At 35.0% G+C, this 71,854-nt stretch overlaps 4 protein-coding genes across 8 annotated transcripts; 2 read left to right on the top strand and 2 right to left on the bottom strand.

Moving 5' to 3' along the window:
• The first annotated feature begins 8,206 nt into the window (after nt 1-8,206).
• LOC142607179 (endoglucanase 6) lies at nt 8,207-13,649 on the top strand. Of its 2 annotated transcripts, none has more exons than XM_075778614.1 (9): nt 8,207-8,768; nt 8,913-9,125; nt 9,558-9,758; nt 11,127-11,216; nt 11,438-11,602; nt 11,750-12,034; nt 12,197-12,545; nt 12,646-12,720; nt 12,841-13,649. In XM_075778614.1, exons 1-9 carry the CDS (start codon nt 8,565-8,567, stop codon nt 13,134-13,136), a joined length of 1,878 nt encoding a protein of 625 aa, XP_075634729.1. In that variant the 5' UTR covers nt 8,207-8,564; the 3' UTR covers nt 13,137-13,649. The 2 variants fall into 2 exon arrangements, with proteins under 2 accessions (XP_075634729.1, XP_075634723.1); XM_075778608.1 differs by having other exon boundaries at nt 8,247-8,768; nt 12,838-13,649.
• Nucleotides 13,650-14,068: 419 nt separating this feature from the next.
• Nucleotides 14,069-17,902, bottom strand: LOC142609597 (putative protein phosphatase 2C 8). Of its 4 annotated transcripts, XR_012839638.1 has the most exons (4): nt 17,117-17,902; nt 15,663-15,769; nt 15,413-15,518; nt 15,309-15,329 (listed from the first exon to the last, which is right to left on the bottom strand). XR_012839638.1 is itself a non-coding variant. In XM_075781220.1 (3 exons), exons 1-3 carry the CDS (start codon nt 17,633-17,635, stop codon nt 15,016-15,018), a joined length of 939 nt encoding a protein of 312 aa, XP_075637335.1. In that variant the 5' UTR covers nt 17,636-17,695; the 3' UTR covers nt 14,069-15,015. The 4 variants fall into 4 exon arrangements, 2 of the variants coding, with proteins under 2 accessions (XP_075637335.1, XP_075637345.1); XM_075781220.1 differs by lacking the exon at nt 15,663-15,769 and having other exon boundaries at nt 14,069-15,329; nt 17,117-17,695; XR_012839636.1 differs by lacking the exon at nt 15,309-15,329 and having other exon boundaries at nt 15,412-15,518; nt 15,646-15,769.
• A 10,996-nt stretch (nt 17,903-28,898) lies between these two features.
• On the top strand, nt 28,899-34,139 carry LOC142617397 (uncharacterized). The gene is made up of 6 exons (XM_075790233.1): nt 28,899-29,129; nt 29,823-29,977; nt 30,261-30,478; nt 31,066-31,675; nt 32,414-32,920; nt 33,002-34,139. Exons 1-6 carry the CDS (start codon nt 28,960-28,962, stop codon nt 33,130-33,132), a joined length of 1,791 nt encoding a protein of 596 aa, XP_075646348.1. The 5' UTR covers nt 28,899-28,959; the 3' UTR covers nt 33,133-34,139.
• A 3,245-nt stretch (nt 34,140-37,384) lies between these two features.
• LOC142617390 (long chain acyl-CoA synthetase 4) lies at nt 37,385-51,022 on the bottom strand. Its single transcript, XM_075790220.1, has 19 exons — nt 50,770-51,022; nt 50,066-50,129; nt 49,861-49,950; nt 49,708-49,764; nt 48,935-48,983; nt 48,639-48,715; nt 48,402-48,441; nt 48,185-48,279; nt 47,678-47,845; nt 47,379-47,489; nt 47,217-47,304; nt 46,898-46,964; nt 45,938-46,013; nt 40,101-40,218; nt 39,726-39,971; nt 39,484-39,623; nt 38,769-38,951; nt 38,531-38,650; nt 37,385-37,695 (listed from the first exon to the last, which is right to left on the bottom strand). The coding sequence occupies exons 1-19, from the start codon at nt 50,919-50,921 to the stop codon at nt 37,648-37,650; spliced, it is 1,989 nt and encodes a 662-aa protein (XP_075646335.1). The 5' UTR covers nt 50,922-51,022; the 3' UTR covers nt 37,385-37,647.
• Between the last annotated feature and the right edge of the window lie 20,832 nt (nt 51,023-71,854).

Below are 71,854 nucleotides of genomic sequence, written 5' to 3'. Positions count from 1 at the left end.
TAAACTATCTTGACTTGTTTTTGAAACATAAAATCGGTTAGACTTGTTTAGTGTGTGTGTGTATGTTTTGGATCAAAATGCATGACATTTTTCTTGTTGAGAGATGTTTTTGAGAGGTTAAAATGTTGTTTGGATCTTTGGTTAAGTTGCATGTTTGATTGCATTCATGTTTGTATTTTTCTCCTTTTTGAAAAACTATTTTTAAACAATCTCGACACCTCCTCGACACCTCTCGATAGCTAAGCTATCTATCGAGCTTTTCATATTTTTCTTATCACAATCTTGACACCTTCTCGATAGCTAGGTCGATCGATCAAGATTTCTTCTAGATCCTCGATAGCTTCTTGACAGCTAGGTGGATCGATCGAGATTTCTTCTGGCCTCTCGATAGCTTCTCGACAACTAGTGGATCGATCGAGCTTCTTTTAATCATGTCTGATGATTTGATCCTCGACACCTTCTCGATCTATTGAGATCTGCTCAATAGCTTCTCGACACCTTTCAATCGATCGAGATTCTCTTGCATGCATTGTTTTTCACATGTTTTGCATATTTCTTTGATCTTGTCATCCATAGTATCTTGTTTCTTTACATTCATGCATTTTTATGGATTCATTGTGCCCCTTAATCATTTTTTATCATCTTTATGTTTCTCGGGTAAGGCTTTATAGTTTTTTGTACCATTTGTCAATCATGACAAAAAGGGAGAGAAATTGGAGAATTTGTGATTTCTTTTTAAGATTCTACAAATTAGGGAGAGAAATACATGCCCTTGTAAAGGGGAGATGTGTTTCATCTTGTTAGGGGGAGTGATTACCTCCTTGTTGTTGTAGGAGCTACTTTTAGCTTCTTATTCTTGAACACCGGTCTTGTGACCATGTTTACATACATAATTATTATCTTTGATATATATGTGATGATGTATGTTTTCTTCACCTACCCTTACATGTATTGTTTCTTTTCTCTTTCTATGCACATGCTTCTTATTATTTGTATGCAATTTATTATTTCTACTTCACACAAAAATGCATTGATGTGTTTTGTTTAAAGTGTTTCAGAAATACAGGTTGTTAAAGTTTACTTACCATAAACTCTCTTCTTGTAAAATTTTTCAAAAGTTTGAGTTAGGATAAATTTTATTGTACTTAACAAGTGAGTATGAGTTGAGTGATTTATGACTTCTCATATATGGTCATTTGTTTGTTGTGGTTTTATCACGGATTGCCAAAGGGTGAGATTGTTAAGGATATATTTGATGTAATTGGTTAATCTTTTGACAAAACGCATTTTACTTGTATTTTGGAAGATCTAGGATGTGTTTAATACTTCAAAGAATAAGAGTTCAAGTCTAGTATTGAAGTCATGCAAATCTGTTCAAGAAACAAGTGAAGAAGTGCTGATTCATTAAAACTCGACAGTTGCTCGACAGATAGCTATCTATCGAGGTTTAATGAGGCTCGACAGATACTATCTATCGAGGTATCTATTGAGGTCACGGAAATCAAAAATTTTAGATCTGATTTTCGGCTCATGCTTATGTATTTGTATAGGGTTTCTTTTCTGACAACTCTAGACATATATAAGACTTATTTTAGAGGTCGTCACATAAGAGAATACAAGGAGAACATATGCAAAAGGTGACTGAAGCTTTATTCTCTCAAAAAGAAGCTACTGCGTCTTTGCGCCTTAGGGTTTTGTGAATAAGTGCTTCTTGATCTTCATTGTTGATGAAGTGAAGAACTTTGCAGCCAACAATCTTCTTTCTCAAGTTGGTAAGTGAGTCATGTATTGGGATTCGTGCAAAGGAGTTAGTCACGTACTAGGATCCGTGTATCAAAGGGTGGTGTTCATATATTGAAGAGTTCAGAGGTTCTAAAGCGGTAGAAGGTTTCTGTTGTAAGTTCATCTATGGGGATTGTACAGTCTAGGGACAAATATTTTGTACTAGATCTGAAACTTCTCTTTGCTATAGTGGATTGCTTTTCGGGAAGGTTTTCCCCCAGGTTTTTTACAGTGAAACTGGTTGGTTTCATTGGTTTTCCTAGGTCATCATATCTTATCTTATTTACTTTTCCGCTGCATATGATTTTGACATGATATTGATGTTTATTTGTTTTAACAAGTTTATTCATAATAAATCTAATTAACAACTTGGGTTTAAAACTTGTTAATTCTATCAACCGGGGTCTAAATTTCCCAACATATATATAGCCTAAATACTTTACCATTTTTGGATTTTTTTTTCTTCTACTGTATGTATTTTTATGTTTTATTTAGAATTTTTAAATCTTTCAAGAAAATACATATTTTTTTACTCATAAGGCATTATTTTCTAATAAATCATAAAATTATTAGTTATTTTGGTATGTATGAGTTAATGTAATACTACTATTTTAGTAAATTTGACTAAATTCACAATTTAAATTATTTTTATTAATTTATTAATAGAAAAACCATATAAATGATATGTGATTCATTTGACATTATATTTATAGCTCTTAGAATACTTCTAAAAAATAATAATTTCTATAAAATTTCCAGAGATAAACAAAACATGGGAATCTCACCATCCTGAAAATCTTAATATCAAAGAAATATGGACATACTTATATTCCGAGGCCTCTAGGTTTACAAGTATATTTCATTTCTAGAAATCTAATTATCATAGGGCATATTGGATTTCCTAAAGGTTTTTAATGCATTTTACTTGTATTTGGGTAGATTTAGGATGTGTTTAATATTTCAAAGAACAAGAGTTCAAGTCTAGTATTGAAGTCATGCAAATCTGTCCAAGAAACAAGTGAAGAAGTGATGATTCATTAAAACTCGACAGCTGCTCGACAGATAGCTATCTATCGAAGTTTAATGAGGCTCGGCAGATACTATCTATTGAGGTATCTATTGAGGTTACGGAAATCAGAAATTTAAAAATCTAATTTTCGGCTCATGCTTATGTATTTGTATAGAATTTCTTTTCTCACAACCCTAGACATATATAAGGCTTATTTTAGAGGCCGTCACATAAGAGAATACAAGGAGAACATATGCAAAAGGTGACCGAAGTCTTATTCTCTCAAAAAGAAGCTACTGCATCTTTGCGCCTTAGGGTTTTGTAACTAAGTGCTTCTTGATCTTCATTGTTGATGAAGTAAAGAACTTTGTAGCCAACAATCTTCTTTCTCAAGTTGGTAAGTGAGTCATGTACTGTGATTCGTGCAAAGGAGTTAGTCACGTACTGGGATCCGTGTATCAAAAGGTGGCGTTCATATATTGAAGAGTTCAGAGGTTCTGAAGCGGTAGAAGGTTTCTGTTGTAAGTTCATCTATGAGGATTGTACAGTCTAGGGACAAATGTTTTGTACTAGATCTAAAACTTCTCTTTGCTATAGTGGATTGCTTTTCGGGAAGGTTTCCCCCCAGGTTTTTTACTGTGAAACTGGTTGGTTTCATTAGTTTTTCTAGGTCATCATATCTTATCTTATTTACTTTTCTGCTGCATATGATTTTGACATGATATTGATGTTTGTTTGTTTTAACAAGTTTATTCATAATAAATCTAATTAACAACTTGGATTTAAAACTTGTTAATTCTATCAACCGGAGTCTAAATTTCCCAACATATATATAGCCTAAACACTTTACCATTTTTGGATTTTTTTTTTTCTACTTTATGTATTTTTATGTTTTATTTAGAATTTTTAAATCCTTCAAGAAAATACATATTTTTTTACTCATACGGCATTATTTTCTAATAAATCATAAAATTATTAGTTATTTTGGTATGTATGGGTTAATGTAATACTACTATTTGAGTAAATTTGACTAAATTCACAATTTAAATTATTTTTATTAATTTATTAATAGAAAAACCATATAAATGATACGTGATTCATTTGAAATTATATTTATAGCTCTTAGAATACTTCTGAAAAATAATAATTTCTGTAAAATTTCCAGAGATAAACAAACATGGGAATCTCACAATCCTGAAAATCTTAATATCAAAGAAGTATGGACATACTTATATTCCGAGGCCTCTAGGTTTACAAGTATATTTCATTTCTAGAAATCTAATTATCATAGGGCATATTGGATTTCCTAAAGGTTTTTAATGAGTGAGTAGTGAATCAATATTAAAAAGAATAGTAGAAGAGTAGTGAATCAAAATTAAAAAGAATAGCGGAAACCAAAGCCATTCATCTAAGTAATTTACCTGAAATAACTTGGAATGAAGTCTCTCCTCCTAGAGAAAAAAATTTTATTTTTTCCCCTTAAGATTGAGAAAAAAAAAAGGTTAAAAGGTCATATACAAGACTAATACATAAAAAGGAAAAATGATAGCTACTACTTACACAATTTGTTTCCCCTAGAATTTTTGTTGTACAAATGGAGAAGAAGTGAAGAACTTTAAGGTTATGTTACTTTCTAGATAGTTTTAGAAATTTATGTGTTCTGAGTTCCAGTTTGTTAAATTGGTAAAGTTTCTTATGGTCAAATCAAAAATATAGAATTCAAATCTCACCTACAATAAAAACCTATTGGTGTTTTGACCTAATTATAAAGAAAAATCATTATGGAGTAATTACTATAGATTAGAATTTTATCATATCTATAAAAAATTAAACAATTATATGTGTTATATATTCGTGAATAATAGAGGTGTGTTATTCTAATCACATATATTTTCAATATACACATTTCATGTAAATAATAAAATAGTTATAAAAAAAGTATACATTCTCTTATGTCTAGTGTTTTTTCAAAACTAAAATGATCAATCTGCATGAGTATAACAATTGATAGAGACTAGTTTAAAAATTAACAGGCTCAAGTATTGGTGTACGTGATTTGGGGTAGGGGTGGCAATTCGTGTTCGCGTGTCGGGTTCGTGTCGTGTCAAGTCATGAGTATTCGACTACATAGGTCAACACTAACCCGACATGTTTATTAAACGGGTTAAGATTCTTCAACCCTAACACGACCCATTTATTAAACGGGTCAGTCGTGTCGACCTGTTTATCAGATTTTATCAAAATGAAAAATAAAAATTAATGAAAAAACAAACAAATAAATATTTTTAATATAAAATTCAGAACTAACGAAAGAATCGCATCACAAATAATCATTCAAAATTAAAGCATATCCCAATATCACAAATAATCAATCACAATATGTCAAAAAAAATAAATCACAACAACTAATAAGTTTATATACCTAGAGTTTGAAGGGTATATTGGTAAAATATCATTTAATTAAACGGGTCAGACGGGTCAAACGGGTTCTATGTGTTCAACACTAACCCAACCCATTTATTAAACGGGTTAGCCGTGTCAACCCGAATATGACACGAACCCGTTAAGCCTCAACCCATAACCTGCTAATTTCGTGTCGTGTCGTGTCGGGTTCGCGGGTCGTGTCAAATTTTGCCACCCCTAATTTGGGGTCAACATGTGCATAATAACAATAATAATAATAATTTATTATTAGTAAGTGATAATAATTTGTAAACGCGGAACTTTTTATATATAAAATTGTAAGATGTGGGACTTTTATAGATTACTGAAAAACCAACAATTTATTTCTCACGTTTCTCAAAAAATAAAAAAATTTATTTCTCACAGTGGAGCCAGCAATTTACTCGTACAGGGGAGTGCGTAAATATGAAATCAATCTTACTATATGAGTTTTCATATTTTACTAAATGCAATTATACTTTTTTGTGAAATTTCTTTCAAAACTATTTTTAACAAGGGGTCAAAAGTTTTGTAATTTAACTCTTTCAGGACCACACATTTTCTACACTATTTCCCATAATTATTCTATATAGTTGATTGTGATAGATAAAAAAATGATAAATTCATATAAAAGTGATAAACAATCAATCATAATTTGTCATATAAAATAGTCAAGCGAAATTATGCGGTAAAACTTGTGGTCTCAGAACAACTCAACTAATATACCATGTAATATGCACTTTCCTTATTCTATAACTACTAGCCGCACCAGAAAATAATTTTGAAACATGAAAAAGCAAATAGAAAAAAGACAAAAGTGGAAGATGTGGAACACCCAAAATCTCTGTACATGGATCTTTTACCGGCTTTACTTTATAGCTAGTTCTCTTCACATCAAAGGTACAAGTTTGTACATATGTGATCAGGGGAGGCGAAATTTCAAAGTGGTTCCTTCCAAGTTATGTACAATCTTGTTTTGGGGAGGAAAGATTCCCAAAGATTGTAGGAAGGGAGGGGGAGATTTCACATTTGGGGCACATCAGATACAGTTGAGTTCATGGACGCATTCACAACCCAAAGAATTGTTTGGAGAACTAACATGGAATTTTAAGAATCTAATCATAGCATAGGAATCATACAAAATTATTGGATTACTCATTGATGATCAAACCTTTTTTTTTTTTTTTTTCTTTCACACCACTAATATAACCATCTTATTTCACCTGAAATTAAATTAATTAACCATTTTTTTTAGTTTTAACTTATGATGTTTGTTTCTAATAATTGTGCTTATTATTATTATCAAACCAAGATTGTTCTATATATAGGCAAATACGAGGATAAATAGTCATAATGATATTTGAATTTGGAGAATATGGTTTTATAAAGTGAAAATTTGAAAATCTGAATTTTCTGCAGAGTTTTTGGTGACTGTTCAAAAAGGTTGAAGATGTTTCAATCTTTGTTAACCATTTTATAAATAAAAAAAAAAACTAACTCTCCATGCGTGCTTTTTCATGAAACATACGTGCCTTTTCATAAATAGAGGCTTATGTTCACTTGAAAAATAACTAACTCTTCATATGTGCCTTTTCATGAAACATAATCCTATGGGTATAAATAGAGACTTATGTTCACAAGGTGAAACACAAGAAATCTTGTAGTCATTCTCTAGAATTACTATTTGTAGAACCCAACATCTTAATTGTATCTTGGAAACAAATCTGTGATAACCCTTTAGCAACAAAATGTAGGGGCAAATATTGTCTAAGGAAAACGTTATAGTGCCTCCAAGTTATCTATTTTTTGTTTATTTTTTATGTTAATCTTGTTCTTCCATTATTACTTTGTGTAATATCCCCAACAAAGACACCAATTATTTTTTGAATGTAGACAGAGATTAAACCTCACATCTCATATTCAGCCATTAAAAACTTTACCGATTAATTAGAGCTCATTACCAATTTACCTTTTTGAACGATGGCAAAGATGGACTTACAAGTTTCTAAAAAAATAGAGATGGACTCACAAATGACAAGGCAATGCAAATTGCCAAAGGCCCTAAGCAAACCAACAGACACTTGGCTTTCAAAAAAAAGTAAATCCAAAAAAAAAGTATACTTTCAACAGTTCCAAACTGAACCCTAAAGTTTAAAATTATTACAAATTTAACTCTAATTATTTCATTACTTTCACTCTGAACACTAGACTTTTAAAAACTGCCTAGTAAATCCAAAAATCAAACACAAAACTTCAAGTTTTAAAATGATGGAGTATGATTTTCAAAGTTCACAGTTCTATACGCTTCTATTTGAAATTACTGAAACTATAAAATTTAATTCATAACATTTTTAAACTCTTAGAATTCCCTTTTGAAATTATAAATTTTACTGTATTTGAAATTATCCCTAAAACACAATTTTAAATTGTGATTTACCAAAAAAGAATAAGGGGCATTATGGACAAACTGAAATGGGAACCCAACCCAAAACTAAAGACTTTTTTTTTAAAGAATCAAAACTAAAGTCTAAAGTCTGTTTCTGCAACTTTTATCGACTCTTCTACCGCTGCTCACTTTCCTCTTTCTTCTTTAGGTAATTCTCCAACCCCACTTACCCAAATAAATGTCTAAAACCTCAGACCACCATTAAACCCATAAAAAGTTTCTATCAATCTTTATGATTAATTACAATATTAAAAAGTTCAAAAACTTATTTACTTATTTTACTTTCTTGTTCCTTTATAGTGGTAGTAGTAACTAGTAATTAATTAATTAATTATTTTCTTTTTTTACCAAAAATACATTAAATCCACACCGACCCTTCCAGTATAGAGCCAGGGACACCCACATGACCCTGTCCTTTCTCAACCGTTTCCAGCCCTCTAAAAGAGAAATATTTGACGAAAGAATTAACTTATAAAAAAAAAAATTGATTTTTATTATTATTATTTCTCTTTGCTGATTTTTGGGGTCTCGGTTCCTCAATATATAGACCCTTTAGTTCCCCCCATTGAGCTCTACCCCTTCTCTCACTCTTCTCCTCTGTCTCTCAAAGTCTCTCTTCCTATAGGAGCCCGAGCCTCTCTATTTGGTTGCTTTTTCAGAAATTTTAACTGAAACCATACCAACATTGCCATTTTTTCTCTAATTAAACCACGTTTGTGTGGGGAGGCTAGTGAAGAGTTAAAGGTTTCTTCTTTTTTCTGTTATAGGAACTTGAAAAAGAGGAAAAACAATCCCATATTGTAGTAATTTATATAGCATTTGTTACTGAACGGATCTGTCTCTGCATTTGGTTCATTTTTCTTGAAATCTCTTTTAATTGTCCATATGGAGAGTTTTGTGAGACTCATTTCCATGGTTCCTCTGTTTCTGCTTCTTGGGCTTCCTTTTTCTTTAGCTGGCCATGACTATGGTCAAGCTCTGAGCAAAAGCATTCTATTTTTTGAAGCTCAGAGATCTGGTTACCTTCCCCACACCCAAAGAGTCACATGGAGAGCTAATTCTGGTCTGCAAGATGGCAAAGCTAGCGGGGTAAGCTCATTTCCCACATTAAAAACACAGTCTATACATTTCCTTATTACAATTCAATGGGCTTTCAATACAAAGTTTAAAACTTTACTCTTGAAAACATGTAACAATTTGTTGCATAACACTAACATGTATCAAAATGTGCAGGTGGATCTAGTTGGAGGGTACTATGATGCAGGGGACAATATTAAGTTTGGTTTGCCAATGGCATTTACCATAACAATGATGTCATGGAGCATACTTGAGTATGGGAAGCAAATGGCTTCAAGTGGAGAGCTAAGCCATGCTATGGATGCTGTGAAGTGGGGTACTGACTATCTCATTAAAGCACACCCAGAACCTTATGTTCTCTATGGAGAGGTACCTTTCACTTTCAAAAACCTTCTCTTTCTTCTTCACTATTTCTCTCACACACACAACCCAACTTCCCAACTTTATCAAACATGATTTATTCTATTCCAACATTTCCCTCTTAATACCTCACTTTTTTGCTCAACTTGTTAGCATCACTTTGAATCGATATAGTGGTTGGTTGATGGTAGCTTTCCTAATTAAAAGAAAAATGAATTGTCCAAAAATTGGATTTTTTTGATTGGTATAATGGCATCAACGACCAGCCCGTTTTGACCAATAAAAAAAAAATACTTTTAATTACTCCCTAATCACTAGAACTGTATCACAAAATTGACATTTTTTTTAGTAACTTTTTACAATTCGGACAGGAACCCAACAATTTAGTGATGGTATTTACTTTAGTATTAAAATTAACTTTTTAATTAATGCTATGGTTAGGTGGGAGATGGAAACACTGACCACTACTGTTGGCAAAGGCCAGAGGACATGACCACCGACCGCCATGCCTACAAGATTGACCCAAGCAATCCCGGGTCGGATCTTGCCGGTGAAACCGCTGCCGCCATGGCAGCCGCCTCCCTCGTCTTCCGCCACTCCAACCCTGCCTATGCCAATGAGCTCCTTAGCCATGCCCACCAGGTTACTCTTTATTTTGATATTGCTTTTAATTTTGCTTTTTTCATATCAAGTTAGAACAAGTTGCTCATACATTCAAATGGGTCTTAATAATAATAATTTATTTGTTCATTGATACATGAAACGCATTTAATAAACACATTTTTCTTATAATTGATAAGTTATACACGCACCCAATAACAATAAACTTTGACCATATATAATATTCATGGAGAACTCATTGGCTTGTTGTGGTTTCTTAAAGAAGAAGAAAAGAAATTAGGCTAAAACTTTGTGTGTGGACTTTAGCTTATTAGCTCTCCAAGAAAAGAAAAGAAAAGAAACTGAGTGTGGACCACAATGGGTTAACAGAGATGGTTTGCGCGCTGCGCCCAATGTTAGCTAGGTGGGCTATGGTGAGCATAACTGACTGGCGCAAAATTCAGTTTCAAAGCCTTTTTGCTTGACCTGCACATGAAAATGGTTAGTCCATAGTTATTAGGCAGTTACGCTTTGTAACTTTTGTCAGAGCGGTCGTTGCCTTTGCACATCGCTGCCATTTATTGTGGAATCTGGAGAATCAACAAGGTTTTTACTGTCTTGTAACCTTAATTGTTGACCCCTATTAATTATTGCGCAAATTACGAGACATGATGGGAAATTTCAACACCCCTACTTGAACGTCAGTTTCAATTTTCAATACTTTTTTATTAAAGAAAATATATATGCGAGAGAAACTGAATCCCAAATTTAATTTTTTTGATACAAATCCCAAATTTAATTTTCAATAGCTCATTCTATATACATGTTTTGTTTACTCAATCCAACTACTTAAGAGTCTCGGGACTCAAAAAAAAAAAAAACTTCTTAGAGTCTCATTTAATGTCACGTTGCAACTAGTTGTCTCGGAAAGGAAAGAATAAAAAGATAAGGAAAGGTAACCTTTTGAAGAAGAATTAGCTTCACTCACTTCACAGTAATATATTGGTGCACAATAAATTACACACCACTATTAGAAGAAGATGAAGAAGAAGAAACTGGACCCCTACCAATACGATGTCGTTTCTTCATTAAAATTTAATGCATTTTCGGCGCACATCTTGGATCGTAGAAGTGGGGAGCTTTTGCCCGTCTATCACGGGCGGTGTCTGCTGACCGTACTGATCTACGTACTTTCAGATCTGAACCGTCCAGTTGTAACGATCCGTTAAAGTCGCGATAGTGATGGTCTTGTCACGTGAGAACTCTGTCGGTGCTCTTACAAAAGTCACTTATCCCCAAAATACCCTCACACTTCTCGTGATATTACATTACAAGCATTACCTTTACCTCAGTATTTTTTTTTATTATATATTTTCTAATTCATAATTCTTTTTTTTTTGTGGTCTTCAGCTATTTGATTTTGCCGACAAATACAGAGGCAAATATGATAGCAGTATCTCTGTGGCCCAAAAGTACTACCAATCCATCAGTGGTTACAATGTAAGTTCTTTATTTTTTACATAAACTATGTTTGGTGTCACATAATTTTTAATTTTTAATAACGTGACATTACATACACTTTAAATTTGTAATATTTAATCTGAACCGTAAATTGGATTGGATTGATAAGAGAAAGTTTGAATTAGTTTTGAAGACTTGCTAATGCAATAATAGTGAATCTGTAGTATGTTTATATTGATTTGATTTTTTTTGGTGTGTAGGATGAGTTGCTATGGGCTGCTGCATGGTTGTACCAAGCAACTGACAACCAGTACTACTTGAACTACCTTGGCAAAAATGGTGATGCTCTTGGTGGAACTGGATGGAGCATGAGTGAGTTCAGTTGGGATGTGAAGTATGCTGGGGTTCAGACACTTGTGGCCAAAGTAAATAATTCATGAACTGAACATTAAGTACTTGATTTGATTCTTCAAAACCATGTTACATGTCAATAAGGACTTCATTGTATGACAATTTGTTAATCAAAACCTCAACCATGTGTATGACTAATTGGTTTTTCTATTCCCTTGCAGTTCCTAATGCAAGGAAAAGCTGGTGGCTATGCATCAGTTTTTGAAAAGTACCAGGAGAAGGCAGAATCCTTCATGTGCAATTGCATTGGAAAGGGCAGTAAGAATGTTCAGAAGACTCCCGGTGGCCTTATCTTCCGCCAGAGGTGGAACAACATGCAATTTGTGACTAGTGCATCTTTTCTGACTGCTGTCTACTCTGATTATCTTTCTTCTGCTGGAAAAAACATGAATTGTGCTTCTGGCAATGTTTCACCAACTGAGCTTATCTCCTTCTCCAAACAACAGGTAATTCAATCATATTGTGCAAATTCTACATTGTTTTTGTTGAATTGGGCTTTCATTATATCACAAGTAATAAAGATTTTGCACAAGTTAACACTACACAAAAACGTGTTATCAAATTATGTGAAGCATGTAATTGATGTTATGCAATGTTAAAACTCTCAGGTGGACTACCTTCTTGGGGACAATCCAAGAGCCACAAGCTACATGGTGGGATATGGAAACAACTACCCACAACAAGTCCACCACAGGGCTTCCTCAATTGTTTCCATCAAGGTTAACCCTTCATTTGTCAGTTGCCGAGGGGGTTATGCCACTTGGTTCAGCAAAAAAGCAAGCGATCCCAATCTCCTTGTTGGTGCAGTCGTTGGTGGACCTGATGCCTATGACAACTTTGCTGATCAAAGAGACAATTATGAGCAAACTGAGCCTGCTACCTACAACAATGCTCCTCTTTTCGGTTTATTGGCACGACTAAGTGGTGGTCATGGCGGGTATAACCAGCTCCTTCCAGGTAAATGCACCATAACATGATCATCTCTAAAACTCACTTACTCACATTGCCTTATTATGAGCATTTAATCATGATATTTGATGTATAAATTTTCTTACAGCGGTTGCCCCAGCACCTAAACCTGTTGTTACCCAACCAAAGCCAACTCCACAACCCAAAGTTACTCCAGCTCCAGGTACACTTTGACCTCTCATGGGCCTTGGAATTTTACCAAATTTGTTTAGAGATGAGCTTGACTTCTTTTTAAGTGTGTATTGGAAAATAAGGTCTAACTGAGGATTATGTTTTGCAGCAGCATCTTCTGGCCCAATTGCCATAGAACAGAAGTTGACAACTTCATGGATTGCAAATGGGAAGAATTACTACAGATATTCCACAATTGTGACAAACAAGTCTGCTAAGACGCTGACAGATCTCAAGCTTTCAATATCCAAGCTTTATGGTCCTATGTGGGGACTTACAAGGTCCGGTGATTCCTATGTTTTTCCATCATGGCTCAACTCTTTAGCTGCTGGAAAGAGTCTTGAGTTTGTCTACATTCATTCTTCTTCTCCAGCAGACGTATCTGTCTCAAGCTACACCTTGGCCTAAGAAACAAACTAAGATACACAAAGAAGGTTCACACAGTTTATGGGAAGGTTCACAGTTTCTGGGGTTGTAATGTAAGAATTGTGCAGCTATACAAATGCAGTCCAGAAAGGTCTTTTTCTTTTTCTTTTAAAATTTTCATCTTTACTTGTTGATTTGGGAACTTAGTAGGGTTTTAGATGAAAGTAGGATAAATAAGTTTGAAGCTTGGAGGAAGAAAGGAGCGAAGAGACGGTCTAAAAAGTGTGCTCATCCTCTTTCTTCTCCACTTCATTACTTATATAGAGTGATCTGAGAAAGGGGCAGTGAAAGAGTGACGATTGAGAAGTAAAGAAAATGACTTCTCAATATATTTCGAGTTTTTACTTTCTTCGTACTTCAATGAAGCTTTGGGTGTCGGTTTTTGTTGTGATGATGTTGTAAGCTTTGCAACATTTCTTGTTTCCTATATGTTGTAAGCTTTGCAACAATTCTTGTTTCCTATATATGAATATAGTTTGAGTAACATTATCTCCATTTACTTGTGTAATTGAGAAATTGTGATGACTTCTGCTTAATGGCTTCATTTTGATTTCTTATGGTCTTATGGAGTTCATGAATTATCAATAGAGATAGTTACCAAGATATTGCTGATACCATGTTTCAAAATTAATTGCTTCTTTAGTAGTCCAATAATACAAGAATCTAACTTTTAGAAAAGGTATTGTTGGGTGCCTCTTCTGTGGAGCTGATTAGCTCATCAAAGTCAATAAACAGATAACTACTCAATTAGTAACATGCCAATGCGATAATTACTTTTTCATGTGTGTATGCTGATTCATAAATTGCTGAAACCAACGGGGAAAACTAAAAAGTTACATGTTGGGGTTCTATTCCAAACTTGTTGAAAAAAGTAAATTGTCTACGTGAACAGGACAGATGGTATAACACATGTATTGCTCCTATATCAACACACTCGGAACTGCAAAGTGGGTCTACATGAACAGGAGAAATCACTTAAATTCCAAAAACAGTCGGAAATAATTACCTTGAATTTGTGCTAAAACATTTTGGGTAAAAACTAATAATTTACATTTTGGGGTTCTATAACAAACTTGATGAAACAAGTAATTGTCTGATTGAACAGGATAGACAGTACAAACACATATATTGCTCCTATATCAACGCACTTGGAAGTTGGAAGTTGGAACTGCAAGGTGTGTTTATCCTTGAGATGACAGAAATCACTTAAATTTCAAAAACAATTAGAAATAATAAACTTGAATTCGTGCTAAAACATTTTTCTTCTGGTGACGAGGCATGTGGGTATTTATAATGTACTCTTTAACGGGTGAGGTTCAAAGCAATGGGCAGGCACTGGATTTGTGGCTTGTGTCAATCAATACCATTGCACCCAACAGGATGGTATCAAGAACTGTGAACGTGATTGTGGTGTCATTGGCTGCAAAAGCATCCTATGTAAGGCCATCTGCTGTAAAGAAAATTATTTACTCAGTCACCAAAACTTGTCCAGAGCTTCAGGCTTTAAAGGAAGGCTGTTGGGGAGAGATATGATCGATTTGCAACCGTTTGATGACTGTATACAATGGGAATCCATTGCATCATTCTTCTGTGATCTTGTTGAGCCTTCTTCTAAGATCATTCGTATGGATTAGGCTTTCCACACATGCACCACTTGTTGAGAAGATAACAATTGAGAAGCCTTCAATTTAGACCAAAGTTTAAAACCTAAAGATTTAAGTTCAGAGTTAATTATTTAATTCAAAAGTTCTTTATTTTCCCTCACGTGTATACCCAAACCGCCCTGTACATTCATTTAACAAATCTAGCAGTACAACATTGAAGTTTACCAGAAAAAGAGATTAATGATATCATATTTATATTAACAAGAATTGCAGTAGCTCGACTTCTTCAACTCCACCACTATGACACTGATATTGTCATTGCTCCCCCGAGACATTGCCAGCTCTGCTAGAATTGCCGCAGCATCTCCAACAGTACTTTCACTCGACTCCTCTGAAATCCTCCGCTTGATTTGGCCATCAAGACATCTTCTTACGACCTCACAGGCAAACTCGTTTGAGACAGCATCCCATAGACCATCACTGGCTATTACAAGGAAGTCATCTAACTCAGTTCGCTCTGTGACAGTGACCTCTGGTTCGGATATCACATATGGCCTCAAATAGTGATCTCCTGCATCATATCAAAGTCAAAACTATTATCAAACATATGAATATAGGAGGTGGAACAAGTACATACGTAAGTTGGGCACATACCTATAGATCTTGAAGTAGCAAGTACACCGAGGACACGAGAGCCATTCCAGTTTATGATCCTTCCTCCTGCTGCTTCCACTCTCTCCATTTCATCAGCCCTGTCCGGCTGCACAAGAAGAAATTGTGATTCCCATTAGTTTTTCCTAAGAAGGTTTCAAGTGAAATGGCCCAAGATAAAGTTCCAAGTTGCAACTCCGTGCAACGATAGGATTCTACAAATTTTGTGGGTTTACCTCTTTGCACTTGTTACCTTTAATTTTAGTTGCATACAGGTTGTATGCAAGCCTATGCACAGACCACGCGTCAAGGGAGTGGGGGTCTATTGTCCGTCCCATCTCACCCCCTTCCTTGATATGTCTGTGAAAAAGATTTATGCGTAACTTTTGTGTAAAGCACACTTCACTTGTTATAGCATTATATTGCAACAAATCAATACCACCTTAAGTTACTGGATAAGAGAGCAAGGTGATACTACATAGTACCATACTTGGTCTACTGTTATATATTGGTTCACCACATCATCTTGAAATCACAATATGCAAAAGAAAACTGCAGAATGATTCATATTGTGATACTACTACATTCAATTCCAATGAAATTGTAATCTGCTATGTGGATTTATTAAAGCTACTTAACACACACACATACACATACACACTTGTCTCCATCAATGCAGACTCAAACAGGGAAGTGTTGCATAGCAAACAATTACTGCAACAATGAGGAGAAAAGAAGAATTTTAACACTTCTAGTGACATTGTCATTGGACTAAGCTCCATATAGCACACACCCCGTGGTTCTCCAATATTAGTTTACTAAAACCTATAGTCATGCTCTGAATTCTGAGATGTTGACACAATGTTTCCCATTATGTATCCTAGCATCTTACAGTGTAAAGGTGTTGACTTCTAAGCTACTATCAGCTAAAAATATAAGAGTATTAGATACAGTCTAATGCTTGATGAAGCTCAAAATTGTGATGGTTGCACTATCTCATCTGGAACTGAAAATTTGCAATGACAAGCCACTTTATGGGTATGAAATGGTAATCACTGTAGATTGGCAAGCTCAACTAGAGGCCCAATATCGACCCTAGTCTTAAACGGCTCCCTCAACCACCTTTTTTTTCTTTTTCTTTTTTAAATCATTGCAATTCACCTGAACTATATATATGGTCCATACCGATACCTTGATAGAAATTACCATCCGAAATCAAATTCATACAGTTTTTCCCCCCTAAAATTTATATCGGAATCAAATTAATATTAAATAAATATAAGTTATTTTACCTTGATTCTTTTTCTTTCTTATACCCGCATTAATTAAATCTTATCTTGAGCAGTGTTTTCACAAACAATAAATCTATTGTCACAGCAAATTTCACTTCTTCTTTTCTTTTCTTTTCTTTTTTTCCCCAGATCGATTAAGGTGACAGATTAAGATTATTATAATGTGATAATCTCATATGATAAGGACACAACTTTTTTTCCACAACAAATTTCACAATGGTTAAAAGCAATGGTCTACTAACTAATGAGTCTATGAATGTGAACGATTTCAACAATTGTGAAATAAAAAAATAAAAAAAAAGTTATGTCCTTAACATTACAAAATTACAATTTGCCACGTTTGTTAAATTGTGAAAAGAAAGATTATTGAAATTTGTTTTCCATAGCATTATTTCACACATAGGAGCCACTTCACCTTATGATCACGTGACAGTGGCACGGCGACACCGCCGCGACACAGCACAGCTCTCGAGTCCCCACAATTAGCCACCACTACCTCCTCCTTCCCAACCACCACCACCACCGCCGTGGACCCAACCATCTCCGCCTTCGCCCCACCACCACCACCACCACCACAAGCTCCAGTCCTCACCTCCTCATCCATCTTCCGAAAGCACGACCTCATCACCTTCTCCCACTCCACCACCGCTCCCCCTCCCTCTTCCTCCTCCACCTCCTTCTCCAGCAGCGCGTGCATCCTCTCCTTACACGCGCTCGCCACCCTGGCCCCACCGTGCCCGTCGTACACTCCGAAAAAATCGTACGGGTTTCCCGCCACGGAAACGAACTCGTGCACCACCCTCACCGCGTCCTCCATCACTCTCTGCCTTCCGATCACCGATATCGAACCCGAAAACAACTCCGAGTTGAGCTTTACGACGCCGTTTTTGGCCTTCGGTTCTCTCTTTCTTCTCTTCTGTATAAATTTATCCATTTTCACATTATGACTTTGTTTTCTTTTTTTGACAGCCAGCAATCCAAACGAAGCCTTTAGGTGTGGTGTGGATTCAAATTTAAAGAGGAAGGGAATGAGGGCAATCCGGGCCGTTGGATGAAGAGACCGTTTGGATGCGCGCCACCTGTTGTCGTTAGACGGCGGTCTTTTCACGGGTGAGGTTGGATTTTTTTTCAGGTGTACGGAATACGTGGACGAGTGTGATTGTTTCGGAGTGTACACGTGGCATGAAATCGAGTCCATGTGATTGGGGATTTTGGCGGGAGATACGATTTGGGTGATCTGGCATGGACGCGTGGTTTTCAGAACGATAACGTGGCGTTTCGGAATTGAATGCGGTGCAGTAGCCAGTGGTCACTACTGCGTGTGCGTGGCACGGGTTTTGCTGAAACATCTCAAAAGAAGAGAAATACTGGGGACTACGTACGCTTTATTTTTTGCAGCAAAAGTAATAGGATACCAAGTGCCGGCAATTCCAAACAAATTAGAGAATTATTTTAAGAAAATTTGTGAAAAAAAAATAGTAATTAATGTTGTAATTGTTTTCCTACCTTTTATAAAAGTAATATCAAAATATGACATTTGCTAATAAATTATTTTTAAAAAAATTTTAACACCATTTTCATTCAAAATATAAAAATTTATCAAAATAATTATTTTACTTTTTAAAATTAAATCAAATTAATTAGTTTAAATTATAAATTTATTATTAATTAATTTACTATTTTTAAAAATTAAATTAAATTTTTATTTTTAGTAAAAATTATCATAATTTTTTTCCTATAAAAAATTTCTAAAAATATTATAAACCAATGCACCTAAAGTATTCGTTAACTTTTTCCAAAATAATATTAGTTGTAGCTTAAATAAGAGTCTATAATAATAAATTATAGATAAAAATTTGTTATAAAAATATTGTAAATAAAATCAATAATAGATTATCATTTAAGATTTGCTGCGAATGTAGCATTCCCTTACAAAGAATATTAAAAATATTGACAAGGTTTTGTGTTATGAGTAATACTAAGCGATACTAATACTAAATTCACAAAATTTTTATAACAAATTTTAAGTGATAAATTATTAATTTGTTACCAAAATAATATTAAAAGAGTCTAGATTAGAATTAGTAAATGTCATCTAAAATTTGTTGTTAAGGTAGGATTACACTTCGGAAAAATGCTAAGAAATCCCCTGAACTTTGTTGCTTACTTTTTTTTTTCTTTTTTCATTTATTAAGTAATCCTCTGTTAACGCAAAGAATACGAGTGTCAAGCCTTTCAACATGTACACTTTATTGAATTCCACAAATAATGGTGGACTGGAACCCACGGATGGCAAGATCAGCAGCAACGGCGGCCTCTCTCTCAGTTACTCTCTGATCGTTTGAAGGCTAGTTTGTTTGTTTGTGTCTGCTTTCTTTTTCCTTTTTTTTCTTTTTTTTTTTCTACGGTTTAGCCTCGGTACTAATTTATGTGCATGATGTGCCAGTCACGTGAGTGACGTTAGTCACTTTTAACAATAGACTAATAGATGCTCAATTTGGCTAACGTGTGAAGTTGAGGGAGCTATAACCAAAGTTCAGGGTGTAAGGGTCCGTTTGGATAAAGTTTATTATTGAAAATTGAAAACTGAAAACACTGTAGCAAAATAATTTTTAAATGTGTGAATAGTACCGTGGGACCCATTTTTAATAAAAAAAATTCTGTAAAGTGAAGTTTGTGGGTCCCATGAACAGTACACGGGACCCATAAATGTGTTGAAAGTCAGCAAAATGTGGCTACTGTTCATGCACAGTAACATGAACAGTAGCCTTGTCCCCCCTGACCCGTGCTGCAGCAGCAGAAGAAGAAGAAAAAAAACAAAAAACGCAGACGCAGACGCGGAAGAAGCTGTATCCAAACTCAGCCTAAGAGTCCGTTTGGATAGAACTTATTTTGCTGAAACTGAAAACACTGTAGCAAAATAATTTTTAAATGTGTGAATAGTGCTGTGGGACCCATTTTTAATGAAAAAGTTGCTGAAAAGTAAAATTTGTGGGACCCATGAACAGTGCATTTGTGCACTGTTCATGGCTGAAAAGTCCAAACTTGCGGCTGGGTTAAAAAAAAAAAAAAAAAAAAGAAGCAAAACGCGGACGCAGGAAACTTGGACGCGCTATCCAAACTCCACCTAAGTGTAATGACCACTACTTCTTGTGTCATGCGCAAAAGCTCACGATTTTTTTAAATATAGAAGCAGAGCAATATCTCCATTTTTTATTTTATTTTTTTTAAAAGTTTGAAGCAGAGCAATATCTCGGGAAGATATTTTTCTATTGGAACCTTGATATTTTTTTTAATAAACAATAATACTTATTAAAATATAAACGAAAATAGTAATATTAATGTCTATTAGCACGCAATGTCATTAACTACCAAATAATAACTATTTCTTAAAGTTTTCAATTGCATTGCAATATAAATATTTGATTTTTGGGAATTCAACAATTATACAATACAATTTTTTTTTCATTTCTTTAAAAAAAAAAATCTTGAAACCAAGAATGTGATAATTTGAAGGTACAACTATATTTTTGCAAGCTAGGGTTACCCATGAAATATCCGCCATTTGTTGTAACATGTCATTTGCAAAAGGGTAAACTACAAATTACACTCCTAAAATTTGGGGTTGATTGAATTTTACACCCCAAAATTTCAGAAACATGATTTTTCACCCTTAAGTTTGGTTCCGTTAGTAATTTACGCCACGATTAGTTTCTGCTGTTAAGTGATACATCATCATGCTGATGTTTTTTTATTTTTGCCAATTCAGCCTCAAAACTACATCATTTTAGTGATGACCAAGTGAAGAGCTGACACAATCTAAACTACGTAAGGCCCAAACTTTAAACATAAACCTTTAGCTTGAAATGATGTAGTTTCAGGCCAAACTCTAGAATCAAAATAAGAAACCATGAACCCCACGACATGTCATTATGTCTACTTGAACATAGACCTCCCTAACCCAAACTGTGATGCCTCAATCTGATTGATTGTATGCTGTGTGTGAGTGTATGATGAGTCCTACATCGGGCATATACTGTGTTGAACTTGGCTTTATTAACAACTACAAGAAGCTTCAATTATGACTAGTCTTTTTGAGGTATAGCACAGATGTGACTAGCGCTTTTCTTTGAGTCGTTACATATGACATCAGAGCAAGCCCGATAACCCCATGTGGCCTCAAAGACACTACCCCTCAAAATGGGCCCTAATGAGGACGTTAGAGATTGAAGTGGGGGAGATTGTGATGCCCTAATTTGATTGATTGTGTGATGTGTGAGGGTGTGTGATGAGTCCCACATCAGGCATATACTGGTTGAACTGGACTTTATTAACAACTACGAGGAGCTTCAATTATAACTAGTCCTTTCGAGGTATAACGCAGATGTGGCTAGCGTTTTTCCTTAGGTCATTACACAAGCCCAAGAGGCGTCGGCGACAACATCTTCTCCAAATCTTGACCACCACCTAAAGTAGTTGGCAAAGCTAAAGGCAGTCTGTGATGACCAGATATAGAGCGGTTACCAACTTAGCTAGTAGTAAGCCCAAACTGGTGAGTCCCACCATCAACCCCACCGCTTCGTCTACAATGACCAGATATAGAAAATGCTTGAAGAACGACGTGGCGATTATGGGAGGCCACACGGAGGATGGTTGCTACGAGTTCCTGGCTGGCGGAGAAAAGGTACACTCGACACGCTGAAATGCGCCACTTGTAATTGTCACCATAACTTCCACTGCAAGGAAGTTAACGATCACCATCATTGATCATCATCAGAAGTTTTCCACCTCTATCAACAACAATTCACACCTTATTATCATCATCATCATTGATCTCGACAACCACCACATCATAAAGACTGCCTTTAGCTTTGCCAATTGCTTCAAGTGGTCGTCAAGATTCGGAGAAGATGTTGTTGCCACTGCTGCGTGGGTTTGGGTGAAGGAGGTCTGTGTTCAAGTAGACATACCGTCGTATTCATGGTTTTTGTTTTTGATTTTAGAACTTGGCATGAAACTACATCGTTTTAGGCTAAAAATTTATGTTTTAAGTTTAGGCCTAAACGATGTAGTTTTGATTGTGCCAACTCTTCACTTGGTCATCACTAAAACGACATAGTTTTGAGGTTGAATTGGCATAAATAAAACACAGCGGTATGATGATGTGTCACTTAACAGCAGAAACTAACCTTGGGGGGTAAATTGTTAACGAAATCAAACTTCAAGGTGTAAAATTAAGTTTATGAAACTTTGGCGTGTAAAATTCAATCAACCCCCAAACTCCAGGGGTGTAATTTGCAATTTACCCTTTGCAAAAAGTTAAAATGTCATCATAAACTCCACACTTGATAGTCATAGTTTTATATAATTATAATTAGGGTAAATTCCAGTAAAATACCCTGAGGTTTGGGCTAATACTAATTAGGTCTTAAACTTTTCAAAAGTGATCATCTTGGTCCTAATCTCAATTTGATCCCTAAATGCTGTTAGTGACCATTACTTTACTCTTAGCCTTTCTTCTCTCTCAAAATCTATCTTCTTTACCTTATCGAATGTTTATGTTCGATTCTAATATCTCTTGAGTATTATTCAAAGTGATTATACAAACATATACACTTAGCCATATAAAACCTTAAACCCCCAAAAATCTTTGATCACAAAGCATACAAACATATCCATAATCATTCATACTCCAACAAAAACACCATATTAGACAAAATCCAAATAAAAAAATACCCACAGATCCACAAATGACCATACATAAACCCCACCTTTCAAACCCAAATCAAAAATAAAAATCACCAAATCTTTGTCAACCAAAAAAAAAACCAATCCCTAAACCAACCAAGACCTGAACCAACAAAGGAGGAGGAAATACCCACACGAAATGAAGGCCAATTGCAATTATTTGATGATTTTGTGAGAAAATATGTTAAAATTGTCACCGTAACAGATTTAGTGTTTGCAACATGAAAAAGTTGTATTAAATCATATTCTATGAATTATGATGCTAGGAGTAGTTCTTAAGAATTCAGAGACACATATGGTTGTGACGGAAGTGGCCTCACTGCAATTGGATCAATATAAAAACAATGGTTTAATCATGAAATTCTATCAGGACAGATTTGAGTATGTTGTCTTGTATGATTTTTTGTAAATCATGATTTTATGCTTTGACTCTTAAATTGATATGGTATCTACTAGACATCCAAAGGATTGACTTTGTAAAATTGCATGAAAATTAGATGTGATTGGATAGTCCATTTGTATTTTCAAATGAAGCATATGCTGTTGGAATAAACAGTGAATAGTATATGATATACCTGACTTTGAGGATCTAATTCTAAAGTTATGGTGAATGTTTTGAGCTATAAATTAGTATGCTTATCTTTTGGTATGTCTGGATCATAGATAAAATTTTATGCCTTGGTTTCTTTATGGTTTGTTATATAATGTGTTTGATGAATATATTTTATGCTATGGGAACCTTTGTGTGATGCGAATTAAGATTTTCTTGAGTTTAAGAGTTAGGTTATGATTCATGTATAAGTTTAAATACTTAGAAAGAATTTGTCAGTAATAAGTTTGAATCTTTCATTTAGGTGACAAGAATAAGAACATGGATGCTTGAGCTCCTCTTATACAAATTTCTCGCATCTTCTATTTTTCAGGTAAGGGATATGTGATATGTGCGTTTGATAAGAGCAACCACATTAGTATGTGTAAAAGATTTTATCTATTTTACACAAAAAACTTACTTTTTCTATTTTACATTATCACTTTTACAAAACACTCATATTAGTTTATTTATTATACACACTTTTTTATTAAAATAATATTTTTCCTCACTTTTTCTATTATTTGCCACCTACCCCCACATAACACTTACTTCTTTTTTCTCTTACCCTCCATTTGTTTTAATGGAAAATATTGTGTAAAGATAGTTTTCCTTATTTTCTAATGTTTGGTAACATAAAAAAATATGAGTCAATGGAAAACTATCTTTGGTCAATATAAAAAATATGGTTTATTTTTAGAGATTGTTTTCCATTAAATTTTTTTAGAAAACAACTCTACCTCACAGCAAGCTAAATAAGGGAAGTTAAGAGGTTATTTTTCAACTTATTTAAAGTTGTTATCAAACATTGAAAAATGAGATAGTTTTATAGAAAATGCTTTTTAGAAAATGATTCATTTTCTAGAAAACATCATTGGTGAAACAAACAGAGCGTTAGAGTCTGAACATAGTCCCTTTTTCTTCTTCTTGTCCTTATCTCTATCTCCGCCTCTCTTTCTTCTCCTTTTTTTTTTTTTTTTTGAGAATCTTTTTCTTTCCTCTTCTTCTTTTACGATTTGGGTTTTATACTTTTATTAGAGATGATGATTTTGGGTTGGGTTTGATTAAGGGCAATGATTTTGGGCGGAGAAAGCAAAATTTCAGTTTGGATTTTTCTTTCCTCTTCTTTAGCATCTTCTTCTTTCTTTCTTCTTCTTCTTCTACTTCTTCTTTTTTCAATTCCAGTTTGATTATTTATATGAATTTGTATATGGGTTTGATGAATTTGGATCTAGATTTAGAACAATTTTGATGATTTTGTGGTATGTTCGTGATGATTTTGGGTTGAGTTTCCCGGTGAGTTTTAATTGATTTTGTGTTGGGGTTTCAGTGGGTTTGTCTTGATTTTGAGTTGGGTTTTCTAATTGCTTTTCCGTTGATTTTGGGTTAATTTTCTGTGCTAGGTTGCGGTGTTTGGTGGTGGTGCTGGATTTGGTGGTCAAGTGGTTATTTTCTTCTTCCTTCTTCTTATTTTGCCGTGCTGGGTTGTTGTAGACGTTGGGGAAGATGCTGGTTGTTGTAGACGTAGAGGAAGAGAAGTAGTTTGATAGAGGAGAGAGAAAAAAAAAAAAAAAAATCATTTGCACATGAACAGTAACTGTGCATATATGCATGATTATTGTTCATTTCCAAACCAGTTGTGTATATTTGCACATTTTTACAAGAACTGATGTGGGTGTTTATTGGGCTAAAATGTGCAAAATTGAGCACTTTTTGTATTTTACACATTTTTGCAACAACTAATATTGTTTAGAAAATTATTATGCATTAAAACCTTTTAATTAGAGATATTACATATAAGCATAATTTAAGTAATGATATATGTTTATGAGTTATTCAATCTTATATATATGATAATTTTAGCATATTGATGCTACTACTTATATCACAAACATAATATTTAAAAATGAAGTGGATATGCTGCTGTTATGAAATATTTATGTAAAAGCATAGTTATCAGAAAAATATAGTTTTCGAGTTATTCTATTGTTATGATATAAACTCAGTCAGTACGGGTTATAGTGCTGGTATTTCCATGGAGATTTTGATTGGCCATTATAAATGGTGAGGGCTTTGGTGTACCCGCCCTTGGAAACGACCAACTTGTGGAGGATGCCAATCGACCCCCATTTGATGATATGATCACATCAAAAGGGGTGTGACACTTTTTGATATGATCTTGGGATTTCCTAACATTATGGGGAATGCTGGATGTTTGGCAAAATGTGCTAGAAGCCTCCCAAAGGTCTGACAGACTTACAATTAGACTAACTAATTTGTATTTATGAGCTATTAAGTTATTTGAAAATTATAAGAAAAGTATGATGATAACAAAGGTATGTTGAATGTGTTATATGTTTGATGGAAAGTTTATGATAAAGTATTTTATAGTCTATTTAAATATAATGTTACTGAATTATGTTTAAGTTCCTTATTATGTCTTTTTATTATTATATGAAAGGAAAATGAAGTATTTTCATCTGAAAGTTTATAAGTTATTTTAAGAATAATATGAATAGTAGGAAGGCTATTTTATCAAAGGTGGCATATTCATAAAATATTTGAGTTACATGCATTTTTATTAAATGCTCATGGAGCTTAAAACCTTACTGGGCTTCGCAGCTCACCCTATTATATTTCAGTGCATAGGTTCTTCCCTGGGAGTAGCGAGAGTATTAGAGGTGGCAAGGAATCCGTGATTCTTGTTTGTTAGAATGTATAGTTTTTTTTTTTTTTTAAAGTTTAACTCTTTTGTTGTATATGAGGAATCAAGATGTACTTGATCCTTTTGAGCACATATATAATTTAGAACCTTAGTTTGTTTTGAACCCCAGTTGTATGTCTTTGGGGTTAGACTTGTAAATAAGAGTTATGCTAAAAGTTTAGTTATGTAATATTTACTCAAATATTTTCAATTACAGCCAAGTTGTCATCTTGCAAAGATCGAAATGAAATGAAGTTTCAAAGTTTTTATCAATTTTGTATATTATGGCTTTTATGCAAGGAAATAAAACGGAATAAAAGAAACGATTTTTGATAAGTACCTTTAGCTCAAGTTGGTTCGTGTTAGTATTAAGGTAGAGTTGATGTTAACATGCCGGTTATGCTCTAAATTCTGAAGTACAGGTTTGGGTCGTGACATAACCTGCTACCCTTCTCACCCTCAAGCTCTCATTCTCACTCAACCACTCTTATCCACCCTCATAGCTGCCACCTCCCTCAAGCCCTCACTCTCACGGTCTCACCCACCCTCATGGTTGCCGCCCCCTGCAAGCACTCACGACCTCACTCTCACTCTCACTCAGCCACTCCTCCTCCCTGCGTCTCCATGTCCACCTTGCTGTTGACACCAAGCCAACATTCCACCCCCTCTATCACCAACTCACCGTAACTCACTCTCACTGACTTAGATTTGTTTTCCTTTTTTTTTTTTGTGTTCATTTCCCGATTCCTATATGAATATTTCTGTTATTAAGTTGGATTGTATGATGTTTTTGTTACACATTTTTTTTGGTTTGATAATTGATAAGTGCTGTAATTTTTATTTTTATTTTTTTGTGATTTGTGATGTGAAGTGTAGAAAATGAAAACATGAGTTTTGTGATTTGTTACTAGGGCTGCGTTTGTTTGGACTTCAAATGATTTCAGGAAATACTTTTACCCATTTTCGTGTGTTTGGTTGCGCATGAAAAATAAAATTTTCCGGAAAGCAATTTACTTTGACCGTAAAAAGGAGCCTTTGACCCGGAAAATGAATGCAGGTTGTATTTTACCTTCAAATCATTTCTGGGCTCACAGACGCTCAGAGAGAGAGAGAGAGAGAGAGAGAGAGAGAGAGAGAGAGAGAGAGAGAGAAAGAAAGAAGAGAGGTCGCACCCCAGTACCAGCGCCGTCTAGTTCGCGCCGCTGAGATCGCATCACCATCGAGGTCGCACCCCAGTACCGGCGCCGTCTAGTTCGCGCCGTCGAGATCGTCCCACTGAGATCGCACCCCAGTACCGGCGCCGTCTAGTTCGCGCCGCTGAGATCGTCCCACCGAGATCGCACCCTAGCACCGGCGCCGCCATCTAGATCGTCACCACCCAAGACTGATCCACCCAAAACCATTCTCGTTCTTGACCCAAAGCTCATCGGCGCCACCGATCTCGTCATCTCAATCTCATCGCCCATGACCGATCTCGCCGTCTCGATCTCGTCGCCCATGACCCATGACCTTCCTCTCTCTGAGTCTCAATTTTCAATCGATCTCTCTTTCTCCCTCTCTCAGTTTGAACAAATTTTTTAGTTTAATGAATTGTTTTGAGCAGATTTTTGTTTCTTTAAAGGTATATATTGAAATTTTCTTAATAAAATTTGTTTGGATATTGAGAAAATAACTGAGAAAATGTGAAAAATTGGTAGAAAAATAGCATTTTTAGAATGTTACCAAACACCAAAAATCAATTTTCAGACTATTTTCCATTGTAAGACCAAACACCTGGATTTTATTTTCTTTACGGGAATTCATTTTCCCCTGCATTCATTTTACGCTCGGAATTCAATTTACATTGAACCAAACGCAGCCTAGATTACCACCACACATTAATGAAAATGGTTTAGCTGTGATTTGTGATTTTTGATGTGAAGCGTGGAAATTGATATAATTTTTTTTAATAATAAATTTGGGTTAAGGTTAGGGCCCTTAGATTGGGCCTTGAAGGGGCATGGCTGGGTAGGGCCTGCAGGGGCCCATAGGGGCGGGTATAGGGGCACAAAAAAACCCGTTTAGTTAATGAGGCGGGTTCGGGTAACAGGTGGCGGGTTAGGTTCGAGAATAAAGAAATCCGCCCCAAACCCGACCCATTGCCATTCCTATTCACACCTAATAAAAAAATGACAAATATTTTAATTTAATGACTCTAACCACACAACTAACATATTGTAAATAGACCAAAATACCCTTCCATTGGACAACATCCACCTTTGTTGATGAAGGGTTAGCTAATCCAAAATCTTCATTGGCATTTACTTCTTGATCTTGTCGCAACGGGCCACATCCTAGTTCGATCGGGTTTGATCCACGACTATCAAGGGATCGACTAGGTTCGCCCACTTGAACCTCGTGGTGCCTAAATCAAAATCCCACTTCTCTCCACGATCGTGGCCACATTTTTCCTTTTGTAGATGTCTTTGTTTGGACTCGATAGATCACATCCTCAAGCTTCTCAAATGTATGTGGTTTATTTTGGTCATTTTAGTTTTTAGTGGCCATGTTAAGTCATTAGATTAAAATACTAATTGCTCTCTTTTTTTTTTACTAAGTGGGAGGACCATTAAACACTATTGACAACATTATCCTCCACATACACAAAAAGGGTTCTCATTAATATAAGATGAAGTCTCTAGTCTAAAAGACAATCTCATAAGACATATTTCTCATAACATGTGGAATCCATATGCATGAGGCCCACACATATTATGAAAGAGATGTGTTGTAAAATAATTTTCACAATAAGAGGAATCCTCTATAGTCTATCCCAACATTTGTAATAAAAAGTAAATTAAAACTAATCCAAAAAGTGGTTTTAGCTTACTCAACTGGTAAAATTTCTGATGGTTGAATAGTAGATTTGAAGTTCAATTTTCGCCTACACCAAAAACTGATTGGTATTTTAGTCTAGAGCGGACGCAATAGTTTAAAACCAGAAAAAAAGAAAAAGATAAAAAAAGATAAAACAAAAGTAAATTAAAAATTTTTTGACAAAATTATTGCCACCATTATTAATCGAAAATTTTATTAAATTCTCCATATCCTAGCTGATCACAGTTCACATAAAGAGATTAACTCCTTCACCCCCACGCATTAAAGATTATAAAACAACAAAAAAGTCAAGGCTGAAGACCAAGGAAAGTAGCTCAGAACACAGAGAGAGAGAGAGAGAATGGAGAGCGAATTGGTGAGACTGTGCATTGAAGCGGCGTGCGAGAACCGAGAGAGCGTGGAGAAATGGCGGGGTCAGAGGCGGAGTTTAGAGCGCTTGCCTTCACACCTCGCCGACGCTCTTCTCCGCCGCCTCATCCACCGTCGTCTCCTCTTTCCTTCATTACTCGAGTACCTCCTCTTCTTTCAAAATTCTGAATAATTTGAGTTTTCACTGAATGAATTTGATGATGAGCTCTGAAATTTTATCTTGACGTGTGCGGTTATTCGAATCTGGACTCAGTTAGGGAAGAGATAATTTAGAATTTTACTGTCTCATTAATCATTTTCTTTTCCTACATTTTCTTGGCAACCAAACAGATCATTACGTTAGTGTTTGATTTTCATGCATCAGAGACTAGTGTGGTTGTTACTTGCTGTATGTGTCTCATTTGTTAATTTGAAATTATTGTAGCTGAATTGATTTGTAATTTGCTTAGAATTAGGGTTTAGAATTTTTGGAAATGAATCTCTCAATGTGAGCCAGAAGATCAAATAGATTTTTCTATAGCTTGTATTCGTGAATCGGAGGCAAAGAAAGAAAATTCAGATTGAAATTTTGGCATTTTTTTTTTTTTGTTAGTTTCGGCCTTTTTGTATAACTCAACTCTCAAGTAGTTAAGCAAATTTTGGTTAAGATCATCATTCTGTTCAACACAACAAATCAGGAAACATAGGTTCTTATATGATATCGAATTTGTTTTCCTTTTGTCTTGTAAGATTGTAGTGTTTATCTTATTAAATTTGGTTACTGTAAGTTATTTATTTATTTTTTAATATGTGCGAGATTGGTCTTTGCTAAACCAGATTTGGTTGGGATTGTAGAGTTTTCAAACATAGTGTGGAGAAGATTGATCTCAGAGGTGAGAAATCTGTGGACGCGGAATGGATGGCATATTTAGGAGCGTTTCATTACTTGCGCTCCTTGAATGTTGCGGATTGCCATAAAGTTACTAGTTCAGCTCTTTGGCCTATTACAGGTATTAGTTAAGAAAAAAATTATCATATATTTGCAAAGAAGGGTTTTTTTGGGTCATATATGTATATGTAATGTTTCCTACCAATCACCTTCCCCAAACCCTGCAAAAATGGGAGCTTTGTGCACTGGGTATGACCTTTATAAGGTGTTAAGACATATTTGCCTCTAATTCTCCTAGATAGAAACTTGATTTATATGTTATTGTTTTCTAAATCCATGGTTTGACTTAATGATGGGGAATGCAATGGATTCTTACATTTGGCCAATGTTTTTGCTGTGTTTAGGGATGACTAGTTTAAAGGAGTTGGACCTTTCTAGATGCATGAAGGTTACTGATGCTGGAATTAAGCATATTATATCCATTTCAACGTTGGAAAAGTTGTACGTATCAGAAACAGGTCTCACCACAAATGGAGTAACACTTATCTCTTCACTTAAAAACTTGTCTCTCTTGGACTTGGGTGGTTTACCAGTGACTGATCAGGCACTGAGTTCACTTCAGGTACTTCATTTTGTTTTAATTTAATTTTTCAGATTTTTAATATTTAAAATTACACGGTATATAATTGTTTTCTCGTGTCTTTTTGTCCTTCTGGACCATGACTTATCCATGACCTATTCCCTTTTGCCATCTGGTGTGGATTGGGCGTTTGACATTCCATGCTTTTGTTTAACTTAAACCCAATATGCACATCAAAAATCCTCAATATAAATGGATGTTTATTAGCTGAGTAGACAACAGTTTTCTGCTACAAAGAGCTAATGTGACATGATAAATGCATTCTAGAAATCAAGATGGTGTTCCTATTTTTGTGCGTCAATACTAGAGGGATCTCTTGAACATACTTATTTGATCATTTGATTTCTTTGTCATAAGTATTTGCTTGTCCTCATTTAGGCAGGCCTAAAAGTGAATCAGTAATGTTTATGCACATTTTTTTGGGTCTAATGTGTGGGATATTGGAGCTAGTTCAAATGTGTATTTTTTGCGAGCCTTTGAAAATTTGGAATTTCAGAATAATTTCTAGCTTGCAATCGATATGTTCATATTTAGAAAATCTGTATTGATTATATCTCTTGTTTTTTTAGGTACTTACAGAACTACAGTACCTTGACATTTGGGGAAGTGAAGTATCGAACAAAGGTGCTGCTGTTCTTCAAAAGTTCTCTAAGCTGAGTTTCCTTAATCTAGCTTGGACAAATGTCACAAAGTTGCCAAATTTGCCGTCTCTAAAATGCCTACACATGAGTAACTGTACCATTAGCTCTTTACTTGAAGGGGATGGGGGTAAACCTCCATTAAAAAAACTTATTTTCTCTGGATCTAAATTCGAAAATGAGGCTGAAGCCTTAATGCATATTGAAACAAGTTTTCTGTCCTTTTTGGATGTATCCAACTCTTCTCTTCAAAGATTCTGCTTCCTACCTAATATGGAAGCACTGAAACATTTGGATCTCAGCTCGAGCATTATGGGAGATGATTTAGTTGAACATGTTGCATGTATAGGAGCAAATTTGAGAAATCTAAATCTCAGCAAGACAAGAGTCAGCTCTGCTGGAGTTGGGATTTTAGCTGGACATCTTCCCAATCTCGAAATTCTGTCACTATCTTACACACCAATTGATGATGTTGCTGTCTCATATTTCAGCATGATGCCTTTGTTGAGGGCTGTCGACCTAAGCAATACCAATGTTAAAGGTACAAATTATTCAATACACTTGTTTTAAATTAAAAAAAAAAAAGGTGCATACCACAGCAGTGTGTTGTAGGCCCCTTGTATCAGAATGGCGCTTGTACCTTTAGAACATAGTGTTCCTTAATCATATTTTTAATGTCATTAAATCATAGGATGTTCAGTATCGTCTGAAAACCTAATCTGCTTCCCCTGCCCTGCTTGCTAAATGATCAAACATATGTGTACATGCAAACACACCCATTGCAGGACAGGACAGGTTAAACAATGCTTGTAATATGGCAATTGCTTATTGTGTACCTATTACTATTAGCACTAGGGCTTGTCTTGTGTTGGCTTAGATTGTCCCTATGCCAGTGTTTCTGTGCCAGTTCCTCAATGAATAGACAATTTTTATGATTTCAATGATAACAACAATGAAAAAAAGAAAACATAATAATACACATCGTCAGCATGCGCACTAACTCCCCCGTAATCTGTTTGCTGCAATTCTCAAACTACCTCATTTTTTGGATGATCAATGAGTTAAAGGATTTCTTTTATTGCTGGGTGACTAATAGGTGTTACCAATTAAACTCTAAATATATGTCGATTATGTGGAATTTAACAAACCATATATTCGTTACTTTCTTCTTCTTTTTTTCTGCTAATGTAACATCAAGTTCTTTCACTTGTACTTTGTATACCTGAATTGATATTTGTTTTTGTTTGTTATACTGTGAAACTTCTTTCTGGATTTTCAGGTTTCATTCACCAGGAAGGTGCTAATCCAGACTTGTTTCTCTCACTGAAAGCACTTGAAAGTCTCAATCATTTGGAAAGGTTGAATTTGGAGCAGACTCATGTCAGGGATGCAGCTCTTAAACCTTTATCAAGCTTCCAAGAGTTGAAAGACTTGTCTCTTAGAAGTGCTTTCCTTACAGATGTCTCCCTGCACTACCTGTCATCTCTCCCAAAGCTGACAAACCTTAGCTTTCATGATGCTGTGCTGTCAAACAGTGGGCTCAATTTATTCAATCCCTCAGCAACTCTAAAAAAGATGGATCTGTGCGGTTGTTGGCTCTTGACTGAGGATGCTATTTTGTCATTCTGTAAAAAATATACTCAAACTGAAGTAAGGCATGAACTTGTACATGTCTTGCCATCAAACCCAAATGGCTCTACCAGTCCATCTCCATCACTATTAACTTCAAGGACCTTGCTGGTGAACCAGAAGCAGGGGAATATAAGCATATCTCCAAGTTTTGTAGGTATGAATTTTTATTCATTAATTTTTCAGCTGCAGCTTCTTATAACCCTCCCTAATTTCATTTTCAATTGTTTTGAAATAGATCAAAGGTTGAAGTATAACAGAGAGGAGCTACTTTCACTGCAATATTCTTCTTTGTCTCTTGCAATTCCTCTTGATAGAGGCAGTACAACTTCCCAGTTGCTAATGAATCAAAGCTCTTCCATGTTGTAATTTACTGATATTATTTCCATAATCATAGCTGTTTTCCTTTTCTTTGAAAAATGTGTGTTCAATAATGGCTCTCCTCCATCTGATACTAGGGAAAATGAAATTGAAGTGGATAACAGTAATGGCTCTAACAAAACCTCTTCCTTCAAATGTATTCCTATCTATGTGATTGGGGAACCTGGAGCTAAAAATGTCCATTATGTCTGATCAAAAGGTCCAGACCTGGGAGAGCTACAACTTTTTTTTTTTTTGAGAAAGGGCGAGCTAGAACTTAATTGAAATAGTCTTCACCGTTGATTGGAGAAGTTCAACAAGTTGGTGTCGTCCCTATGATTTAACAAGAATGAATGGAAGATTGATAAGCAAAAAAATACTGCTTGGGAAATTAGCTGAAGCAGCTCTGAACCTTCTCTTAGAATACCAAGAGGTTCAACACAACAGTGATCCCAAGGTGCTCACTCTGAGAACATTGGCAAGCTCTCCAACTGGAACCTACAATAAATTTTGACGGTTCCATTTTTAACAACATAACTACATCTAGGCACAATGATCTGAAGTGAGAGCGATGACAGGTCACGGCATTAGCAAGCAAGAAAGACAATCCAGTTCAGAATTCAAAGATAGTGGAAACAATGGCAGCCCTTCAAGCAGTTCTATTCGCACAAGAAGTTGGCTTCGAAGACAGTGTTGGAAGGAGATTCTGGAAGGAGATTCTCATATGATCATTCGAGCACTGCAAGAGGCTCCATACAATCCACCACGGAGCCATTTGATAGGGCTTACAAAACAAAGGCTATTCCGGAGCCAGGAGCTATGAGTTATCCCATGTGAAACGCAATGCGAATATGGCCGCCCATCATCTGGCTCGGCATGCATGCAATGCATATGATCCGAGTGTCTGGCTGGAGGAAGCTTCAAGCTTCCTCTCAACCAGCCTCCAAAATGATGTATTTGAATTCCAAAGCATGAAAGTTTCCCGTTAAAATAAATAATAATAAAAACATTATTTATACGAGTATGTTTCTATCAATTCCTACAATCCCCGGAGCATTGCCAATAGTATAGGTAAATTTGCACCTAAATTTAGGCTGTTCCGACGTTAGGGGTCCATTTGGTTAAAAGGGTGGAAAAGATGATAAAAAATAGGGAGATTATAGAAATTGGAAAAATATAAAAGTTTTTAGTTTTTCCTGTTGTTTTGTTAGTTTAGTTTAAGGGTGTGCTCCCATAAAAAAAAAAGTTTAAGAGTGTGCTTGTTTGGAGGTGAAATAGGGTGATGGAAAAATTTGGAGAGAAATGGGAAGGAAAACTTTTTTGGAGTGTGTTTAATTGGGTGAGGAGAAAGAAAAATAAATTGTGGAGCTTAGGTGTTTTCTCGCCAGACCCACCAAAAAGTTTTTGGGGAGAAAATTAAATGGAGAAAATGAGGCTGCTTAATGAACGAAAATGCCCATATACACTTGTACATAAGCTTCGTCTACGTCAGTAACCCAAAATAAGAAGAAAACTGAAGGGAGAAAATGAGGCTACTTATGAACGAAAATGCCCATGTGCACTTGTACATGAGCTTCATCCACGTCAGTTGTCTTTACTATTTTGTTTCATCCATTACTCTGATTACCCCCTTTTTTCTTTTTTCTTTTTTCTTTTTCTTGTCCTGTTGCTTTGTTTTTTTTCCATCCATTTGCACATACACAATTTTTTTGCTAAAGAAATGTGTTACTTTTTTGTTTTATTTAATGAGGGTATTGGGTGATTTTTTTTTGGTTGTTTGTCACTTTTTGTTTTAATTGGGCATCATTTTTAACAAGGGTATATGAATAAATTTATGCAAACTCACTTTTTTTATCCCTTCACTTTTTCACTCCCAACCAAACAAAAACGAGGGAAATTAATTTTTTTTTTATAGAAAATGTAGTTTGTATAAATTTACTTTCATGCCCTAATAGATAAAAAAGGTAACAAATTAGAATATATATATATAGAGAGAGAGAGAGAGAGAGAGAGAGAGAGAGAGAGAGAGATGAATAAAAAAAATAACATCTGAATAAAAAGTATAGAAAAGGACCAAAAAAAAAATTAAAGAAGGAAATTGTAAAATCCATGTTCTTGGTAGCTTTCTGTTGGCGGCTCTATGGTGGTGACTCGGGTGAGTTAGATGAAGAAAAGACTCAGCGAAGTTGATTGCTAGCTAGAACTTGGAGGGCTCAAGTACACAAGGGGATATAGGCCTGGAGGGTTTATAATCATTTATGTACTGCAACTATTCACGCTAATGGAATTTTCTGATGGGTGGTTGACAGAAAGTTTTTTTGCACAGATGATCTAGTTTTTCTCTTCGAAAACATGTCATAATCTTTTCATGTGGTTTGATTTAGTTTAGCATTTACATATTGCTCTTTACATGTTTTAGATTGTTCTCAGTCTTGTTTGCAATATGAAACTTGAGTAAAAACACTTATATTGGACTAAGTTGTTAGGTTAATACTAAAAGTGATTAAGCTGTAAAACTTTGTTTAAAGGGTCTAAATATTGAGCTAAGGTGTTTTTAGCATATTTCAGAAATTAAAAAAAAAGAAAAAAGGAAAAGGACAAAAAACTAAAGAATTTATTTTTAAAAGGAAACAGTCAACAACAAAAAACGACAAAACGGAAAAAAAAAAAAAAAAAAAAAAAAGCAGAAACAATGAAAAAGTAGAAAACCTAGCACATTGTACAGTTTGTACATCGCACTAGGGGCTCCGCCAAACTTTTTTTTTTACTTCTTTCAGTTAGGAGTGCGCATAGATCAAGTTGAATCGGATTGAGTGTTTTCAACCCAATCCACTATAGTGAGTTAACAAAATCTAACTCAACTCAACCCAACTCTTCACAGGGATCCAACTTACCCACATAAAGCAGGTTAGATTCATGGGTTGGACAGTTTTTTTTTTAATTACTACTATTATTATTATTATAAAATTGAACATTAGAATTACACCCTTACAAATTTATAATCAAATAATCATGAACATAACTCCAAACAAATACAAACTATACGAGAAAAACTTAGAGTTTGAGTTTTATTTGGGAAGAGGAGCAAAAAACTAAATAACAAAATTATATAATATAGTTTTTAAAGTTTAAATATATATTAAACATAGGTGAGTCAAGTTGGATTAGGCAGATTTATGAATCTTATGACCCAAACCCAACTGTTAAAAAAAAAAATTCATAACCCAACCAAACTCACCAATTCTTAAAAACTGACCCAACCTGGCAATTTAAGTTGTATCGAGTTTGTTTTGGCGCGTTGGCTACACACCCTACTTTCAACCAAACACCCACTAAAAACATTTGCTTTCCAATTTTTTTTTTTCCTATCCTCCCTATTTCACCTCCAACTAAAAGGACTCTAAAGCTAACTACTTTTTCAAATACATTCCAACGGCTTTTATGTTCTTTTTAACTATTAAAACATTATTATTACTTTTGTTCGGTTTTATTTCTTTTTCACTGACTAGATCAAAGTTTTTTTTTTTTCTTAATTGCTTCCCAGTGCTCTTCTGCAAGAGACACTGTCTTCATGCTTGCCTCCCTTGGCATTCAGGACTCAAAAGAGTCCCTCGCAATTGGAGCTATAACAATACGAGCATGATTGGCCACTACAAATCACGTGAGTGGGGTCGATTAGGGTGCTATGACATGCTTGCCTCCCTTGGTGTTCGGGTGCCACGACAGCACGCACCTCACAATGGGAGCTACAACAATACGAGCTTTGATTGGCCACTCTGAATCAGTTTAAGGGTCGATTAGGGTGCTACGATGACTTGCAACATTAGGAATTGGTGTTTTGTGACAAGTTCCTGGTTGATCTACGATCTACAACTAGATTTGTTTGGAGTAGGCGGTGATAGATTTAGTATTGGGGAGCTTCTTGATTTGGTAGTGGGGAGCTTCATAGTTGTTTGATTCATGAGGGTTTGGATGGTTCAAGGGTGATAACATGGCTGAGTGTTACATATTGATATTGTGGCAATTAGAGATGGAAAATATAAATAAAATAAGGTGGTGGAAACTGAAAATGTAGATAAGAGAGATACAGTGACTCCAGTATGGGTGGTGAATGTAGCTTTCAGTAAAAAATAGAAACCCTACAGCTTATTTGTGGGATGAATTTGGTGAAAGACACCATGTTTTGAAGAAAACTATTTTGGTTATCTTGTTGAAGATGCCCTAACCCTAATGAGGTGCAAAATGAGGTAAGGAAAAGGGGTTAAGAACAATTTAGTTAAGAACTTTATTGTCCTTTATGAAAACATTAGCTTCATTTACAAGAGTACGTTTCTATCAATTCCATGAGTCCCCCCTAAAGGAACTGCTCTTCAATAGATATATGTTACTTTTAATTTTATCAGATGGTATATGGATACCCATATATACAGTCACAAGAATAAATTAAAAAAAAAAAAAAAAACTAAACCAAAATGCAACGTGTTCGCTGAATGGGAGAAAATTCTAGCTCCAGAAGTGAATTCTTCACGCACGGGACTTGTTCGCGCTCTTGTACATGTTGTCAATCACATTCTGCGCAACAAAGACATCGAGTCAGTAGTTTCACCACCAAGGATCTTTTTCGATCTCATTGGGAAAAAAAATATCTTCTTAAATGTGAATTGGCATATAGAAATCAGTTGAATAAGTGACGCATGGACTAAACAACATGATGGATGAATCAAAACAAAACTTTTTGTACCACCAAGACTTGGTATATTAGCAAGCTAGTCTCAAAGGCCCACTACCATGTAGGAAAAAAAAAAGCAGCAGAAATTCTAATATTTGGTTTCCAGATGCATCATGCCAAACTTTACAAACTGCATCTAGGATTAGGATATAGAGCACTGCCTCCGACCATGACATCCTGACATAACTTTCATATGCTCCTTTATTGCTTCCAAGTCAAAAAACATAGATATTTCTTTTAGAGGGCGTTTGGATACAGCGTTTTCTGCATTTTCTGCGTCTGAGTTTTTTTTTTTTTTTTTTTTTTTTTTCTTCTTCTGCTGCAGCAGCACAGGTCAGGGGGGACAAGGCTACTGTTCATGTTACTTACTGTGCATGAACAGTAGTCGCATTTTGTTGACTTTCAGCACATTTGTGGGTCTCCTGTACTGTTCATGGGACCCACAAACTTCACTTTACAGAATTTTTTTTATTAAAAATGAGTCCCACGGTACTATTCACACATTTAAAAATTATTTTGCTACAGTGTTTTTAGTTTTCAGTTTTCAGCAATAAGTTCTATCCAAATGGATTACTGTGAGTAAATCAGATCATCCAGTTTTGCAAGTGTAAAAATCAGTCCTAAACTTAAATGGGAAATTCACACATACATGTAATGAGAGAGAGAGAGAGGAGTGACCTGGTAATATTTTTGCATCTGGGGCCTCTTTATTTTATATGTTGGTGTGATAAGGTCACGTTCTATGTCAAATGGCTCAGGTTCAAGGTGAACAGCTTTTATAATCTCAAATCCCTTCAACTGCAAACAACAAAAGTTAAGATTTACAAAGAGCTTAGTCATTGTAAGTCAGAAATTTATTCTTTAGTCAGTAATGTGACAACAAAACACAGACAACTGAAAGAAAGTAAGTAGCAACCTTTTTTTCTTTAGCAACCTTCGTGAGCTCCCCAAGAATGTATTCTTTAGCCCTAGGATTTTCACAAATAGAATTGAAATCCCCAGTGACACTATTTTCTACAGCCCAACGTTCAAGTGCTTGCTTATTGGGGTTCACAACAGAGACTAGGAAGGACTCGAAGCTGTTTCCATAGACCCATATCTGAATTTGGAAGAGTAATAACAGTGTCAAAATAGTGCAGATTTCACTGGATGGATAAAAGCCAGAATTATACTTAGCCAACAAAACATCAAACCAAATCTTCGAAATCATGTATGCTTGATTAAAAAAAAAAAAAAGACAACCTTAGAATTAAGTTACTATGAGATTGTTGTCACCTCTCTCGATTGTCTTCCCCAAAAGAGGTGACTGTATTAAGCATGCAAGTATATCATACTACAAAAAAGATCAAGACACAGATCTTGCAGGTGTCTTGTATGTGAGATGTGGTTCAATATGTCATAAACATAGTTTCATAAGTAAAAATCAACATCATATGGACATGCTGACACTGTATAGCACTATAGTGTTTGTAACTATTATTCAACAACAGCTTTGCTAATTAGATTTGTGCAGGCATCATATGACAATGTCACAGACATTATCGTAGTATCCACATTTTGCCTGCATACAACCAAAGAAAAGAGGAAAACAGAAGGACACACAAATAAAAAGTGCTCACTAAAAGGCATACCGAATCAATGGCAGAAACATTAACATAAATGTTCTCCAAGTTTTCAACAGCAACATATTCTCCTTGAGAAAGCTTAAAAATATTCTTCTTGCGGTCAATGATTTTCAAGCTTCCATCCTGTTGCCACTCACCAACATCCCCTGGTGCAAAGATCGTTACCAGCATGGTTAACTCAAAAGCCAATTAATGACAAGTGACTAAACTAAAATCTAAAAAGAGACACTGATACGATATGGTCAAACCTGTATGGAACCACCCATCAACCATGACCTCTTTGGTGAGGTCTTCACGTTTATAGTACCCTGAAAACAATGTTCTTCCCCTTACACATACTTCTCCTCGTGGTGTGTTAGAAAGGGCATCATATCCCATTTCAGGAACAGATTCTAGGCACACATCTACATTGGGTACTGGAGGGCCTACTGTGCCAAGCATTGGCATTTCATTTGGTAGTGACACAAATGTCCCCGCACAAGTTTCCGTCAGACCTACATCAACATTGATACAAAATAAAATGATCCATGTTCATCATGTAACTGAAACATGTAGGCATTCAATGCAAGCACAAAAAGAAAAGAAGCCCTTTAGCAAGCAACATGAATTAAAGATTGACATACCATATCCTTGAAGAACATGAGCACATGACACAACTCGCAGGAAAGCTTCTACATGAGCAGAAAGAGGTGCTGCTCCAGATAGAATAAGGCGCACCCTACCCCCCAACCCTTGCTTTACCTGAGGACATCTCAAAAACCAATGAGATTCAAATGAGAAACAGGAGATAGATATAGATATTGTTAATAATGTCTAGAGGGGGAGCAGGAGGAGACCAAAGAATGTATCGAAGTGTGTATCTGCAGTGAACTGCAATTTGTTAGATAATTTAGTTGTATTCGAGGCGACTACCCTCCTAGAAATTAAGGAAGAGAAGGATATTTGGGATTAAATTCTGCTTACCTCATATTATTCATATCAATACTTAATTACACTGAACTAGAATTCAAATTAAACAAGATAACTCCTAATCCTATCAACTTAGAGTTCTACCACTAGATAGACTCCATCCTAACAACTTTATTCAAATTCAAATAACACCTTATCCTAACACAACTAAATTATATTCCAATGATAACTACTACGTGAGGCAATATCTTGATTTCCATACTTATCCTCTACATGAGGAAATATCTTGATTTCCATGCAATATCTTCATTTCCATACTTATCCTCTACGTGAGGAAATATCTTGGTTTCCTTACTTATCCTATAGCCACTTTTTTTTACTCAGCTACTCCTTCTAACTCCACTTGTCCTTGGGACATAACATTCCCATCCTCTGGAGAACGAATCTTGTCCTCAAGATTCATATGGGGAAACTGCTGCTGTAATTCCAGAAGAGACTCCCATGTGGCGTCTTCATTCGTTGTTCCTGTCCAATGCACTAATGCTTCTTGAAGGACCTTCTTTCCTGTCTTGCTCCAGCAATAATCCAAAATTGCAACTGGTTCCAACAGTAGCTTGCCATTGTCTTGCACCTCGGGAAGCACTTGCGCTACTCGGTCTAAGTGGCCCAACTTTTTCTTCAACTGTGAGACATGGAAGACATGATGAATCCGGGAAGCAGCTGGAAATGCTAACCGGTAGGCCACCTTTCCCAAGCATTCCACCACCTGGTAAGGTTCGTAAAAGCGTGGGGACAACTTCATGTTTCCTCGGGTTTGCATAGACAGTTGTCGAAATGGCTGCAATCGAAGATATACAAAGTCACCAGTGGCAAACTCCAATTCACGACGGTGGCGATCTGCATTTAGTTTCATCCTGTGTTGAGCTGTAACCAAACTTTCTTTCAATGAACGGAGAATCTCATCTCGGCTTCGCAAGGATTGCTCAACATGTGCCACCGTTGTGTCGCCATGCTCATAAGAATGAATGGTTGCAGGGGGTCGACCATAAACAGCTTCAAAGGGAGTCACGCGGGTGGCTGTATGGTAGCTTGTGTTGTACCAATACTTTGCCCATGGCAGCCACTAGAGCCAATGTTTTTGCTTGGAACTCACAAAGCAACGCAGTTAAGTTTCCAAGCAACGATTGAGAACTTCCATCTGACCATCCGTTTGTGGGTGGTAAGCAGAGGTCATACGCAATTTAGAACCTTGTAGGCGAAAGAACTCTGACCAAAACTGACTAGTAAAGACAGGGTCTCATTCAGAAACTATGGAACGCGGCATGCCGTGAAGCTACACCACTTCTTTGACAAAGGTCTCAGCCACCACCTTCGCTGAATCGGGATGCTTTAGAGCGATAAAATGGCCATATTTGGAGAGTCAATCCACCACTACCAAGATGACAGAGAAGCCGCTAAAAGTCGGAAGTCCTTCAATGAAATCCATTGACACATCTTCCCAAACCCGATTTGAAATCAGCAATGGTTGTAACAACCCAGCCGGTGTCATCGTATCATGCTTGTTACGTTGGCAAACATCACATCGCTGAACGTAGTGCTGGACATCACGCTTCATACCAACCCAATGAAAGTTGACACCCAATCTTTTAAAGGTTCGAAAAATCTCGGAATGTCCCCCAATAGGTGTATCGTGAAACTCTCAAATAATGGCTTCCTTATACAGAGAATGTGGAGATAAGACCAACTGATCTTTGTACCACAATTGCCCACCACATGCTTCATAGCCGCTAGTGCTCTTAGTGTCTTTTTGCAAGTCTTCCCTCATAGCAATTAAGAGTGGATCATTGTGGGCTTCATGGCGAACCTTGGCCAGCCACGTGGGTTGTGGGCATGTTATTGTAATTAACTCCCCATGTAACCGCGAAAGAGCGTCGGCTACCAAATTCTCACGACCTAGTCTGTGCTCGATTTCATAGTTATACCCCATCAACTTCACAAGCCATCTCTGCAGATCCATGGTCAAATGCGTTGCTCTAGTAAATACTTCAAGCTTTTATGGTCAGTGTGAATGCAAAACCGCCATCCCAATAGATAATTACGCCATTGGTGGACTGATAAGACAATGGCCATTAGCTCCTTCTCGTAGGTGGAGCGGCCTAAGGCTCAGCCCGAGAGTGCCTTACTGTAATAGGCGATGGGTCGACCGTCCTGCATAAAGACTGCACCTAACCCCATTCCCGATGCATTAGACTCAACCACAAATTGCTTGGCGAAATCCGGCAATGCGAGTACTGGGGCTTGAATCATTGCTTGTTTGAGAGTGTGGAAGGCCTTCTCTGCTGCTTCTGACCAATGAAATCCATCCTTTTTCAATAACTGTGTGAGCGGTGCAGCGATTGTACCATAGTTTTGAATGAATTTCCAATAGTAGCCGGTTAATCCCAAGAAGCCGTGAAGAGCGGTGGTGGTTGTTAGAGTTGGCCAATTTTCCATGCTTTGTATCTTCTTTGGATCGGCAGTAACGCTTGTGGACCTAATGACACGGCCTAGATATTCTACTTCTTTCCGAGCAATTAAACATTTAGATTGGTTTACATATAATTGATTGGCCATCAAAGTATTCAGCACAGTATCTAAATGAATTAAATGTTCATCCCATGTTTTGCTATAAACCAATATGTCATCAAAAAAACACTAGGACGTACCTTCTCAATAATGCTCGAAAAATGTCGTTCATCAAGGATTGGAATGTGGCTGGGCATTGGTAAGCCCGAGCGGCATGACCAAAAACTCATAGTGGCCATCATGGGTGCGAAAAGCAGTCTTATGGATATCGTTGGGCTGCACTCGAATTTGATGATATCCAGATTTAAGATCCAGCTTGGTGAAATATGTTGCACCATGTAGTTCGGCTAGTAATTCATCTATGGTTGGGATGGGATAGCAATCCCTGATGGTGACACGATTTAACACTCGATAATCCACGCAAAAGCACCAAGAGCCATATTTCTTTTTAACCAATAGGACTGGTGAAGAGAAAGGGCTGAAACTTGGCCTTATGATCCCAGTGGTGAGCATCTCCTTGACAGCCCTCTCAATTTCATTTTTTTGGACGTGTGGGTACCGGTAAGGCCAAACACTAACAGGCCCACTTCCAGGTTCTAAGGAAATTTGATGATCATGGGTGCGGGATGGTGGCAACATGGTTGGTGTTTGAAACACCTGCTGGTACCTCTTCAACAACGCCTTTAGTTGGTTGCATTGGTCTTGAGTTGTCTCTGTTAGAAGTGCTTCAGTGGGTCCTCCTGAAATGGGCATAATACAAAATTTCACACTATTAGATGCTAGCCATACAATGGAGTGTATAGACTCTTGGAATACCCTTCCAGTATGTTCCCCTTGGATAACAAACTTTTGGTCCTTGACCCAAAATTCCATAGAGAGGTTATGCCAATCATGTAATACTCGTCCAAGGCCTTGTAGCCACTGTATTCCCAAAACTAAATCCGACCCTTGTAGATCGAGAGGATGCATGTTAGTTTGGAATTTATAGCCTTGTATCTCCACGGGTACCGCCAAAATTTCTTCGCATCGTAGTCTTTCACCGTTGGCTACCATCACTTGGAAGGCAGGTGCCAGAGTTGTATAACAGCCCATTCGCTTGGCGAACTTTAAACTAACAAAATTATGTGTGCTACCGCTGTCAATAAGGATGTGCAATTTTTCTCCATGAATTAAGCCAGTAACTCACATCGTTCGGGGACATAGACACACCAAACAATGCATGGAGGGAGATTTCAGGTACTGCTTGTGGTGCTTCGCTTTCAGGCTCAAGCTCTATTGCCCCAGAACTTTCTTCCATTTCATCCATTGTTTCTAAAAGGAATATCTGTTGCTTCTTGCATCGGTGTCCTAGTCCAAACCTCTCGTCACAGTTGTAGCATAAACTTTTTTCCCTTCGCGCTTGCATCTCCGCCCATGATAGTTTTTTGAATGTTGTGTTGGTGGAAAATCGGGTACTGGAGGTAGAGGGTGTGGTGGTTTTGATGGGTGTTGGAGTAGGTAGAATGGAAGGTTTGAATGGTGGGGTTTGTGACAGTGAAAGCTTGGGTGGTGTTGCTGTGAAAGATGGGCGTTGTAATTTGGAAAGCTTTTCTTCTAGCAATCAAGCCAAACTTGTGGCATGAAGCAAGGTGGTGGGTCGGAAGAGTTTAACTTCTGAGCATATCTCCTCCTTTAGTTCGCCGACATAGCTACCAACCAACGCTCGCTGAGGCCAATGACAAACACAAGCAGCTAAACGCTCAAACTGTGTTTGATATTCTCGTACGGTGCCCTGTTGCTGCAATTTAGCGAGAGCCTCATCAAAATCTTCATAGTCTAAAGGATCGAAACGGATGCACAAGGCTTGAGTGAACTCCTCCCATTGTACGTTTGGTTGGGATTGTTCATACCATTGATACTATTGCAAGGCATCATCCTGCGAGTGAAAGGATGCTAACAACACCTTCTCGTTGGCCTCGGTCTTTTGATAATGGAAAAACTGCTCGGCTTTATAAATCCACCCCTAGTTGGGTTTTCCCCATCAAAACAAGGAAAATCCAATCGTGAAAATCTAGTCTATAGGCTACCATGTTGAGTGCCACGGCTTAGCTCTCCTGAACCTTCTCCATTCTCACGATGTCGGTTGATGGAACCATTGTCTCGGCCACTGCTGCTATGGTCTTCATCAATCCGAACTCCTTTTTCCTCCATAGCTCGACTCATTTTGGCAACGGCATTGGTGAGAGCCTCCATTGCTCCCTTCATGCTTGCGAATTCTTCCTTTTGAGCCTCGACCTGCTGTTTGAGGGAATGGGTGCTAACCTCCAAGGCAGACAAGCGGTCGTCATTGGTGGTTGAACATGTGTTTGGTGGGTTGTTTGTCATTGGCTCTGATACCAATTGCAGTGAACTGCAATTTGTCAGATAATTTAGTCGTATTCGAGGCGACTACCCTCCTAGAAATTAAGGAAGAGAAGGATATTTGGGATTAAATTCTACTTGCCTCATATTATTCATATCAATACTTAAATACACTGAACTAGAATTCAAATTAAACAAGATAACTCCTAATCCTATCAACTTAGAGTTCTACCACTAGATAGACTCCATCCTAACAACAACTTTATTCAAATTCAAATAACACCTTATCCTAACACAACTAAATTATATTCCAATGATAACTACTACGTGAGGCAATATCTTGATTTCCATACTTATCCTCTACGTGAGGAAATATCTTGATTTCCATACAATATCTTGATTTCCATACTTATCCTCTACGTGAGGAAATATCTTGGTTTCCTTACTTATCCTTTAGCCACTTTTTTTGACTCAACTACTCCTTCTAACTCCACATGTCCTTGGGACATAACAGTATCTCCCTTTGAGACTGATGTACTTTTGGACACTTTGTGTTCATCATCATGAACATAAAGTGTATTTGATTTTCAATGAAATTACATTACTAATTTATCAAAAACAAAAGTATAGAATGTGCATCCAGCACCTGACTAAAGACAAATTTGTCACAAATTGGAGATGCTTGTTCATGTTTACTCCCGTTCTGCATGTTATGATGCTTGCTGCAGCAGATAAAAAAAACATTTTACAAGAAAGGTTATAATAAGATCAAGAAACAACAATTAAGTGATCAACTGGACACTTAAGAGAAGTAAATACAACAAAACTAAACTCAACAAAGCCTTAAACACACAACACATGTATGGACTAAATATAGCTGTAGATTTAAAATAGATAGTTAAATAAGAGAAGGATGGTGACACAGGACAACCAGAACGAAATGAAAACAACAGGAAAATAAATGGATATGACCTAGGAGTTAGCACCTAGGGTGGACATAGAGTCAGCACCAAACCAAAAAAAGACCAAACAGCCATTTTTTTCATTCATCAAAATATCAACTATCTCCTCAAGGAGTATAATAGGTTGCTTATAAAGGATTGCTAAACCCTAGTTCTAATTGGCTAGGAAACCCTAATTGCCCTACTACAAAAATAACCTTGCATTCAAATTAAAATACTAATAGCCTAATAAACTGCTAGGACCTAAAACATAAAAATACAATTGACTTGCAAACATAAATAATACGAAATAAAATTCTTCTTGCATCTCTCGCATCAGATGGTTGGCACAAAATGAAATTAAACAAATAGAATGTCTAAGGTGAAAACATTGGTGAATTATCTGAAAGTCAACTGAAGGATATACCATATGACTTACAGAAAAAAACAAAAGGCATGCACAAGTATATTTTATCTGAAAAAATGAAACTGTTAAGTGTTAACATATTCTTTCTTGATCTCTAGTATTTCCATTGGTGAGGAAATGTTTACTGCTTCATATCTGAGTTAGTAAACCCAAGGATACCTCTCTCTCTCTCTCTCTCTCTCTCTCTCTCTCTCTCTCTCTTACATTATAAGACTTGAGATTATGAATTAAGACTTACAATGAGTATGCAAGACTGAAAAGCGTCTTTTTCAATAAGCCCCCTGAAGAAATCTTCTGATTCAATCCTGAAAATAAAACAGAGCATTTATTATATCTTGACAGTTGGAGATGCAAAATTGTTCATGCATTCATTTCACAAAACAACTGCACATAGAACAAAAAAGTAAAAAGCACAGTTCAGTGGCCCAGCTTTAAACAATGCACATAGCAGGACATTTTTCTTACTGAAATAACAATTTTTTCTGATTCCTTTGCACACATGTACAAGAAGCAGGAACCAAACTCAATGGAACTTTCAGCCCAAACAGGAAATTTACCTGAGTAAATTCTATCCAACACACGGGGGACAGCACAGAAAATTGTCGGTTTTAGCTCCCCAAGGTCCTCAACCAATAGTTTGACATCCTGCAAAAACATCAATAAGTAATTATGACATTGAACTTCTATTGGCTGAGAGAATAATGCATAATTGAACTTACCCCACGCCAGAACCCTATTGAGGCCCCAGTTAAAATAAATAGCTCCTCAATCACCCGATCAAAAATATGAGCAAGAGGAAGATATGAAAGATACACATCTTTGTCAGTCACCTAAAAAACGAAAAGAAAATGCTGTGTGAGAAGTCAGTCGGAAAGATAAAAAGGATAAATCAAATTACATGGCAAAATGCATAAGCATCTCATGTCAAAAATTAAGTTCTACTCACTACATTTTTAAAGGATTTTTTCCCCATGTTTAAATGAATAAGATGTATATGTTAAGATGGGAAGGAAATCACCTTTTCATTAACACTCTCCAAAAGGCGCTTCACCCCAGCTAAAAGAGCAATAATGCTATCATTGGATATCATTACACCCTTGGGATCGCCTGTAGTTCCACTAGTATACATAATAGTACAGATGTCACTTTTCTTTTTCACAGGAAGATCAAATTGTTTACCTTCTCCCTGCAAAGAAGAGTTATCCAAAACTTGAATCAGAACTAATAATTATATACAAATAACAAGAGCATTGGACAAATCATTTCTGCAGGTTCATGAATAACAATGAATTAAAAAATCCTGCATTTCAAAAACATATAGAAATCTTGAATTCCAGATTGACCTCTTTGCCTCAAATGCTAGAATTTGCGATTCCAATAGTAACATAGATGGTGATACAATTTTGTCCACAGAATAAGATTACCTATTTAATTTATTCAGCCTAATAGTAGGTGGATTTTTTTTTTTTCTTGTATCAAAATTCATAACCATTTAAGAAACACAAATATCAAATATATAACCTACCAGTTGCAAAAATTCATCCCATGAATATATCACCAATCCAAACTTCTCAACTTCCTCTCTTTGTTCGGGAGTAACCTTGCCAAAGCTCACAAGTGCTACATAATGAAATACATATAATTTCTTCTTATTGGCATAAACATAAATAAAGGAATCCAAAAGACAAGCCTAAGCACCTAACTTCTTCTTTTTTATAAATAAAAAGATAATTCTAACTTACTTTTAAGGTACTGAGTTGTGCTAGGAAATGTTTTCAGCAGCTGAAAGGGCAAAGGAAAAGCCAATGAGAAGAACATTCTTAGCATACCAAATCGTAAAAGCTCCCAAAATGCCAACAACTTTTGCTATTAGACCTTGTCAAGTATCAGCTAAGCATAGAATGACTAGGTATCTTTACGAAATGTGCCAAAAACAACTTTAATCAGAAATATGGATTTAAACACGGTAACAGGTGTACCTCAGGAATTTTTTTTTCTTCAGCAAAAGCAATTGAAACCTCTGCATGGTTTATAACAAATTCCACCGCACCAGCACCTAATCAGAAGATATCAAACAGCTATGAACACTATATTGTACATAAGTTCAAGATTTAAGGGTAAATCATATAAATTGTCTAATTTTGGAAACAATGTTAAACACCTTACATATAAAAAAATATAAAAGTCCTTAGTACCCTGAGTAAGAACTTGAGCTTGTCTATTAGTGAAATTTAATTGCATGTTAATGAAAAACTATTTAAGTGTAAATGCATACCTAAACTGTCATATAAAGGAACACAGTAGAGCCCATGAGCATTGCAGGCCTGCAGTGGTTTTTCAGAGTTAAATCAAAATTTTCCAGAGAAAAAGCATGCATAATATTCTAGAAACAATGAAAGTGAATGACAAGGGACAGAAAACAACAAACTGTATTAAGTACCAGAAAATAGAACTAACTTTTTGTGAACGTTTTGCAACAACTAAAAGACTAAATGAAGATTAAAGAGGACTTTGGGTAACAACATTGATGACAAAAGTAAATTGAAGACAAAGGTGGTTCAAATAGACATTTAGCTGATCAGAAAAGTATCAGTTTAACCAATATCACTATCGGCTAGGAACAATGAAAGTCAATGACAACTAAAGGACAGAGAACATCAAAAACTAGTATAAGTACCATAAAAAGGAACTAAGTTTTTGAGAGTGTTTTGCAACAATTAAAAAACTGAATGAAGATTAAATATGACTTCACAGGTAACAAAATTAACAACAAAAGTAAATTGTAAGAAAGTGGATTACTTAGCATGAAAAATTTAACTAAATAGATAAAATTTCCAGTAATCAAAATCATTATTGACCGAAACAAAAAGGGGAGAATAAATTTATTAAGGGCCATAAGCTTTGAGCAATTATAAAACAAAATAGGAGTGTGAAGTCCGCCCAAGCTTTCTCGTTTTAATTTGATCGTTATTACAAAATATATTCTCTCATGACTGAAATGGGGGTATCTTAAAAAAAAAAAAAAAAAAAACTAATATTAAAAGGCACCTCCATGCTTATAATCCACTCCGCACAGTTGGCACCATAAATACCACATTTTGCTCCCTACAATCAAGCAATAAACAAATGTAAGCCTCACGAACACATAAACTACATAGATGATACTTCAAGCAAACCATTTGTCAAAAACCTAATACTTACTTCCCCCACACCACAACTCCGCATGGCATTTCCGACTTTAATCACCAAGTCATATACTTCTTTATAAGTTTGCCACACATATTTGCCAGGCTGCAATGATAGAAAGCCACAATATTACACTATAACTCAAAGTCAAACCAAGTCATATAACAACAAAAGCAATCCACACGCATAGATCATTCACAAGATCCAAATTTTCTTTTACCTTCCCATTCACGGATTCACGACGGCCAAGCATGGGATTATTGGGACATCTCTCTACGCTCATGCTGTAAAAAAACACGAAAATTTTCGAGTGATCATCATCTTCCTAAACTCAATTCAATTTCAATTTTTTAGTGCTAATAAAAGCTTTTATAGTAGTGAACTATTATAGTAGTATTTTATTAAGTGCTTTGGACTGAATTTTTATATATTTATTTTGATTTCCAGCAATTTGATCCGGTTCTTAATTATACCGTGTTACAGAAATAAAGCTTGTTGAATATGCAATTGAAATTCTCAAAATTTTTGAACAGGAAGGACTAGTATTCTGCTCAAATTAAAGCAATTAGATTCTAATACTAGTAATTAAAATTCCAAACACTAACTCTAAGGCTATAACGAGAAAATAAAAATAATGCAATAAATCCAATTCGAAATCAAAGTTCTGAAACCAAACCACACTAAATTATTAAAAATAAAATAACTTTTTGTTATGAGAAACATGCAGTCAACTTTTCGTCGCGAAAACGATTTGTCTGTTTCGTTCCGTGTAGTCTTAAAACCAAAAAATAAAAAATAAAAAAAGAAAAGAGAGAGAAAATTACAAAAGACTCTTTTTTTTTTCTTTTAATTTTCGTTTGTATTTTCCCGGATTTTCTGAGCAAACAAACAGACAGAGAGAGGGAGAGAGAGATAGAGACGTACCGAAATACGTCCCAGCAACTGTCCATTCCTGGAATCGGCGCCGGAAATCCATCTTTCGCGAACAAACTCCGGTACACAGGTCCCACGGATGGCCTTCCATCTTTAGCTTCCTTCGCTTTCTCCACCTCCACTAGATAGTTCTTCTGCGCCATTCTCAGCCCCCCTCTCTCTCTCTGATCGATCGCTTTCTCTCTCTCTCTGCCTCTCTGTAAGAGTCTGTGTTTTTCTTCTCACTGATAAAAATCTGAATAATGAGAAAGAGTTTCGTAAATTTATATTGAAATAAAGAAAAGGAAAAATATTTTTTAAAAAAAATAATATATAATAATTTATTAGGTGGCTGAGGCTAACAGTGGCATATTTGGTAAATGCGGTTTCTTTTCCAGATTTTTTTTTTATTAAAAAATTATAATACTGCAAGACTTTTGGAAAATTAAGTATCATAAATACCCATTTTTCGTCTTATATAAATTATGGGTCCCATTATAAATTTAATTAATATAATCTACAGTTTTGTAAGAGGAAGAAATACACATTTATAATACTCTGAGACTACCCAATATTTACTGAGAGTTTTGACAAAGTTACGTTGAATTTTGACATCTACACCGAGAGAGAGAGAGGGGGACGTGAGTGACGGAGTTCACAGGCCACAGCTAAATAAGGTTTTTTCATTTTATTTTTTGGAAAAAGTTCTCTCCAAACTTATCAAATATTTTTATATTGAGTGTGAAATTTGAAAATCTAACCGTTGGATTGCATGTTCTTATTATATTATTTATGCTTGCAAAATTTCAAGAAAATCAAAAATCAATTGCTATGTCATCAAACAAATGTTAAAATTTCAAGTTTTTGTAATCTAAAATTGTGTATAAAAAATAAGTTCATTGATCAAATAGTAAATAAAATCCGATTTGAACGAAATTTGATATGCATGTTAAGAACATAAGAAACATGAAATTCAACGGTTAGATTTTCAAAATTCACACCTAAAAAAAAAGTAAAAAATATATGATAAGTTTGAAGGGTTTCTCTCCAAACTAGTTTGGAGAGAAACTTTGTTCTTATTTTTTTTTATAGTTTTTTAAAGATATTTATATATTCCTAAAGGTATTAATTAAATAAAGGATTTTTATATTTTTTGAGAGTTGTAATTTAGGTTAAACTGGTGGAGGATTGGTCAACAGAAATGTGGAATTCAAGTCTTGATAGGACTTTTGAATTTGGATTAGGTATGAAGATCTGAATAGGTGGTTCTCCATATTGGATCAATCTATTTTTTAGGATAATTTGATAAATAAGAGATTGATTTGAATCATAAATATCTTTTTTTTCTTTTTATAATATTAAGAGATGACAGTTAAGCAAATTTTGAATCTACATGAATAGGAAAATTATTTGAGATTAAAATTGATTTTTTTTTTGGCACAAATTTTGCACTACTTCGTTTTTTAAAAATATTCTCAATTCTCATCACGGTAGGTAAGATTAATTATTATTATTATTATTATAAATAAGTCATCATACGTCTAAAAAAGATTGTCTTGATTTTTAAATCGATCCAAATTGAGTTCCTGTGAATCATGAGTCTAATAGTACATATATATAGTTTTCAAAACAAAAAAAAAGTACATATATATATATATCAATTATAATTTAATAATCTTAATATAATATTAATTTTTTAAATGAGGTAACACTAATTATGTGCGCCATACCATTAAAACTCAATTTTATATAATAAACTAGTATTATGCCTGTGCCATGTGATGCACGATTTAATAAAAAATTATGTGTAAATTAATGAAAATAAAAAATAATAATTTGTATTTAAATTTAAATTAAATAGATAATAAAAATAAAGTAATCTTTTACACTATTTTTTTTTTAATCGAAGTAACTTTAAGTTATATAATCTATATATCTATATGAAACCGAAGTCTCTAAATCGTTCACAATTTTTCACGTCAGCACAATATTTAAATAAAATTATCATTTTATTTAAATAAAATTATTTTTCTTTAGTCCAAACTTAATAAGGAGTGAAACTTTATCTCTCTAACAAGTCCAACTTAAACTTAAACTCATCATTATAATTTTTTTACCACATCATTATAATTTTTTTAAAACAAAATTTTGAAGTCGGTCTCTCTTTTTTCTTTTTTCTTTTCTCTACTTCACTAACTTAATATTTTATGATAGGGTGCAAACTATTCGGACTTATCAACTTACGTAGTCCTCTAAAATCGGAAGATATGATCTACTTGTATTAGATTTATCAAAGGATTATGAGTTTAGTGTTTACCCAATAACTCCGAAGGAGTGAAACTCTATCTCTCTAACAAGTCCAATTTAAACTCAAACTCAAACTTATCATTATTTTTTTTACCACATCATTATAATTTTTTTTTAAACAAAATTATGAGGTCAGTCTCTCTTTTTTCTTTTTTCTTTTTTCTTTTCTCTTTTCTCTACTTCACTAATGTGACATTTTATGATAGGGTGCAAACTATTCGGACCTATCACCTTACGTAGTCCTTTAAAATCGGAAGATATGATCTACTTGTATTAGATTTATCAAAGGATTGCCCTTTTAAGTGATGGAGGTTATAGACCCAATTGACATCGTGATGGGTAAGACCTAAGCCCATTTTCTCATTAAGGCGTCTACACAACCTATAATTCTAAACATGTTTGGGGCACACTGGGTGGGAGCTAATCTATGAGCCTTAAGGTAATCCTTAGTGACCGTGCCTATAAGGATTCTCATCCCTCCCTCTATAAAGTCAATTATTGGGATTACTACTTCTCCCTCCTGCCTTTTCTCCTACCATTCCCCTTCCTTACAATACCTAATGGAGACTCTTGGCGGGATCTTGTACAGAGCTTTAAAACTCTCTATTCCCTCCTCAAAGTCTACCAAACAAGCGAATCTACCCATTCCTAAAAGAGGTTTGGAGGTACTAAGAAGATAAAGAGAAGGAAAAAGAGCAGAGAAGAAAAAGACACAGAGAAAAGAAAAGTAGATAGAAAAAATAAATGAAAGGATTTATGAAGACTTACACGAAAAAGAAAACTCTCCTCGGACTAGCTATTGGTAAGTGTGGGGGCACGAGTAGATTGGGTTAGTTTGCAGGTTCATTGTATGAGTGCTAAAGTGATGAATGATTAATTTGGGCAGTATTTATATCAAAAGAGAGTTGCAAGCAAAAAAATTCCCACCCGAGTTCTAGCAAAATCCCCAGCCATTGGATCCGCATCGCGTCGTAAAACGTGGGGAACATGGAGCCGTAAAAATTTAATGAGAATGCGTCTTGTGTGTTGGAAGCGTCAAAAGTGTGCCTTGGGCAGTTAAAAAGGCACTTGCGTAGTCAGAGATGATGTATAATGAGCATAAAGTAATTATAGTGAAATCGAAATCTTCCTTTCTTCCCAATGAGCCAAAAAGAAGAATCTCAAAGGGCTATTGCAGGGGTGTTAGGCCCAGCAATATTTATATCCATGTGTATATTGGCCGGGGGCCCGGTCCGAGGACGCTTAATTATCCGATGAACGGGTAAGCATCGTTAAGAAGGTCAGTTTTGATGAATAAAGAAAGAAGTCAAGTTAAAATGGTCCGAGGAGAGATGTCTCCTCGACTAAACGAAGCAAAGGGTAGAAGGTGCAGTCTGCCGCCCAGAAGCAACGTTCCAAGAGATTTTTTAGGTAAGGATATACATTGTGAGAGCATAAAACAAGGAAAGACTATGAAATATCTAAGAGAAAGCTGCTACCACTGCATTGAATGCTTTGAAGCTAACTCTCTAGCCGCATTAATGAGGAAGTGATACCTGAGCAGCTGTGTCCAGTCTTACAACTACTTCCAAAGGCTTCGAGAAGGTACTGATGAGACAAGTATCTAGACAAACAATATGATCCATACGTGGAGGGTAGAGAGAGGAGGAAGGATATTATAAAAGGGGGAGAAAACCCTTAGGATAGGAGGATCGGAGAAGGAGGAGAGAAAAGACCGTAGACTGAAGAACAATATTTGTAATTTGTCATTAAATGGGATATATAGAGAAGAACCAGTCTCCTCGGATTGAGTCCGAGGACAATTTTCCTTATATAAAACTACTTCATCTTTATTCCATGGCCATCTTGACCCATTACAATTGATATACAAACTCATTAGAATCTAGATTTCAAATCCACTCTCTACAAATTTATTGTATTGGGCTCTTTGGGTCCTTCCTCTTTTGGGCTTAGGTACAAATTGTGTCTTTATATTAACATTAAATACAATTTTTTTTCCTAATATACGGTAAATATCAAGTTGTTAATGTTATTAGTTTTTTTTTTTTGTTATCCAAAAATTTGATATTTATCCAAAAAATAAATAAATTAATTAAAACAAAATATATTTGAAAAAAAGTAGATAACAAATTTATTAATAATTCCTCCCGAGTGTATATCCTCCCAATGAAAGTGGGGTTTTTTTTTTTAATTTAAATTTTATAAATTCATTGGATTAGTTATACTTCTACGTACACAACTACACATTTTAATATTTTATGCTTTGGATTTTTTTTTCTTTCTATCCTATTATTTTAGGCTTTGTTGATAATATTTAGAGAGACACAATTGTAGGTTGTAGTTGTATGGCACCAACTAACTAAATTTACTTTTCAAACAAGAAAATCAACTAAATTTAATCTCTTTTTAAAATTTTACATTTTGTTGAATGTAAATTGCATGTTTTGTTAAAACAGCTTTTTTTATTATTATTATAATACACTAAACGTAAAAATAAGGATTAAATGGATTAGATGAAGAATTTGGATTATAATACACTACACTTAAAAAAATAAGGATTGGGTGGATTAGATGAAGAATTTAGATTGTAATCAAATTAAGATTTTTATCAACTTAGAAATTATGGGAGAAGAAAAATTATATATATATATATATATTTAAAATCTAAAAAAAAAAAATTCTGCAATTTGATAAAGCTACTTGGTGTAACCACGGCTTCTAAGCCGAACTTTTATTATATAGTATATGATTTTAAATGATGTATTGTCCATATGGTTAGTTTTTTTTTTTTTTTTTTTGAGAAAATGGCAAGTTGTTAATAGTTGATACAATAATAATGTCACTGGTAGACTAAGATGAGAACCAATAAAAATCTAATAATTCAATTGTTATAAAAACTATTTGTGTCTTAACATTATTCAAAATGATTTGAATTCATACAAATCGAGAGAAACTTTGTTCAATGATTTGTGAAAAAGTGGTGTTAGCAATCATCTTACCATGTGCCATTGTTTTTTTGTTTTTTTTTTTAAGATACAAGGGAGTTTTTTGAACATCTGACAATTCTCTCAAGTTTGCATACCTTGAATTAGTTGAATATACATAATTTTACACTTTATTTGAAAATTTGTGTACATTGACTATATAGTATTGTGTATGCTCTTTGTATACATTGAATATATCAAATTGTGTACATTCTATGAAAAATTGTGTATGTTGAATATACCAAATTGTGTACATTCTATGAAAATTATTGGCATATGTTGTGCTAGTAAAATTTACATTATAAACTAAATAAATGTGTAGACCAATAATCGTCCTTATTTCGAGCTATTGTTTCATGTTTTTGTTCCCAACAACTGCTACCTTTTCAACCACTAATTGCATTTTCTCCACGCATCATATACAAAGACAGTTTTATAATTATATCATGCCAATATCGTGTGTCGTATTTGAGTGGATTAATCGTGCACGTATTATTATTATTATTATTGTTGTTATTATTGTTATTATTATTATTATTATGTGTGTTAAATGTTAACTAAGAAAACGGCAATTTATTAATATTGGTGACCGTCCATGACAGTTTTCATTTCAATTACAGCATGTGGCTACCAAATAAGACAGTTGTAACAAAATGTGTGATATCTACGAGGATTTTGCCTCTTTTGTAGAGGGCCCCTACTATAGGTGCATTACCCGTCACAAAGATTTCACTCAAATATTTATTTATAAGATAGTTGAAACCTATCAATTACATCAATCTTAACAATTTACAAGTTTTATATATTAAAACTTGTATTATTTTTAATATTTTCTCTTTTGTTTTACAAGTTTTATATAGTAAAACTTATATTATTTTTAACATCTTTTTTGTTTTAGCTATTGAGTCTGCTCTGCAGTATTCAGTTCAGTCCCTTTGACTGTTTCTTTCTTAATAAAAGCATTCAATATATCCCAAAAAAGAAAGAAAGAAATGAAAGCAAGTTATGTAAAATCATCGACTTTTAGGAAACATTTATTGTGTATTTGGCAAAAGTTAAAAAACTAACTTATTTTATTATACAACTTATTTTTTCTATTATTTATGGGACTCACTGCACTTTTTGGTACTATTCATAGGTCACATTATACTATTTCAGCTAACTTTTATCTTTATCTACAATACTTTTAACAAAAAGTTTTCAATTTCAGCAAAATAAACAGATTCCAAACAGACCCACTACATTTTAAAATGCCGTGAATGTACTGACTACACAAAGCCATTGCAACACATGTCAATGCATGTTGCAGGTTAGAGGTTACACAAACGAAAGGGAAAGGTCAGACATAATTGTTGAACACAGTACCAGACATGTGAAGAAGAGTACCAGACCTGTGAAGAAAGAAGAATAGTGAGAACCAATACGCACTGTTTCATTAATAGTTTCAAGAGTATTACCCAACGCATCGTTTTACTTATTGGTTTCCTCTATTACTTACTGAAATGGTGCGCATCACACCTTGCTCAAAATATTTGTTACTATTGGCGCGTAGAGTTGTTGTCTTCAACTCAATTAAATCCATAATTTCCAGGATTTGATCCGCATAGTTTGGGGCAGTTAAGTTAAGTGTGATTAGCTTAGATTTGTAGTATATAAACAATCAAATGAGTGTCTGTGTAATCTATCTAGAATTTTCTACAATTGAATAAAAATCAGTTTCTCTCTTTCTCTCTCTCTCTCTCTCTCTCTCTCTCTTATCTCACTTTCTTGCATTTTTCTTTCTCTTTCTCAGACTTTCCTTCACTGTGTTTGTTTGGATAAACTTTTTTCTTCTCATGATCATTACTGAAACTCAACTCACTGATTACTGAATTTCTCATCACGATATTAGAGCAAGCAACTACTGCTGCAAATCAATCTTCAACAATGGCAGCCTCATCTTCAACAATGGCATCGTCCTCATCTACTTCCTCTATGTCATCTGGTACAACATCTAATTTGTTAAATCAACCTCTTCTACTTCTCTCGAATATGTCCAATATGATGACTGTGAAGTTAGATAATACAAACTATATAGTTTGGAAGCATCAGATTACAATGGTTCTTGAAACCTATTCTTTGTATGAGTTGTTTGAAGAGCCTTAACTAATTCCTAAGAAATTTCTCAAGGATCTATCTGGATCTTATACTGCAATTATGAATCCAGATTTCTTGATTTGGAAATCAAAGGAAAAAGCTTTGCTTACCTTTATTAGTTCAACTTTGTCTCCAACTATACTTGCACTTACTATTGGATGTGCTACTACTTTGGAAGTTTGGAAGGTACTCAAAAATAGGTTTTCATCAGTATCAAGGTCTCACATCATGAATCTTAAGACTGAGCTTCACAACTTGAAGTAATTGCTAGTTGTTGGAGTAATTGTTGATGATGAAGAATTACTCCACATTGCAATTAAAGGGCTTCCTAAAGAGTACAATGCATTTAGATCAGCAATCAGGACAAGGAGCACACAACTAGGTTTTGATGAACTCTTTACTATGCTAAATGCTGAAGAAGAAGCTCTCAATGAAGGATCAGAGATTAAAGATTCTATTTTTGCCTTAGTTGCATCAACCAATCAGAAACCTAATGGTCATAACTATAATCAGAATCATAATAGAGGAAGAGGCAAAGGTAACTTCAACAATAGAGGAGGCAGAGGTGGTAGAGGATCCAATGGTTCATCTCCACAATTCAATTCACAATTCCACTCTCAATTCAGTCCATTCAATCATTTCCTACAGGGTTAGTGAAGTTCTGGAGGTGCTAGATCAGATAGACCTATTTGTCAAATCTGTGGAAAGGTTGGACATTTGGCTGTGGGCTGTTATCACAAGATGGATTGTGCCTATCAAGGCAAACATCCACTTGCAAAGCTGGCAGCAATGGCCGTTGCTTCAAATGCCTGCTTCACTCAAGATCAGCCTTGGCTAGCTGATAATGCAGCCATTGACCATGTAATAGCTAGCGTCAACCAACTCAGTTTTCCCAAGCCCTACACCACTCAGGATCATCTAACTGTTGGTAATGGTCAATCCTTGCCAATTACACATGTTGGTACATCTCTCATTCCCTCTTTTTCTTCTGATATTCATCTCAATAATGTCCTTAGAGTTCCATTCATTGCATCTAATCTTGCATCTGTCCATAAACTCTGTCATGATAATCATTGCTGGTATTATTTTGATGAACATATTTTTTCAATCCAGGCTTTGGACACGGGGAAAACTCTCTACCAGGGCAGGAGTGAAGGGGGTGTATACCCCATCTATCCTCATCAACCTTCATCACTACATTTGTCATCTAAGTCATGTAATCAAGCTTCTATATCTTCTGTTTTTAATAAGTTTCTTTGGCATATGAGGCTTGGTCACCCTAATGATCAAGCCCTCACTAGTTTTTTTTTCCTAGAGTCCATTCTGTACAGAATAATAAAACTGTTGTGACTCAACCTTGTACTCACTGCTTGTATGGAAAAATGCACAAATTGTCATTTCCTCATTCTGATTTTCATGCTTCTTCTCGTTTTGAACTTGTGCATTCTGACTTATGGGGTCTTGCACTTGTTGTTTTCGTTAATGGGTTTAGGTATTACATTCTATTTGTTGATCATTACTCTAGATTTAGTTGGATTTATCTACTAAAGTCTAAATTAGAAGCTTTTACCAAATTTGTTCCTTTCAATGCTATGGTTGCTAATCAATTTTCCTTAACCATCAAGACCTTTAGGTCTGATGGAGGGGATGAATTTACCTCAAATGAATTCAAATCCTATCTGCTCAACCATGGCATTACTCATCACATTTCCTATCCTCATACACCACAACAAAATGGTGTTGTTGAGAGGAAATACAGACATATAATAGAGACTACAATTACCCTCTTATCACAAGCCTCTTTGGCTTCATCCTTTTGGACCTTTGCAGTTCAGACTGCCCTCACCTTGATTAATTTACATCCTACCTCAGTTCTTAATTAGAAATCTCCTTGGTTTAGATTTTATTCCACCTTACCTGACCTTACTCAACTTAAAGTGTTTGGTTGTGCATGTTATCCCCATCTTAGACCTTACACTGCTCACAAGCTTGAACCTAGGACTAAATAATGTATTTTTATTGGCTACCCTACTCATTCTAAAGGCTATCTTTGTCTTGATCCTCAATCTAAACAAGTTTATACTTTCTAGACATGACTAAATTTCCTGGTTTACCCTCTACTCAGTCTGTGTCTTCCTTTTCTCACACTTCTACCCCTACTTGGTTATCCAATCAGCTTTACTTTCATTCTACAAATCAGCCCTCATTGCTAGGTTCTTGTCCATCTTCCACACTTCCTTCACTCTCTACCACTTCACAATCAGCACCTGTTGCCTTAACCCAATCTGTGTCTCCCACTCCTATGTCTTCCTCCACTTCTGATACACCATCTTCTCCATCTAATACTATCTCACATTCTTCTCCTGCATCCGAATCTGATCATTCTTTTCCCATCAATCCATCTGTGCCCTTACCTATGTCATCTCTAAACTCCAATCCTATGCAAACCAGATCCAAAAGTGGGATTACTAAACCCAAGTCTAAACCGTGTTATAAAGCTACCATTGATTACTCCTACACAAAACCTCCTTCCTACAAAATTGCCTCTCAATATCCCAAGTGGTGTGAGGCTATGGATGCTGCATTTTAGGTACTTCAGAGGCAGTAGACCTAGTCCCTTGTTCCTGCCCCTCCTCATGTTAACTTGGTGGGATGCAAGTGGGTTTTTAAGCTCAAATTGAATAGTGATGGGTCTATCTCTAGATAAAAGGCCAGGTTGGTTGCTAAGGGGTTTCATTAACAGGTTGGTGTGGATTTTCATGAGACTTTTAGTCCTGTTGTCAAGCCTACAACTGTGAGACTTGTCTTAAGTATTTTTGTTAGTTGTAATTGGGAATTAAGGCAGCTTGATGCATCAAATGTTTTTCTCCATGATTTTTTGAAAAAAGTGGTCTATATGCAACAACCTCCTGGATATGTTGATTCTGCTCATCTAGATTATGTCTGCAAATTACATAAGTCTCTCTATGGACTTAAGCAGGCACCCAGGGCATGGTTTGAGAGATTTGCTTCTCACTTACTTCATCTTGACTTCATTGCTTCCAAGGTAGACAGCTCATTATTTGTTTTCTGTTCAACCAAGACAATCATCTATCTTTTTTTGTATGTGGATGACACCATAATCACTAGGAATGATTCTTTTCAAATTTAGAATTTGATTTCTGCTCTTGGTCAAGTGTTTGAGCTTAAGGATTTGGGGTCTCTTAACTACTTCTTAGGCATCCAAATTACTAAGTCTTCATATGGTCTCACTCTCACCCAGTCCAAGTATGCTCCTGATGTGTTGCACAGGTTCCACATGGAAAACTCTAAGCCTACAAAGATTCCCTCATGTTCTTCTACTCGTTTGGTTCCTCATGATGGGGTTCCCCTCTCAGATCCTTCTCTGTACAAAAGCATGGTTGGTGCTCTTTAGTATCTCACTTTCACTCACCCTAATATTGCCTTTAGTGTGCATCAGTTATGTCAACTGTCAATTCATGAGTAATCCTACCACAACTCACTTTGAGGCAGCTAAAAGGGTTCTACGTTATATTAGAGGAACATTGCATTTTGGGGTTTCTTTTACACCAGGCCCTTTGACTCTCACTGCCTTTTTAGATGCAGATTGGGCTGGTGATCCTACAGATCATCGTTCCACTACTCGGTTGCTCGTATTTCTTGGCCCCAATCCTATTTCCTAGTCTGCCAAGAAGCAGGGCACTATGTCTCGTTCCTCCACCGAGGCTGAATATCGGGCCTTGGCTTCTACAGCTGCCGAATTGTCATGGCTTCGCACTTTATTTCTTGAACTACGTATTTTCTCTCTCAAGTTCCTGTTATTTGGTGTGACAATGTGTTTGTCATTGCCCTCTTTGCGAATCCAGTGTTTCATTCTCGCACCAGACACCTTGAAGTTGATTACCATTTCACTCGTGAGAAAGCTCTTCACAAGCAATTACAAATTGGCTTCATGTCTGGCAAGGATAATATTACGGATATTTTTACTAAGCCTCTTCTTGCTCCGCCCTTTATGTTTCATCGCGCCAAACTATTGGTTGATTCTTCTCCCATCAGTTTGGAGGGGGATGTTGAACATAGTACCAGACCTGTGAAGAAAAGTACCAGACCTGTGAAGAAAGAAGAATAGTGAGAACCAATATGCACCGTTTCATTAATAGTTTTGAGAGTATTACCCAACGCGCAGTTTTACTTATTGGTTTCCTCTGTTACTTACTGAAATGGTGTGCATCACACCTTGCTCAAAACATTTGTTACTGTTGGCGCGTAGAGTTGTTGTCTTCAGCTCCACTAAATCCTTAATTTCCAGGATTAGATCCGCATAGTTTGGGGCAGTTAAGTGTGATTAGCTTAGATTTGTAGTATATAAACAACTCAATTAAGTGTCTGTGTAATCTATCTAGAATTTTCTACAATTGAATACAAATCAGTCTCTCTCTCTCTCTCTCTCTCTCTCTCTCTCTCTCTCTCTCTCTCTCTCTCTCTCTCTCTCTCTCTGCATTTTCTTTCTCTTTCTCAGAATTTCCTTCACTGTGTTTGTTTGGATAAACTTTGTTCTTCTCGTGATCATGACTAAAACTCAACTCACTGATTACTGAGTTTCTCATCAATAACTGCTTTAATTACTTTATTTTAAAAGCCTTTTGTTTTGCATGATCATCGTATTTCATTGTCGAGAACATGTAATTACATTTTGAAACGATTTTTAGATGGGCAATTTCAGGGGGAAAATTTTATTGCCAATTTCATAATGATGTATTTAATTTAAATATGTATGTGTAAGTTTTTTTTTTTTTGGTTAATTTTATTTACCAATATAAAATATAAAAAAAAAAAGCTGAAAATGGCAATTCCGAAGAATCTGAAAAAAGAAAAAAGAAAAAAGAAAAAAGAAAAAAAGTTCATCGCTCAAACGAAAACATGATTCACTCGAGGCAATCATTTAAAACTTGCATCATCAACAGCGAATTCGCTGGAGCAAAATAGTGAAACAGGTTGATTACTAAAGTTTACACAAAATTGTTTCTCAAGCGAGTCGCATAAGATTCTAAATTAACGATGCTTGAGGCATGATTTTGTGAGGAATATCATCCTACACAATGCCCTTCATTATGAAAACCTTTCTTTCTTGTTCACATATTTGAGAGTGAGATTAAGTGGGTGAAACACATTGTGTTTAAACCGTTGTTCTTGAAATCACAAACCATATACCTAGTGAGGTTCACTACAATCAAATCTTCAAGGAAGTTCTTTGGAGTAGGTTCTAGTTCCATGCAGATAAGAAATTTTTGGAGGAAGTTTGTCAAGGAAGAATTCAAAGATTCTAACTACTACAGTGGGAATAGAGACAAAGGTTCCCATTTATTTTAATACTCTAATATATATATATATATATATATATATATATATATATATATATATATAGGCAAAACTGAGAGAAAATCCAACTAGATTTCAAATTAAAATTCAGTTAGAGTCTAATTTTGTGCCATGTGTCCCATCTAATCAAAATTTTAAAAATTTTGTTCCAAGTTAGTTAATTCAGTGTAAAAATTGGATTTTAATTAGAGTTTAATTTTATGGCACATGTCCCATCTAATAAAAAAAATCAATTTTTGTTCCAAATGAGTTCATTTAGTGTAGAAAACGAAGAGTCCAATATAGATAAATTATAAAAAAGCATAATCATATGTCTAACACTATATATAAAATTAGAGGAAGAGAGAATTTGAATGATTTTATATTTATGAGCCTTTTTTTTGTATAACTAAAAACAATTCAAATTTATAAGTCATCTATATATATATATAGGTAAATCTTAGAGAAAATTCAATTAGATTCTACAACAGTAGTCCAATTTAGCGCCATGTGTCCTAAATTATTTATTTTTAGAGAGAGTTTTATTTCTTAATTTTGGAATCAAATGTGAGACCATATCATAAATATCCTTTCAAGTGAGTTATTGTGTACAAAAACCAAAGAGTAATTAATGAACATAAAAATATTTAAAAAATAGACAATTTACATTTTTTACCTAATAGCATTCTTATAAGACTTTTTAAAGAGCTTATATATATATATATATATATATATAAAAGAATGACTATCAATAATATTTAAATTATATATGTAAGAATTATACTATGCATCTTAATGTGTATCTTTTAACTATATCCATGCATATGCATGGGGTTACAAGCTAGTTTTTTTAATGTTAGATGCAAATTTTCCTTAATTGGTCCCCCTTTATATTTAATATTTTATTTTAAAAATTCTATAAAGTTATGAAAACTTATTTAAAATACTGCATCTTTTCTTCTTCTTTTAATATTCAATTTTTTTTTCCATATTTAAGTCATCAACTTTAATAGCATTCAAAGCATATATTTCTAAAAAGACAAAAACTCAGGTACAATACCTTAAGTACTGTTTCTTAGGTTCCCCTCTTAAGATTCAACCATGTGGCCAATTAATTAAAAAATGCATTTTATTCCCATAAGAAAAAATTCACATGACAAAATCTTAAAATGGGAACAACACCTAAGTACTACACCTAAGTCTTGCTCTTTCTAAAATTATATATGCAAATCTCATTAATAATTTCTTCCTTCATTAAAAAAAAACTCTTTTTCATTTTGTACTTAGTTTTTTTTTTTTTGGGTGAAGATACTTAGAAAGTTAAGATTTTTTTTTTTATGAGAAATGCTATGTTCATAACATTTTCACAACAAACTTTAGATGGTAAGTTATTAATTATTGATTATTACGGGTGGGGAAAAAAATAATTTCAGTGGTAGACTAAGATTAAAACCAATAATAACTTGTTACCTAAGATTTGTTATGAAAGTGTCGTGAACGTAATCTTTTTTTTTTTTAATTAAAAGTTTGAGAAATGGCCTACTTTGTCCTTTCTCAAATATTGTAGGAGTGGGATATTATAGGATTCAAATCATATTGTTTCTGTAAAAAAAAAAAAAGCTTAAATTAATAATAGTAATTGTGATTAATATAATTCAAAAGATAATTACATATGACTTAATGAAATAAAATATTTATCTTGAATTATATAAAACTAACGATGAAATTTGATCATATTCAAGAAAATAATATACATATACATGCATATATATATATATATATATATATAAAATAAAAGTTAAAGACATGTTTCATGTATAAATTATACATATATAACATCTATATATGTGTGTGTGTGTATTATTTTGTGAATTTAAAAATTATTGGTCAAATTAACTTGGCGTGTGAACAAAATTTCAGAGGCTACAATAGAATTGAAAGTTTGACTGAACAATTTTTTGTAAATAAATTATTAGTAATTGCTTTTCCTATAATGGACTTCCTATTGGATTAGGTCTCCTTAATAATCCTTTTGCTAGTGAAAAGATTCTTTGGTTTTCTACTATTGGTGCATGCATAATTATGGTAATATATATCCTATAATTTCACTATATTAATCAAATAAGGGTCTAAATAAAACTATATCAATCACATGTATCTGATTAAGTTTAGTCAATAAAACAGGATATCTTTTCTTAAACATAGAACTTTTATGATTGATAATTACAAATCCTAGATTGATTTAGACTATAGAAATTATTACATAGAATTACAATTGAGACCGGTCTTTTCGGGATGTAATGTAAATAATGCATATGAAGATGAGCTTATTTTCATTTGTTTATATTGCATAAATCAGAAAAAAGTAAAATTGCGCATTAAAATATGAAATTAAAAGAAAAAGTATTCATAAAAAAAAAAAAACGTCAAACCAGCCAAAAACTAGTGCTTCCCCAAGTTATGAGTTGTGACAAGACATATTTAATGAATAAATTTATAAAAACATTTTATTATTGTATAAATAATTCAAAGTAACATTTTACAACTGAAGTCCTAGAAATTAGAATTTCAGTTCAACTAAAAAATAAACCTTCCGATAAAGGAAAACAAAGCATTTGAGTTTACAAAACCTGCACAATTGTGTGCATCATATTCCAGCAGAGAGTTTTGTGCTAAGAAAATTTCCAGCAATGTATAATTTATCCCAGAGTACCTTGACACGCACCCCACTCTCTCCTCGAAGAACATTAAAAAGTATCACCACGTATTGCTAGCTGCAGCTTATATACCTTTAAATTAAGGATATTAATAATTTGCACGCATTGCACATCTCACGTCTCACGTCTCACGTCTCACGTCTCACGTCTCATTCATAAGATATAGCTCAATGACATTATAAACTATATCATATATAATAAATATAGTAGCATTTTTTTTTAAAATTCTCTTGCATTGCTCATCTCACGTCTCATTAATTAATAAGATATAGCTTAATGACATTATAAATTATATTATATGTAATTCAGTTGCATTTTCTCATGCATTGCTTATCTCACGTCTCATTAATTAATAAGATATAGCTTAATGACATTATAAATTATATTATATGTAATATAGTTGCATTTTTAAAATTCTCATGCATTGCACATCTCACAAGTCACACATCCACCCTTCATCTTGCCCTTGTGCACATATCTATCCCAATATCTAAGTCAATTCATATTAGCTCATTAATTACCACAATTAAAAAGAATAATATAGTCTCTCTCATTTTCAATGTGAGAATAAACATTTTCACTAACTCTTCATCTTCCATATTCATTCACACATCTTTACATTTATGTTGTAATATTTATTCATTTTAATTAATTAATATTAAAATGCTCCAACATTAGTAATAAATAATCAAGAGCTTCATGCTACGGATCACTATGAGCTGTGAAATCACCACTTCGATAATGTTCCATATACTCAATAGTAGATTTTAAATAATTTTTGAAAGAACTAGGATCCTACAAATCACTGACTTTTTCAATAATTTATTTTTGTTGTAACCTTGATTCTAAATAAAAAAATGTGGAAGCCAAAAGCATTGTAGCTCAACCGGTATAATTTAATGTTTCTAACAAAGATATTTAATTAGACTCGGAGTTCAAATTTTCCCTTTACTATATTATTGTGACTATTGAATTATTATTATATATATATATATATATATATGTGTGTGTGTGGGGATAAATTATACCACCCTTATTGATGTTAACAAAATGACACTCTCACAAATGTTTCTATATTTTGACACTCCCCCCCCCCCCCCCCCCCACTCCCACTGAGATTTGCAAAAACAAAACAGTTTAGTCAATTTACTCTTAAACTAAAACTTTGATTTTGCTAATAGATGTTTCATTTTAGATAAAAATTCTTACCCAAACTATAGACAAAATGACACTCCTCTTTAAGGTATGTATAAACTAATAGAATTAGAAGAAAAAAATGGTTGGTAAAAACTTAACTATTGCATATATACAAATCTCAAGGAGTTTCTCCACACACACACACACACACACACAAAAAACACTCAAGGGGGAATGTCATTTCATGAAACATTTGTGGGAGAGTGTCATTTTCATAAAGTCTTAAGAGAGGTTGGTATAATTCACTCTAAAATATTAATGGATCCTGTTAATGGATGCCTTAAAGCACCCATTAAGATTGACTTTTATACTACAGTCGAGCCACATTTTATAAGGAGTTAAGTTTCTTTAAGTTTAAAGTCCATATTATTATTAATTTTTTGTTATTTTCATAGACGTGTGGGACTCATTTGAAACCCCCTTAATGAATGTACAAAAACACCCATACAAAAGTCAATATATATTAAAGGCTTCTATTAATAAATTCTTTAAGGTAGTTAAAATGCATTTAATGCTTTGTAATATAATGTTTTTATATATCATTCATAAAATAAAATCACCCGGTACATGTATACCCATTCATGTTAACTTGTTTGGCAATCAGGTAACATTATTCGATGCAATTGTGGTGCGGACACGAGAAACAAGCCCCCAATTATACGCATGTATAGGAGAAAGAGCAAAAAGAAGACGGCCCAACTTGTGGCCTTATGGATGGAGCCTGTTAGTTATTGGGCTTGAGATTAAGCAAGCCCGAGCATTTAATAATTAGGGTTTCTTTAATGCATTTTGTTGTTAGCTATTTAAACACTTTTTCTGATTATTGTAAGAGGTCTTTTGAGAATTACAAAAAAACGTGTGTTTTCTTTTACACTGGAGTCGACTCCAGTTTGCTTGGTGCTGACTCCAAGCAACCCTTAGGTGCTGACTCCTAGGGTTTATCTTATTATTTTCTGCTCTATTGGAATACTGTGGTTGTTCTACGTCAATTTTGGTATCAGAGCAAACATCAATTTGTTTGAAACATCATCGCAATCAATCCAGAACCCAAAAAAAAAGGTTTTCACCGTATATTTTCCACCACCAGAAACCCAGCTAACACACCACCTTCAAAATCCCTTCACAACATCTCTACCAAACCAACAACAGAAAACCATCTCTCAACACCCACACGTATTAAGCCACTAGAAGACAACCAAAGCTCTTTGACCCAAAAACCAACAAACCCCATCTGTGAATCTTGGCCACCGTTGACCAAAAAAAAATTTTAAAAAGAAAAGAAAAAAGTAACCCACGGAAGACCCATCAACCACCAGCCGCCAGCCATCGGGACCGACAAACCAACACTCACCGCCACAAGACCCATCAGCCACCAACCGCCAAAACCCATTGTCGACCCACCACTGCTGAGAGTGACGAACAACTGCCGCTACTACAATTGACGAGCCACTGCTGCTACTGATATCTGAGACAAGCAGCCACCCACCGCTGTTTGTGCCTCCATCGCACCGCCACCAAGCGTCAATCCCCTACGCCAGTAAAAAACTCTCATCGCAGAGATTTTTTTTTTTTTTTAAGTTCTGAGTCCGTAGCTTGTGTCTTTAGTTTCTATAGTTTCCTTTGGGTCTGTAGCTTCTTTTACGTTTTAAGTCCTTGTACTGTTTTTATTCCTTTTCATTTAAAAAAAAATAAAAAAGAAGGAAAAGAAAAAGAGAAAAAAAAAAAATATATATATATATATATATATATATCTTTTTGCCCAGTGAACTATGATAATTTTAGAAGCACCTTATTTTGATGGTTGTAAAACTAATCCATGGGATTTTGTCTATTAGATGAATGGGACAGAGCAATTCTTTGAGCAAGCAAATTCGGTAGATAACAAAAAGGTTAGGTATGCAAAGTTGAAGTTAAGAGGTGGAGCACAAAGGTTTTGGGAAAAGCTTGAATATTTCCGCTATCTAAACTATGAACCTGCCATTAGTGTGTGGGAAGATATGAAAGAAAAGTTTTGTGATGTGTATTTGTCACCATACTTTCGAGCTAAGTATCTACCCTAATCTCAGTGTGGTACTTTTCAAGTTGAAGCACATACGATGAATTCTCATTCCATTTCATGTCCTCAGTGCACTTTTGAACAATCTACCAAGGAATTAAAGGAGTCATCTAAAAAAATCAGGAAAAATGTTCAAGACATAATTGCTCGGATGAAGCAAATGACGCCTCAAACTGATTCAATAAGGAAACCAAGGATAATTGATCACAATGAAATTATCGCTGCCCCCATAGAAGACAACATTGATGATAATATCTTGGTCGTGGAGAATCCTCAACCAACACCAAAGCCTAATGTTGACACAAATGTACATGCCTCGACAAGTGTTGCTTTAACATGCGGGGCAAGGAAATGAATCTATTGAAGAGCAGCAAGGTGAAGGGATGGTGTCTACAGAGAGTATTATGTTAAAGGGTGCCTGTGGTGTGATATTGGAAGCTAATGAATCTACTTTTGATCGGCCTTTCATGGTGCATGAAGACAAACAATTTGCCAAAGTGAAGAAAGTGGATAACATAGTGCTTTCACTGGTTCAAGATAAGATTATATTGATTCCACACATTGGTTTTGTTATTCCAGAAAAGTTTGACATGGTGGAATTCAAAGTTTTTCTTTTATCTATGCTCCCTAAGGTGATTTCAGATTGGAAGCAAGTGTTACTTGTCAGCATGCTAATCCTTCAATGCTTTAGAACTCGAGGTTGAGTTTTCTCCAACCAGAGGAGAATGATGCGGGAGATGCAAGAAAATTATTATTTAATATTATTTATGTTTGTAAGTCAATTGTATTTTTATGTTTTAGGTCCTAGTAGTTTATTAGGTTATTAGTATTTTAGTATTTTAATTTGGAAGCAAGGTTATTTTTGTAATAAGGCAATTAGGGTTTCCTAGCCAATTAGAACTAGGGTTTAGCAATCCTTTATAAGCAACTTACTGTACTCCTTGAGGAGATAGTTGATATTTTGATGAATGAAAAAATGACCGTTTGGTCTTTCTTTCGTCTGATGCTGACTCCAGGTCTACCTTAGGTGCTGACTCCAAGCAAGGCTTAGGTGTTGACTCCTAAGTCATATCCATTTATTTTATTATTGTTCCAATTTTGTTTTAGTTGTCCTGCGTCAACTTATCTTTATCTATATATATATATATATATATAACAATAATAAATGAAGTTGAGAGAAACTCAAATTAGAATTTAAAATTAAAGTTCCAATTTTATACCATGTGTCTTAGATTATTTATTCTTATAAAGTTTTATTTCTTAATTTTAGAATCAAATATGGGACCACATCATAAATATTTATCCAAGTGAGTTATTAAGTACAAAAACCAAAGTGTTTAAAATAAATTTTTTTCCATATAGGTTTCATTGCTTCTGTAGTTGAAGGTCTTGGCTGCTGAAGTATGTTTGCTTCCTGTAAGAATCTGTACCCCGATTTAACAGAGTATTCCCCATCAGGATTAAAAGGCCAAATCAGCACATCTTCTTGAATGGAGCGACACAGAGGGATGTTTTTGATAATAGCAGCTTCAAAGTCGTAAAAGACTCGGTCAAGCATATCTTCCTTCCAAGTTCTACTTACTGGGTCTATCAAATCACTCACCCAAACTGTACCAGCCCCCACCATCTTTGGTGATAAAACTTTGGGTTTATTTTTCACAGGTAACCAATTGTCCTCCCACACCCGAATGGAATTCCCCGTGCCAATTCTCCAAACCGTCCCACGCTTTATCACTTCTCTTCCCTTAATTATGCTTTTCCAAGCATATGATGCATTATTCGGGTTTTTTGCTTCCATCACAATTGTGGTTGGGAACAATTTGGCTTTGAAAACATTGTAAAACAGTGATTGGGTATCATGAAGGAGTCTCCCCGTTTTCTTAGCCAAGAGTGCATCATTAAACATAGCTAAATCTTTGAAACCCATCCCTCCTTGTGTTTTAGGTTTGCATAAATCCGACCATTTCATCCAATGAATTTTTCGACCATCCCCTCTTTGTCCCCAAAAAATCTACGAATCAAAGATTCAATTTCATTGCACAAAATGAGTGGTAACTTAAAACAAGAAAAAGTATAGGTGGGAAGCGCTTGGGCAACAGCTTTAATAAGAATTTCCCTACCAGCTTGAGACAAGAGTTTTGATTCCCACCCTTGTAATTTCTTCCAAATCTGTTGCTTAATATGAGTGAATCTGGTTTGGCATGCGTGCACAAGTTCCTTACCTACCAAAGTGGATCTGGTCCGCCGCAAAATCATCTCAAACAACATGTGTGATATTTGCAAACAACAACCAGAAGACACGATCCATGCCCTGTACCGCTACCCTGTGCTGAACCCATTAT

Source organism: Castanea sativa, chromosome 1 (assembly GCF_040712315.1).
Source record: "Castanea sativa cultivar Marrone di Chiusa Pesio chromosome 1, ASM4071231v1".
Lineage (NCBI taxonomy): Eukaryota > Viridiplantae > Streptophyta > Magnoliopsida > Fagales > Fagaceae > Castanea > Castanea sativa.
This window is presented reverse-complemented; position numbering and strand designations above follow the sequence as displayed.

What these genes read in the sequence shown, in the direction of transcription:
- LOC142617390 (XM_075790220.1), bottom strand. Translation starts at nt 50,921, where the DNA reads ATGGCGCAGAAGAACTATCTAGTGGAGGTGGAGAAAGCGAAGGAAGCT. An exon ending in AAGAAAAAAAAATTCCTGAG is followed by an intron (nt 48,442 to 48,638) that starts GTACACCTGTTA and finishes TTGCCCTTTCAG; the next exon opens with CTGCTGAAAACATTTCCTAG. An exon ending in TGGAGAGTGTTAATGAAAAG is followed by an intron (nt 47,490 to 47,677) that starts GTGATTTCCTTC and finishes TTCGTTTTTTAG; the next exon opens with GTGACTGACAAAGATGTGTA.
- LOC142609597 (XM_075781220.1), bottom strand. Translation starts at nt 17,635, where the DNA reads ATGGATAAATTTATACAGAAGAGAAGAAAGAGAGAACCGAAGGCCAAA. An exon ending in CACTGTCACGTGATCATAAG is followed by an intron (nt 15,519 to 17,116) that starts GTGAAGTGGCTC and finishes CTTCTTGTGCAG; the next exon opens with CCGGACAGGGCTGATGAAAT. An exon ending in TGCTACTTCAAGATCTATAG is followed by an intron (nt 15,330 to 15,412) that starts GTATGTGCCCAA and finishes GATATGATGCAG; the next exon opens with GAGATCACTATTTGAGGCCA.
- LOC142607179 (XM_075778608.1), top strand. Translation starts at nt 8,565, where the DNA reads ATGGAGAGTTTTGTGAGACTCATTTCCATGGTTCCTCTGTTTCTGCTT. An exon ending in TCTCCTTCTCCAAACAACAG is followed by an intron (nt 12,035 to 12,196) that starts GTAATTCAATCA and finishes TAAAACTCTCAG; the next exon opens with GTGGACTACCTTCTTGGGGA. An exon ending in GTATAACCAGCTCCTTCCAG is followed by an intron (nt 12,546 to 12,645) that starts GTAAATGCACCA and finishes ATTTTCTTACAG; the next exon opens with CGGTTGCCCCAGCACCTAAA.
- LOC142617397 (XM_075790233.1), top strand. Translation starts at nt 28,960, where the DNA reads ATGGAGAGCGAATTGGTGAGACTGTGCATTGAAGCGGCGTGCGAGAAC. An exon ending in AGGCACTGAGTTCACTTCAG is followed by an intron (nt 30,479 to 31,065) that starts GTACTTCATTTT and finishes TTGTTTTTTTAG; the next exon opens with GTACTTACAGAACTACAGTA. An exon ending in AAGCAATACCAATGTTAAAG is followed by an intron (nt 31,676 to 32,413) that starts GTACAAATTATT and finishes CTGGATTTTCAG; the next exon opens with GTTTCATTCACCAGGAAGGT.